At 46.8% G+C, this 69,775-nt stretch overlaps 7 protein-coding genes and 1 pseudogene across 7 annotated transcripts in view; 4 read left to right on the top strand and 4 right to left on the bottom strand.

The window, feature by feature from the left end:
- Positions 1–3,435, top strand: part of LOC101773817 (pectinesterase) — a 5,859-nt gene extending 2,424 nt beyond the window's left edge. Inside the window, exon 2 of the mRNA XM_014805240.2 lies at positions 2,482–3,435. Within this exon, the coding sequence (XP_014660726.1) occupies positions 2,482–3,173 (692 nt within the window). The 3' untranslated portion in view covers positions 3,174–3,435. The remainder of the gene's footprint in view (positions 1–2,481) is intronic.
- A 4,111-nt stretch (positions 3,436–7,546) lies between these two features.
- Positions 7,547–10,051, top strand: LOC101781095 (endoglucanase 3). The gene is made up of 4 exons (XM_004967464.4): positions 7,547–7,898; positions 8,003–8,209; positions 8,548–8,748; positions 8,825–10,051. Exons 1-4 carry the CDS (start codon positions 7,674–7,676, stop codon positions 9,686–9,688), a joined length of 1,497 nt encoding a protein of 498 aa, XP_004967521.1. The 5' UTR covers positions 7,547–7,673; the 3' UTR covers positions 9,689–10,051.
- Positions 10,052–28,249: 18,198 nt separating this feature from the next.
- On the bottom strand, positions 28,250–30,355 carry LOC111255659 (annotated as a pseudogene).
- Positions 30,356–33,796: 3,441 nt separating this feature from the next.
- On the top strand, positions 33,797–35,053 carry LOC101772586 (putative F-box protein At4g17565). The gene has a single exon (XM_004971452.1). The coding sequence runs from the start codon at positions 33,797–33,799 to the stop codon at positions 35,051–35,053; it is 1,257 nt and encodes a 418-aa protein (XP_004971509.1).
- Positions 35,054–41,222: 6,169 nt separating this feature from the next.
- On the top strand, positions 41,223–42,296 carry LOC101780694 (ethylene-responsive transcription factor ERF071). The gene is made up of 2 exons (XM_004967463.2): positions 41,223–41,486; positions 41,578–42,296. Exons 1-2 carry the CDS (start codon positions 41,357–41,359, stop codon positions 42,105–42,107), a joined length of 660 nt encoding a protein of 219 aa, XP_004967520.1. The 5' UTR covers positions 41,223–41,356; the 3' UTR covers positions 42,108–42,296.
- Positions 42,297–46,197: 3,901 nt separating this feature from the next.
- On the bottom strand, positions 46,198–49,212 carry LOC101772183 (protein trichome birefringence-like 38). Its single transcript, XM_004971451.2, has 5 exons — positions 48,835–49,212; positions 48,567–48,747; positions 47,155–47,321; positions 46,866–47,024; positions 46,198–46,785 (listed from the first exon to the last, which is right to left on the bottom strand). Exons 1-5 carry the CDS (start codon positions 49,140–49,142, stop codon positions 46,470–46,472), a joined length of 1,131 nt encoding a protein of 376 aa, XP_004971508.1. The 5' UTR covers positions 49,143–49,212; the 3' UTR covers positions 46,198–46,469.
- A 5,145-nt stretch (positions 49,213–54,357) lies between these two features.
- LOC101780293 (lipoamide acyltransferase component of branched-chain alpha-keto acid dehydrogenase complex, mitochondrial) lies at positions 54,358–58,939 on the bottom strand. Its single transcript, XM_004967462.2, has 8 exons — positions 58,555–58,939; positions 58,329–58,472; positions 57,242–57,367; positions 56,412–56,791; positions 56,088–56,335; positions 55,436–55,524; positions 54,822–55,049; positions 54,358–54,722 (listed from the first exon to the last, which is right to left on the bottom strand). Exons 1-8 carry the CDS (start codon positions 58,771–58,773, stop codon positions 54,609–54,611), a joined length of 1,548 nt encoding a protein of 515 aa, XP_004967519.1. The 5' UTR covers positions 58,774–58,939; the 3' UTR covers positions 54,358–54,608.
- A 3,534-nt stretch (positions 58,940–62,473) lies between these two features.
- Positions 62,474–67,062, bottom strand: LOC101779880 (malignant T-cell-amplified sequence 1 homolog). The gene is made up of 8 exons (XM_004967461.3): positions 66,906–67,062; positions 64,710–64,791; positions 64,545–64,612; positions 64,229–64,326; positions 63,910–64,046; positions 63,572–63,639; positions 63,198–63,261; positions 62,474–62,915 (listed from the first exon to the last, which is right to left on the bottom strand). The coding sequence occupies exons 1-8, from the start codon at positions 66,914–66,916 to the stop codon at positions 62,898–62,900; spliced, it is 546 nt and encodes a 181-aa protein (XP_004967518.1). The 5' UTR covers positions 66,917–67,062; the 3' UTR covers positions 62,474–62,897.
- Between the last annotated feature and the right edge of the window lie 2,713 nt (positions 67,063–69,775).

The following is a 69,775-nucleotide window of genomic DNA, read 5'->3' as shown; positions in this document are numbered from 1 at the left end:
TGATGCAGTCGCCAACCAACTACACTCACATCACATGCATGCGTAGTTGCATTTGCATACTCGTAGTGCATGCATGTTCCGAGTGCTACGACTAAATCTTAGAAGATTTTACTTGTAAGTTATAAGTGCGCACGCCACGACTTGGGCCGTGAACATCTGCAGGTAAACAACACTAGCTACCCACCGGTTAGAACTTGGGCACTTCAGTTTGACAGTACATATGGCCATACGGAGGCCTTAAGCCCTTTTTTAACAAAAAAAAAGGCTTAAGCCTTTAACTGCATTATAACCAGGCAGTGACAGACATGGGTATGCGTGCATGAGGACAAAGGATACATGCACCCGTGACTCTTCATTCCTTGCCAAAGCAGCATGTGCGCGCACACATGCATACTGTTTGCCGCAGTACGTAATAATAAGCACGTATCCACGCGTATTAATTTTAATATTTTAGGGGTATGGATCAGTGATCATATAAGAGGGCAGTAACATACGACATAGCATGTGACCGCGCAACTGCAACGTACGTACGCATACGCACGCATGCATGCACAGTATACTGCTTTCCTAGCCGCACTACGTACCCTGCTGTCCCTGTTTCGCTAAGAAACTAGCCGCTGTTTTCTTTCGCTGCACAGTATGCTCTGTGAAGAAGTCGGTGCTTGTCGTGTCACTCTGTACCTCAGTATAGAATGCAGCGTGATATCCGACCAGGACAGGGCCCTTTTCTTTTGTCTATGCTGCTGACGTGCCTTCGCATGTGGACGTGGACGTGGACCTACGCGGACGCGGTCGCCCACCACGCGGGCCTGCCTTGTGCGCGCGTCCGCATCCTCGCGTCCTGCCTGCATGTGGGCCTAGCTTTCCATGCATTCAGCGTCCGCGTGTCCGCGTCACTCTGCTGGCTGCTGCTGATTGCAGAATGCGACTTGAAAACCAAAAAAGACCTAGGTTCAGCTAGCTAGACTGATAGAACCATTTTATTACTATTAGTATAGTAATTCTGAAGTATTACTCACAACAGAGAGGCTTTGCGTTGTTTTGGATCATTTCGCGTGCCAACTGCCAATATCCCAACTATATTAATGACTAATTTTGTAAGGCTCCGGCTCCTCCTAAAAAGACTCCGACTCTGACTCCTGTGGTGGAGCGGCTTTTCTGATGTAGATGGAGCCATTTTGAAAAGTATTTGGCAAAACAACTTCTCCTATATTTTTTGGAATGGATGTAAGAGGTCAAATATCCTATATGCCCTTGGATCTATATTTTTTTAATAGATAAAATGAATGTTTAATATTAGTTTATAATTTAAGTTCATTTGAATTAAAAAATAAATGAAAATGTACTCCTCTCTCATTTTCTTTTTTTCTTTTTTCCTTCACCTTTTATTTTTCTTTATTTTCCTTCTCCTTTTCTTTTTTCCCCACGTCCTCCATCTGCCTTATCTCATTTTCCCCATCACCTCTAGACTTCCACCACTCATCTCCCCGTCGCCGCCCAACCCTCGGGTCCCCGGCGCTGCTCCTCCACCGTTGGCCGGCCGCCGGTCCGGGAAGGGCCTCATCCGACCTAGATGCAGCGCCTCCACCCCCCCCCCCAATCCCCAGATTGAGGTCAGCCACGGTTGATCCGCTCGTTTCCCCGCCCGAAGCAGCTTCCTACGCGCTGTTGACGGCCGCCGGAGCTGGTTCATGACGCCGCCGTTCCTATTGCGAGGCGAGGCGATGCGAGGAGAGAGGGGCGCGTGCGACAGAGGGCGGTGAGCGCATGTGACGGGCCCCACGCGCTTCTGATGGTGTTGTGGCAATTTTGCCGTAAAATTGGTCAACTTCGGGGGCAGTTTGGTAACAATTGAGCTGGGCGTGCAGGAAGGAGCCGATGAAGCTCGCGCGTGTAAAAATGGTTCTAGCTCTGTCCGGCTCCTCCCTAGGAGCCCTTCCATTTTTCTCCCTTTGGCTCGGCTCCAGCAAAAACGGAGCCGTTTTTGGAGCTCGAGCCTTAAGACGGTTAACTCAAACCAGTGCCGTGTAGAACTAACAGATGCTATGGCGTATGTACGTGGAGCCAAAGTCCCCAGATTGGTTCCCATCGACACACAAGATGTACCGTCGTACACACATTGATGCACCGCTCATTTTGGTTCATGCACTTCATTTGAAGCACCTACAATTATATCGTTATTTACAACCGGTAGAAGTAGCTTTCTTTTTGTATTTTGATAGTCAATTTTGAGGGTTTTTTTTGAAACTCAGAAGAATAGCGTAAAATCAAAATATGCCAGGGTTCATTGTGAGACATGCTGGTCGGATGTTTAATGGGCCAGGACAAATGAAACTATGAATTGGGCCGGCCCTCTTTTCCTGAAAACATTTGGGCCACCCGTCGATACATGGTGTCGTAATCTAGCCCATAAGCTTTTCTTGCACGGATGATGTTGATTCTCAATATTTTTTCTGACGACTTATTTTGTGGGCCGCGCAGCTCTTGTGGGCAACAACTTCCTGGGCCGCGACCTGACGATCGAGAACTCGGCGGGCCCGTCGAAGCACCAGGCGGTGGCGCTCCGGGTGGGCGCGGACCTCTCCGCCTTCTACCGGTGCAGCTTCGTGGGTTACCAGGACACCCTGTACGTGCACTCCCTCCGGCAGTTCTTCCGCGACTGCGACATCTACGGCACCATCGACTTCATCTTCGGCAACGCCGCCGTCGTCTTCCAGAGCTGCAACCTCTACGCCCGGAAGCCGCTCCCGAACCAGAGCAACATCTTCACGGCGCAGGGCCGGGAGGACCCCAACCAGAACACGGGCATCTCCATCCAGCGCTGCAAGGTGGCGGCGGCGTCCGACCTCGCCGGCCAGGAGTCGTCGACCAAGACCTACCTGGGGCGGCCGTGGAAGCAGTACTCCCGCACGGTGTTCCTGCAGTCGGAGCTGGACTCGCTGATCGACCCCGCCGGGTGGCTCGAGTGGAACGGCAGCTTCGCGCTGGACACGCTCTACTACGGCGAGTACATGAACACGGGCGCCGGCGCCGGCACGGCCGGGAGGGTCAAGTGGAAGGGGTACCGCGTCATCACCAGCGCGGCCGAGGCCAGCGCATTCACCGTCGGGTCATTCATCGACGGCGACGTCTGGCTCGCCGGCACGTCCATCCCCTTCACCACTGGCTTGTGAGCGAGACGTCGCCGCGTCGGTCAGTGATTCATTCATCAGCAAAGTGATTCTGATTCACAGGGAGCGATCGAGATGGCAATAAATGGATGGCGTAAGTTGATTGAGAGGTGGAAAGGCACCGATCCGGTCATGTGTCTGTCGTTGATTCTTTTTGTGTTGTTCAAGTCTGTATACGTGCATTGCGTGAATTCGGTACACGGGTCCGAATGAACTTAATACTACGTATAGGTATTACGACGTTAAATCTGGTGTACTTTGTTCATCTTTTCCCCTGCTTTTGGTAGAGAGGTACGTGATGACAGATAGGTCTGCTATGGGTGATCAAATGGAGTTTGCTAAGGTGTCGGATCCGATCGAAGTGCACTCGGTCACGGGCATTGCCGCATAGCTCCATCGGTGGATCATTCACTGTGACTTGAGTGGCGTGGCCACATTGGCACATGCCCAGGTCGTTCTGGCGGAGGCTTTTCATGGCGCTTTTGCAGCTGCGTCTGCGTGGCTCTGGGCAGAATAAAATCCACCATCAGACTAGAGAGTACACGATGCCACTCTCAAACTCAGCATTCGTTCCAAGACTTAGTACCAGTTGCATTTTAACTCGGTACTAATATGAGCATTAGTACCAAGTCTAACGACTAGTCCCCGAGGAGTCCCCCATGACCTCCTTTAGTACCGGGTACCGGTTGAAACCCCAACCGATACTAATGTGACTAAGGGTTTTTAGTACCGGGTGAAGTCTCCAAGGGGACCTCCCCTCACGTGTCAGCCCCCCTCACTCCCCCACACAAATCGATCCCCTCGCCACCCCTGTCGTCGCCGTCCCTCACCTCTTACATGTGGCGAGGAGCGGCGGTAGGGCAAGGAGGAGCGGAGGCAAGAAGGGAGGGCGCGGTGAGGTGACAAAGCGTTGGCAGGGTGTGGCGGAGCAAAGAGCAGCGGCGGGGCAAAGAGCGGCATAGCTTCGGCAGGAGGGCACGACGGCGGAGTGTCAACAGGCGTGGCGGAGCAAGGAGCGCGTGGATCTTAGAGTAGCAGACACCTCTCCCTCAGATCCGGCAGTGGCGACAACCGGCAGGCTGAGGAGCAACGGCGGAGGCAACCGGTGGCGGTGGCTGAGCAGCATAAGTACGCCGCCTCCCTCCCTCCCTCCCTCTCTCTACAGTGCGGGGCTCAGGTGCTGTGCGGCCGTGGCTCCGGCGCTCTGACGGATGGCGGCGGGGTGCAACCGAGACTCCAGTCGGCGGATTTATTTTTTTTATTTTTTAATACTTTTAGTACCAGTTATTTAACCCGGTACTTAAAGGCTCCCTTTTAGTACTAAATTAGTAATACCGGTTGTACAACCGGTACTAAAGTGGGATTAGAAACTGGTACTGAAGGCGCTTTCCCCAGCAGTGGAGCATAGAGGAGTATCACACATAGTACAGTGCAGACTACCGGATACAGACGCATTTGACAGGTGATTGTCTCTCTACTCTCATCTGTAACACGTACGCGTGCAGCGCACCGGCGCCGAGCCCCGGATGAGAACTGAACTGGAGAATGTGCGGTGCGGCTCGCGTTCCGCCGATGATCACGGCGTTCGCACTCGGCACCTCGCAGATTCACGTGGAGGAAGGACGGCTCCGAGATGAACGGAGAATAAAGTCGTCGAGACGCTACGACGCTGGTCATGTGCGCCCGTACCGAACTGCTGGTGCGCCGTACATGCACCAGGACCCATGGTCCGCTCCTGCGCGTCGCGTCGCCTTCCGGTCTCGAAGCCAGAGAAAGCCGTGGGAATCTGTTGCGGGGGGCGCGGCTGGATTCGGCTCGATGCCTGAAAATCGTGTGCACATGATATGATGGGCACGACGAACATCAGGTTTCTGAGGCCCTTCAGGGGCGGTTTGGCTAGCTAAAGTTAAATACTAATCAGAACTATTGAATATAGTCTAATTATAAAACTAATTACATAGATTAAGTCTAATTCGTGAGACGAATCTATTAAGGTTAATTAGTTCATGATTTGACAATGTGGTGCTACAGTAACTATTTGCTAATGATGAATTAATTAGGTTTAATAGATTCGTCTTGCGAATTAGCCTAGGGGTTTTGCGATTAGTTTTATAATTAATTTATATTTAGTTCTTCTAATTAGTATCCGAACATTCGATGTGACAGGGCTTTATTTTAATCCTGATATCCAAACACCCCCTCGGTGACTCGCCTCCGGCGACTCACGTCGTAACTTACCACTCCATCTCCTCTCTCCATTCTCCGTCAAACGGCCCACGAGAATCCGAAGCATCTAACTCAGAGGTCCCATGCACGCACGCAACTAAGCCTCGTCTTCCTCGTTTTCTCCTTGCTTTCTCTGTCTGCTTTGCTCAGGAAACCAGAGCACCGGCCAAATCCGTCACCGCCGGTCTACAGTTGGCACCAAGAACTAAGTAAAATCGATTGCCCAAGGTCTACCCTTATCTCGTGCGCTCTCAATTTTGTTAGAGATAGCTTATTTTCCGTTGATTGCTGCTGCTCTTAAGTTGCTCAATTCGGACCGCTAACGGTGGATGTGTGGAGGCAGCGAGGAGCTATGTACCGTGGCCAGGTCCTACAGGCCCCGTGGCGGCAGGCCCAAAACACCTTGACGCGCTTTGGGTGCGTTTGGGAGCCTCGACTGCCTCAGCCAAGCTCGAGCCAGCCCACTCAGGACCTATAGTATGCAGAGATGTTAATTGTCAAATCTGCAATCTATGATGCTAGTTGGGCTAAGATAGTGTTTCTTAGGCTGGATGAGTTGGTATGGTTACCTTGCACACGGGTCAAGGTAAAATTACCACCCACGTCGCTTGCCACCGTCGCTCGCGCCGCTGCGGCTGCATCCTTCACGTGCAGTCGCCGCCACCCACACGCATCCCATAGTCCACCAGGGGTTACCCAAGTGGTTGATTTGTAGGTAGGGATAGACTACTCGAAGGTGATCACGAGAACACAAAGGTTTAAACATGTTCAGGTCTCCGGAGAGCAATACCCTACGTCACGTGTTTTGGTGGATTGTATTGCTGGTATGATTCATGGAGAGTTGACGTGCTCTAGGTAGGCACCCTTGGCCGCCTTGTACAGGCTAACGATCTAGGGTTACAAGTCGGTTTAAATGTAATCTAGCCGCTTGTTGCATGGAAAGCAATCCGAGTCAAATTACAATAAGTATCCCGCAATATCCGGGCTGATTTGAATCACCCAACCTCCTTAACTTGTGCTCCAAGAATCTTCATGTCCTTGGTTCGCACGTTCTGGTTGGGTGGATCCACTTGTCTCGACCGGCCAGTATCATGGTCGGTGGGGACCTATGGGGTACCCATATCTCTCACTCGTTAGTCATATGGCTCCACATGGTTTGCACTGTAATATATATATATATATATATATATATATATATATATATATATATAGTTATATTCCTGTGGCAAGTATTTTAACTACTACATCTAATATATGCCAAGATGAAAACACTATCAATATATTATTTGTAATGTATATCCTACTGATCAATATGCAGTGTATCTTTTTGTTATGTAAAAGATGAAACGGTAAAAGTGCCTCTGTCATGGTAACACTGGCCTAAACCAGAGAAAAGCGCGGCTGCCTACCTAAATGCTAGCTAAATGGGCTAACTAATATCTTGCAAAGCTGGGCCTGTTCACCAGACCTAACAGATAACAAGGCCCAACTTTGTTCTTAATCCAGAGAGGGAGTGTAAAGCCATCTTGTGAGGCGCAAAAAGGGAGGAAAAAAGAGATGCTGATCCTGTGGCTTAATTGCCGGCGGTGATCGTTGCACGGTTCCCTCGTCTTCTCAGTCACTGCAGCAGCGGCGGCTCAAGCTCAAACGGTGCAGGCTTTGCCATTCCAACAAGGCACCAGATTCAGTTAAAACAAAATTTGCCTTGGAAACCCAAAAACTGACCATACATGGCAATTTGCTCCCTCTATCGCAATGCAAACAAGAAATAATTTTTGGATTAAAGCCCGAAACTTGCCGGCACTCCACCACGCATTTGCAGTGAGAGGCACCATCTTATCCCATGATTTCACGCGCCGAAATGAGCTTAAAAAAAGGCCAAAAAAAACTGTACTGTACTGCCCCTGAAGACGCGATACCACTTGCTTGCTTGAAGCAGCTTGCTCAGCCAGCCATGCTCGCTGGCGCTGGGGGCGGTGGCCATGCCCCATGTGAAGCAGCTGAGCCGCGGGCTGACGGACGGGCTCTCGGGGCACGCGGCCGTGCCAGGGAAAAAGTCATGGCCGTTCCGAAACCGAAAAAGGAAACGACAATAAATATACAGCGGAAAACAGTCGCGCCGTCTTTAAAAGCCGCGCTCCGAGTGGCACTCTGGCAGCCAGTGAGCGAGCGAGCTTCAGTTCAGTGAGCCAGTAGGCGGCGAGAGCCGAGAGAGGCGGCAGCGAGCGGCGCCGCCCGTTTCGTTGTCCAGTAGGCGAGGAGCTCTGGTGGCCCGCCATGGCTCGCCTCCGCTGCCTGTTCGTGCTCGCCCTCCTCGTCGTGCAGCTGCCCGGCGACGCCATGGCCGGGCGCGGGCACCACGGCCCCGCCGCGCACGACTACAGGGACGCGCTCGCCAAGTCCATCCTCTTCTTCGAGGGCCAGCGGTCGGGCAAGCTGCCGCCGTCGCAGCGCCAGTCCTGGCGCAGGGACTCGGGCCTCTCCGACGGCGCCTCCGCCAAGGCAAGTCGTCGTGCCGCTCTGGCTCTGCTTCTAGTCCATCATCTCCTCTGCATTGCATTGTACAGTTCCTTGACACCCGTTTCGTTCGTGTTTGGCGCCGGCAGGTGGACCTTGTGGGCGGGTACCACGACGCCGGGGACAACGTCAAGTTCGGGTTCCCGATGGCGTTCAGCATGACGATGCTGGCGTGGAGCGTGGTGGAGTTCGGCGGGCTCATGAAGGGCGAGCTGCAGCACGCCAGGGAGGCCGTCCGCTGGGGCGCCGACTACCTGCTCAAGGCCACGGCGCACCCGGACACCATCTACGTCCAGGCAAGCTTGCTTTTCCGAGTTGTTCTTCTTCCCTCATGGTCAAACAGAGTACTTACTCCTGTTTCTTTACTCCTCACTCGTGCTAAGAATCTATAGATCTTGTGTAAAGAGTAGTAGCTGCATGTACGAAGTAGTACAAGCGCACGGCACGAAAAGCTGCTTCTTTTTCGCAAACAATGGAAGAAAAAAACAAACAAATCCTCTGTACTTGCACGGCTCACAAGTCACACAGACACACGCACCATGTGGACCAAGCAGTGTGGACTGTGGACTGGTGCCTTGGTGGGGCGTCCACGCAAACCCAGCTGATCTCCTGACCCTCTCGTCATCATTCATAGGTTGGCGACGCGACCAAGGACCACGCGTGCTGGGAGCGGCCGGAGGACATGGACACCCCCCGCACCGTGTACAAGGTGGACCCCGGCACCCCCGGCTCCGACGTCGCCGCCGAGACGGCCGCCGCGCTCGCCGCCTCCTCCCTCGTCTTCCGCAAGTCCGACCCGGCCTACGCCAGCCGCCTCCTCGCCAGGGCCAAGAGGGTGCGTAGTGCTACTCGGCCCTGTTCCATTGGTCTCTGTTCCTTCGGTGCTCTGCTTCAACCTCCTTGCGCTTCAGGTGTTCGAGTTCGCGGACAAGCACCGGGGCTCCTACAGCACGGGGCTCGCGGCGGACGTGTGCCCCTACTACTGCTCCTACTCCGGGTACCAGGACGAGCTCCTGTGGGGCGCGGCGTGGCTGCACCGCGCCACCAAGAGCCCGTCCTACCTGAGCTACATCCAGGTGAACGGCCAGGTCCTGGGCGCCGACGAGTCGGACAACACCTTCGGCTGGGACAACAAGCACGCCGGCGCGCGCATCCTCATCTCCAAGTCCTTCCTGGTGCAGCGCCTGGGCTCCCTCCACGAGTACAAGGGCCACGCCGACACCTTCATCTGCTCCATGGTTCCCGGAACACCCACCGACCAGACCCAGTACACCCGCGGCGGCCTGCTCTTCAAGCTCAGCGACAGCAACATGCAGTACGTCACCTCCAGCGCGTTCCTCCTCCTCACCTACGCCAAGTACCTCGCCTTCGGGAAGCAGACGGTGCGCTGCGGCGGCGCCGTCGTGACGCCGCAGCGGCTGCGAGCCATCGCGAGGCGGCAGGTGGACTACCTGCTGGGGAGCAACCCGATGGGGATGTCGTACATGGTCGGGTACGGGGCGAGGTACCCGCGGCGGATCCACCACCGCGCGTCGTCGCTGCCGTCGGTGGCGGCGCACCCGGGCAGGATCGGGTGCTCGCAGGGGTTCACCGCGCTGTACGCCGGCGGGGCCAACCCGAACGTGCTCGTCGGCGCCGTCGTGGGGGGACCCGACCTCCAGGACAAGTTCCCCGACCAGCGCAACGACCACGAGCACTCGGAGCCGGCCACCTACATCAACGCGCCGCTCGTCGGCGCACTCGCCTACCTCGCGCACTCCTACGGCCAGCTCTAGCTAAGCTACCTGCCGTTGAGTTCTAGCTACCTGCCTGAGTTCCGCATCAGTCTTCTTTGGTCGATAAGGTTGTCGGAGTATTGTTAGTGTTGTGGTCGTCGTGATTGATTAGTCGTTTCGATGGTTGATTAGAGGGGAGTTGTTAATCGTGGTTTGAGGAGGACCCCAGTGCAAGCGAAAACGAAGGGCGCTTCGCTCGTGGGTCGTGATTATTTGTCACTAGGTGTTAAGTACGCCGTAGTGTGATTGGTTGGGTTTGGGTTTGGGTACGTGACGCCGCTGGCGCACGGATGTACTGCTGCTACTGTGGTTGCAACTCGCAACTCAATTTGATTCCATGAAGTACAACTCCATTCAGCATTACTTTGTTTGGATTTCTATTGTCAATATGCAAATACATACTACAAGAAGTAGTGACCTTTTTGTCTTTTTTGCCGAGCATACAGTTGCATCATGCAGGCCACCAGTGGAACAGTACCCTCTTAACCGTTTCAACAGACGACAACCACAAAAAGCATGACTCTCACGTCATAACTTGTGTAAGCATTGGCCATTTTGTCCTTGTCCAATGTCAATGACCAGTCAACAATGAAACAGGACTTGGCTTGGGAGACTTCAGCTGAACTCGACCGACTGTTTCATGGTTAGGTGTCCTCGAGGGTCCGTGACCCACATGGCGGTGCCTCACGGTGCCCAAGCGTAACTAACTGCACAACCGCCAGAAGCTATAAATGAGCTCTGCTCACTTCACTACCCCAGTGCTTCACCGAAGGAATCCGAGATGATACGGAAGCGCTAGTATTTCAGGGACATACATGAATCCATAAAAAAAAAATGAAGGAAATCTAATATGAAGTCGAGAGGCCTCATAGAAACTTCTCTTCTATTGTCTGTATCTCTTGGAATTTCTGTTTTACATTGTAATAAATATCACTATTGCAAACTTTTCCGCGTCCTGAACTTTTGTACAACCAGATGCATTCTAAGAATTTTTTATGTCTCAGAGAGACCCTGAAAAGTGAAAGTCTACACGCTACTTAGATGTTAGCTAGGCTGAAATGGAGAATTCAAATGTATAATCTGTGGTTTGGTCTTTTCATGGAAAAATAAAATAAAGATCGATATCTCCAACACTCTTTAGGAGGACAAAATTTACTTGTTTCAACTATAACCTTTTTTTAGAAGTTTCAACTATAATTCACCTCGTCCGTAAAATAATGTTAAATTGTGTCAGATCAAAATATCTCGTGTCGCTCATGGAGGGGAAAAAAAGAGGGTCTACTGCTGATCTAGCACAGCACTCACGTGCTCGATACATGGAATCGTCGCAGTAATTTTATACTGAAAAGTGCCACTGCAGTCACAGTCCTACGGTCAGAAAATAGTGTGGTAGACATAAACAAATATGGTCACTGACCACTAAGTTAGTACTATAAGATATGGGAAAATATAAGATTTGTAATATTTTAAACAACTTTGAAGAAAATTTTTACCATGCCACTTTGAATAGTTCGACTGAAATAAAGAAAATAGGGGTCATGAAAGTTTTAACGTGTTTGACTGCATACAATCAAAACGGCATCAAGGCCCCTTTGAATATCGATTAGAGATTCTAGAAATCTGAATTATCTATAGAGATTATTAAGAGTTGGAACTACAAATATGGATAGAAATAGTCAAGGAGCCGTTTGAATACCTGTATTATATATAGGTGGTTCGAATTTTCACTCGCCTTTAGGTGATTATTGTATATAATGCCCTCACCTTTATTACTATAGGCCATCGGGACCATGGGCAAATGGCCTTCTTTTTTATGCATTATCTTCTATTAGCTAGTAATATACTCCCTTTCCTGTTTATAAGGCGCACACACATATCAAGATTCAAAGTTTACAATCTTTGATCAATAATTTAGTCACCAATTTTTTTATTTTTTAATGTAAATTTGACATGATTGAATTTGTAATCAAATATACTCTCCAATGTTTATAAGTTTATAACTATAAACAATATAATATATAAAATAAATAAATGGTCAAAGTCTAATGGAAGACCGTATCATGTCATGTCATGTGGTTTATTGGATTGTGTGCCGCTCAAACTATCCAGACAATAATCTAGGTTGTTTGGATGAGCTACGGATTTTCTTTTATCTAAGGTCATATATGGATGATTGGATCCGCCTAGGTACTTAATCTATTAGCTGGCTAGATGGAAATTGGAATTAACTGGGTCGGATAGATCCGCTCCGGCTAAAATTAGTTACCTACCATTACCCGATGGATCCAAATAAACATACCCTAATAATTAATTTTATGATTAGAGATGGAGGGGATATTGGGTTTCCCTCTCCATTTTGGAGCAATATGTTCTTAGCTTAGGGTACCTTTATACAAACTGTAGGTTTTCGGTACCCATAATGCAGACAACTAACCCAGTGATTCCAGAGGCAGTCAGCCACAGGCCACACAGCCCACAAGCCTGCACCCATTTTAGGTTTCTCTGAAAAGCTGGATCACATGGCGGATGGTGATTTCAATGCAGCAACAAAGGACACAGCAAGCATCTTGCATAAACAACTTGTCCTTTTATGCTGGCACCTGCACGGTCACGGCGACTCTTATCTCTTATAATCCGCATAGGAGGACGAGATGTGCAGTACGGCTCGTTGGATGGCTCGATAACTAACACGAAAGCTGCCCATCCGTTTTAAAAAGGGGGCCATATCCGTCAAAAAGGGATAAATTTGAAGGATGTTCGTTCATGATGCGCCCAACCTTCCCGCCAAAGTTGATTCTTCTCTCCCGCCATCGGTGAGAAGAGAGAGGGGGAGAGGATGTGTAGTGTGCGCGCACGAGAGGTTTTCAGCGTGGTCAGCCGTGCGTTTGACCCGATGGAGCACGCCGGTCGGCGGTCGCCTCGTAAATCGGCGCAGGCGGGCCTCGCGTGCGTTGCGTACGTACCTATTCAATTTCAAGAGCTGCAAGCAGAGCTGGGCGCCTGGCAGAGCGTGAAGCGTATCCCCATGCAACCATAACTGGATTATTGCGTGCCCTCGATGCATGCCCATCGGAAGATATGAATTTTTCAGTTACACGTAATGTAATCAATCGTGAGCTATCTAAGTCATTCATTTTTAATCAATGGTGAGATGGATTATGAATATGTGAGAAATAGAGAGGGTAGGTATTGGATCAACCGTTGGATGAAGAGAAATCAACGATTTGGATAAGTCACATGGTTACATGGTTTTGCATTTTCCCCATTGGAACCTAACAATGTGAGTTGCATTGTGAACACAGGGACTGAGGCGACGCAAGCTGTTGCACGGGCACTGGATTGCACTGGTACGTATGTAGTACTAGCCTGGCTTATGTTCACTTATCATCTCGTACCGTCTGTGTCTGGACTCTGGACAGGGGTCAGGACCCCAAAGACAGTGCTGCATCGCATCGGGATGGACATGTCATGCAAGCTATCGAGTAGGGCCGCGTGCATGCGATCCAGTCTCTGACCGAGTGCCCGAGTGGCATGTGACCAACTGTAGAATCTGCGGCGGCGTGCATGCATGTTTGGCAACACCGCACGTTAGCCACTGCCAGTAAGGACTGGACGGCTGAGTAGGCGATGCAGCATGCATGTACTGCAACATGTACGTAGCGGCCACCGATCGATGGGACAATGCGAGTGTCTACAACAACTCTAGCACTCGACCGTGACAACGTTGTACATGCGAAGCTATCAGTTCGTGTTTCTTGTGCACTGCACTCTGTACGTAGGCTACTACTTGCTTATACACATTACATGGAGTAATCCCGTGCCATATACTGTGCAGCACTATTCTAGTATGGTATATCAGTACCACTCGGCCTCCATATTTCCATTGCAGTTGCAGCAGGCAGCCAGGCTCAGCCGCTCAGGCAGGCAACGTTTTTTGGCCTACTGATCACGTGGTTGAGCACGCATGGTACGACCTGATTTCTTCACTGTGAAAGTGAAACGTACGATGCCTGACGGATTGGGAATACTTAACATCATCTCAATCTCCAGTCATGTGACATGCTGTCATGGCCGCCATATCGCCAGTCTGGTCTCTGGTCAATCTCCCGTCGTGCCTCAGCGTCACTATCCTGTTGAGGAACATCTAGCCAGCCTGCCAGCCTGGTGTTCGATGCCAGGCCAGCCAGCAGTGCAGCCTCGTGGCCGCATGGGCCATGGGCTGCGTTAGCACTACGCCCAATCGCCCGTCCATCCATTTCCTCTGACGAGCGACGGAGCGAGATGAGGTCACGGGCAACGACGGGGCGTGACGCTGAACGGCGGGACCGGACAAGCAGCACTCGATCGCAGTCTCGAAGACATCACAACACAGGTCAGCTGCAGCGCAGGAGGGGAGGAGCATTGTGTACGAAGCGAGGGAGAACGTGAGCGCCGTCAGGCCGTGCAGGTGTTCTCTGAGCATCTCGCTGGGAATCGGCAGCAAGAATTCAGCAAAGCGTCCTCGGGCCCAGGAGGGCGCCGGGTTATTGGGCGTCAAGTTGCTGGATAGAGAGCGCGCGGGGGAGGGAGTCAGGGAGAGACATTGTCACAAGACATTCTGCCCCTGCCCCCATCATCTATCAATTGATGATTCTTTAAACTGATCTGAACTGTCACGAGTAGCAAGTGGCTCGCCATTATACTAATTTATCACTGCGTTGCTGCCAGCCGGTCTCATTGTGGACCAAATACCTGTGGTTTGGAGCCTATCAATTCCAGTGGTGTAGGCAGCATTTTCAACCTAGGTATTCATTTGTCAAAAAAAAAAAAACGGTGAGATTCCTTGGCTGGGATAATGATTGCTGGGTCTCTATACATATATGAACATTGGAAGTGCATATGCTAAAACTTTTATCCAAAAGCATGGGTATCCACCTGAATACCACTGGCTACGAATTTTGAAATAGGAACAAGTGTTTTTTTTGGCAAAAGAATTGAGAACAAATTGCTGAGGTCAACTATGTTGATCCCTTACTGGGATGATGAACATACAGTCTCATTTAGGCCCACTGTTCGCCTAGACCGTCAAGAAGTTTTTCTAGACGCTAGTCAAAACCCTTAAGTCTACGTGATCCAGTTAACCAACGTGGAAGACAGCATTGTGTGGCGCTTCACAGCACAAGGGACATGCACAGCAACATCAGCATATGACATGCAGTTCCAAGGAAGTTATGCCGAGCTTAACTGGGAGAAGATTTGGACAGCTAGAGTTGAGAACAAGTGCAAAATTTTCATCTGGTTGATATTGCAGCGCAAATTGCCAACAAATGACCGGATCATCAAGCGAGGGGGTCAAGCAAATCCTACTTGTCAACTGTGTCGAAGCCAAGATGAAAAAACATTGCACATGGTGGCAAAATGCAGTTACGCCAAGGAGGTCTGGAGTAAGATTGCACAGTGGACAAACTTTCCACTGCCATTTCTGAACAATGTTCATCGCCTATATAATTGGTGGGAGTTCCTGCTAGCAGCAGGAACTACAACGGCAACTAAGCATACGCAGGTCTGTATTTACACGGTATGGAACATTTGGAAGGAACGATGTCGTCGAGTGTTTGACAACAAAGCCCTGCAGCCACATGAACTAGCACTGATCATTCAACATGACCTGGAGGCATTCAGCAAGGCACATATGGATCAGGAACAGATGCCAGGAGGAAGGCAATCGGCCACAACGTAGTAAAAACATAGGACTTGTTTTCTTTGTTGGTTTTTGCTCTGTATCCTAATTTGAGCAAAGTGTATCGTTCTTTTTCCTTTTTCTAGGCTTTTCAGCCTAGCTTCTCTGTACATTGTACTGCTTCTTCCACTATAATGAAAGGGCAGAGCACCCTGTACATGTTAAAAAAAAAACCCCTTAAGTCTAGCGTCTAGAAGGTACATGGATGCGATATTAGATCGGATGATGATTGGCCAAGATTAATCGCTAGTTATGGGTGACTGTGTCTAGAATAGCTTCTAGGGAAATTTTTATCATTGTTATCTAGGTATTGATTATTTATCAACAAGCAACAAATATATAGTGAATTGAAGGCAGGTAACGGATAGCTGTCGCCTGTCCAAGTAGTGGATTGCAGAAAGCGGGGCATTATCGTGGCTTTCTAAGTTCTGAAAGTGGAATTTTGAAACAATAAAAACTCGATTATTAATACTAACATAATTATTAATGCATCGCACATGTGTTCTGTAAAGTGTGCTTTCAAGTGAATTGTCGTGGTGTTCACTTAGAATTTTTGAAGTTTAGAATACATAATCAATTACTTATTACATTTCATAGTACAAGAGTCCAAATAGTGTAAATGAATAGTAAGAGATAAAGTAGGCCCATAAAGACATATTAAGGTTAAGAATGCCATCTATGAAGAAGAGCATCATTCATAGAGTCAATCATTCCACCATGGCCCAAATAACATCCTCATCATTTTTATTGTCATTTGGGCCATGGGCTTGGGAATAGCAGCTTGAGAAGGGCAATAGCAGTATGCAAGAGCGGCTATTCAAAGAGTTCAAGTACGTTCCGCTCCTCGAAGAAACCCTAATAACAAATGCAAACTAAAATTGTGTTTAAGGGCATCCAAATATCACCTCCGCCCAAAGAACTGACATCTAGACCACCAAAAAAAATCTAGAATTAAGGGACCAATATCCTCTCCATTACCGTAGGGTCATTGAAAGTAACTGACATGCGGGCTGGGTGGTGTAGGATGCCCACATGTCGACACTTGCATTATTATAGTGGATGTGTATCCAGAATTAAGATTCTCGTGGCGGCAGCACCATTCACCTTCCACATTGTGATCTTGCATGTTGAGTCCTCTTATTCTCGTTTGATTGCATATGTGGTACGTGCATCGAGTTATTATCTTTTCTGTGACCATATCTGGTTGAGGTTATAACGTGACCATGGTTATTGGTTTCCACTAAAATGGTCATATTTTATATGCCAGCTAGAGGAACATGCTTAAATAGTTAAAAAGTTATTATTTATACTTTTCATTTCCAAAATTCACTACCCTAGTAATTTAAGTCTATCACACGATTCAAAGACTTGATGCAGCAATCTATTAAACCTCTAATTCACCAATTTACTAGAATGTGCCAAAACAGTTGGTTTTTAAAATAATATAGCATATAAAATATATTATTTTAGCATTATTTTAATAGCCTGTACATTCCAACGGAGCAAGGGAGCATGGAAGGTTCTACCACGAGGCATGAGTTCTCCATTTGCATCCAAGGATTAAGCTAAGGAGAAGGGCATCTTTCAGTAAGTGATGGTTGTGGTGGGCGTCAACATCGGTGGTGGATGATCCAAGTGAGGAAGGAAATGAGGTGGCAGCATGGACGGGAAGGGAGGTGGCGGCGCGGATTTTGAGGTAATTATGTGGAGAGGGTGGCGCGAGGGAAGAAATGTTAGCGAGAAGGAGAGGAACGGGATGTCAAAACTGGTTGGTTCAGGAAATGAAATGCGGCGAGGTGAACGGAGTCAAGAACCTCACTTTTATTTTCAAGAAATTAATATATAAAAATAGAGAGTAAAATATAGAAGTAAAGATAAATATATAAAAGGGATATATTTCGTCGCTGATATGCCACACGGAGTGCTTCCCACCGCCACCAGCAGCAGCATCTTCCGCACCCGTGCCTAAAGCTTACCCTACGTTCTCCACATCGATCCGGCAACAATTCAAATTTTCTAGTGCTCCATAGCCTATAAATAATGGACCTGCATATATACAAGAGATGAAGAGAAAATCATCGTGTAGTTGTGGGCTTGCGATCAGCACATTGGCTGTTCTCTCTCTGCTCAGGCTCACATCAAGGTTGACTATTTCAGAAGATTGCTTGGAGCTCTCCGGAGATTTGTCGTTTGCAAAACTTCATTTCTTGTAGTTCCTTCTTTTATTAGCATTATCGATGATTTCGTTTTATTTCGCCATTCTGTTTTATGCTGCATTGGTATGTCTTCTCTACCGCCGTTGTTTTCTGTGATCTCTTCGACTTCAAAAACGGTAATCTTTATCTCTACTACTTGTCTATCTTCCACCCATGTGTGCATCGTCCTCTTGCCCCTCCGCCGTCCATCCGCTCGGCCATGAGAAAAATGACGGAGTTTACTGCAAATCCAACTTCCTTCCTTTCCATTCTCGATGGGCGGAACCGGGATTAGTCGATAGGGGAAGACGATTCATACGTTTGCTTCAAGCTTATATGCATTATAATTTTTTTTCCATATACGATCTCATTAGCTTTAACCAAAATGATCTTTCATCTCATAATTTAGTTGGTAGGGGCTTACTTTAATCAAGAACTTAATGCATTTTATAGATGTACTACAGTCAACAGCACAGATGAGCGCAAAGTATATCTGAAATTTTGCCACGTCATAAATTGTTACGAAGGCCAACCCTGCTACTGCTGAGTGCAACCTAAAAAATGTTTCTTCACCGAGGACGAATGCAGCGCAAACTGCCTCACGTGTGACCCACGGTGCCCACCTCAAAAAGTGTAACATCCGCGAAAATCACCAACCTAAAATCACCCGTTAAAATCGCCTTTAAAATCTTTTTACCGCTAAGCTCCCGGAATTCTAAAATCTTCCCGACGATTTCGCCGTCCCGGCATCCGAGCCGACCCCTAACTTCTACCTGTGCCCGTAAATCTCGCCGCGTGCCGTCGTCTAACCGCCGTGCGCGTGCTCCGACCGCGTGCCGTAATTGCCGCCAGTCCCTCTCTTTTTCTTTCTCTTTTTTCCTCCCCTTTTCCTTTTCTTTTTCCTCTTTCCTTTCTTCCTTCTTCTTCTTTCTTCTTCCTTCCTTCTTCTCTCTCCTCCTTTCTTCTCCCTGGCACCCAGCGCCACTTCCACTGGCGCCACTCCTCCATCCGGCTCGGCGCCATTACTCCCGCCGGTGCCCACGCCCCCTGGCGTCACGCCGCTCGGCCTCCGCGCGCGTGGGGCCCGCCGCCGGCCACGCCGCCGCCTCCCTCGGACCGTGCGCCCGGCCCGGTCCCCGACCGCCTGCCGCCTGTGCCATCCACTCCGGCGCCGGCCTCCCCGGCCTCGCACGCCGCCCTCCTGCGCCGGCCGTGTCGGCCCCGCACCACGCCGCCCCGGCGGCCCCTACCTCCCACCCGGCACGCCATCGGTGCCGTAGCTGCTGAGCTCATGCCGCCGGCCAGTAACCGGCCCCTACCGCCGGTCACCCCCCCGTTGGCCTAGAAAAAGGGGCACGACCGGCCTCCCTCGCCGACCCATCTTCTCCCAGCTCACCACCTCCACCCCTTGCGCCGCCCGTCGCCAAATCGCCGCCGCCGCTTCCCTGCCGCCGCCGCCGCCGCCCCACGAGCGCCGGCGCCCCACCCCCTCCTCCGACGCCACGTGCCCGAGGTGAGGCAAATGGGGTCCCCATTCCTCCCTCTACCTCCCCCGACCTTCGGCGCCGCCGGCGAGGCCCGGCCGACCGGCCGCCGCCCGCCACCCTCCACTCCCTCTCTCTTCCTCTGATTCCTGGAAGAAGAAGGAACAAATTTCCAAAAAATCCCGATCTGACCCCCATCTTCTCCCAAATTACAAACGGGTCCCTCCACCACTCTCATAACATTTTCACAGACAAGCCCCTCCACCTCCAGGAAGAATTACAAATAGGTCCCTAGTTTATTACAAATCAGTCCTAAACCTTCTGTTTAAGCCCCTAATTCATGATTAACCCTTCATTTCATGCGCCAAACTTCCTCCAATTAATCCCAAATTTCACCACTTCATCCTCCGAAATACTTTCGCCGATCCATATCCAAATTTCCCAAAAATAATCCTTCTACCTAATTTCCGTTCGCGTTTTCTGTTCGGAGCTCACGATTAAAAACCGATCTTTCTTTTATTTATTTGTGTGTCCGTTTGTGTGTGCCGTAGATCGCGGATTGCCCGAGGAGGATCCCGAGGAGGAGTTTGACCACGAGCCCGAGCCCGAGGACCAGCAGCACGAGCCGAAACTCCTGGAAGGCTTTGAAGACGGCAAGTCCAATCTCACCCTTTGATGCATACTTAATACCTAATTTTTTTTCAAACACACCCTATTGGCCTGTTTTGTAAAATGCATATTGTTTTATTACAAGACATGGTTGGATAGCCACCCCTTGATTGTTATGAACATTCCTTGTTATCCTATGGTTGTTTCTAAATATGACCCGCTCTATTTAGACGATAACCACTGCTAGAACGCTTAGGAAATTGCTACTTAAACTTCATTCACTATTATAATGGTTTACTTGGAAAATAAGTCTGTGTGTGTGTTCACTAGGGAAAAGTGGTTTTCTGGGTTCAGAGGAAAGGAATGTGTAGACGAGATGGATGGGTGTTTCTTGTGTGAAATGCCAGGATGTTGTGCTCGTACCTTAGTGGTTGAGCAATGTCGGGAGATATCCATCTTGTCATGGTTAAGGACCGAGTTGATGTGTCATCTTGCCTAATTCAACCATCGTGCAACCACTCGACCGTTGTATGGGCAACGGCTTAGCATAAATCCCACTAGCTGAACTGTTAGTCTTCAGGGGTGCTGGTGAGCAACGGGAGCCCATGGAAAAGGAGTAAGATCTTGGTGACTTAGGTCCCGGTTACGGTCTCGTGGACGAGCCGTGAACCCCTGGGTGCTTCCGTGAGGACTAGCCAGTCTCAGCTAAGGTGGGTAATAGCTTTGTTAGGATCCGCACCGGTACTAAGGTGATCGTGCTGCGGTACCCTACTTGTGGGAAAAGTGTACAACCTCTGCAGAGTTAAAACCTATCCGGGTAGCCGTGTCCACGGCATTGGACGAGTTACGACGTGGTCACATAACTAGCACTTGGGCATGGATGGTCACGGGTGTGTGTGTGTGTGCGTGTGTTGGATTTTCGGAAGTGTCTGACAGTTGTGCCGTGAGCTATGACGGACGGGGAGTCCGATAGCAATAAAATTTGGATCCTTTGTGTAGGATCAACCCCAGTCAATATTTCAGTTACTAAAGGAAAAGCTTTACCAAAAACTTGTTTGAAAACAAACCCGTGCATGTGTTGAAAATCTGGCTTTATTGCAAATGAACCTTAGCCTATCCTTGTTATATCCTGTGCATATACTTGTTTGTATCCCCCTCCGTGGATGGGGTTGGACTTGTTGAGTACGTTCGTACTCACCCTTGCTTCGTTGCTACAGAGGAAGACCCGGACTTCATCGCCGAAGACCTTGAGTAGAGGTTGTGTCCGCACCCAACGCTGTCTGTGGTGTTGGCCTTTCCAAGATGCTGTTGCTGCCGTGTAGTCCCGAGTGCTGTCTTTTGGCAGTCGCTTGGTTAGCCGCTGTTGTTTATTTACTTATTATCGCTGCGTAGCTTTCACGCCCGCTCCCTCGGGAGTTGTATGGTAACTGAATTATCTGTCGAATAAATGTGTTATCAGCCTCCTAGGACTGATATTTGCATCACATTTAGTCTCTACTTATGTGGGGACGCTTCAAAAAGCCATGGAAGGCTGATTGTTACGTGCATTTATTGATTCAAGAGATACATAATAAAAGAGTTGATATGTGCACGTATTACTATTTTTTTCTGTCATTTTTGTAGTGTAATAAGAGTTTACGCATTTTTACCAATTCGGTTGGAAGTCAGGAATGGTGCACGATTCTAGCGCCTATGAATGGGGGATGGAGCGAAGGAGAGCAGGTAGCCTGCTGGTGACTGAGGCCCTGGCTCTCCCATCTGCGGTTAGTGATGAAGAGAGGTAGCACATCCGCAAGTTCTATGTTTACACAGCTGGAGATTCTCAAGGGAGAAGGGAAGCTTTTGGCGAGTGAGGGCGGTGTTGTTGGTGGTGGCTGATCGTAGCGGGGGAAGGTGAAGGGATCGGTGTAGCTGAGGCGGGAGAGGTGGGGCATGCAGGAGTGTAGATAAATAGAGAAGGCCACGCAAGGGAAGGTATGGGAAGAAAGATGAAAGATGATAGAAATGTGAGGGCTGAGGTGGGCCATGAAGCGAATTGCGGAGATTTGAATTAAAAATAATCTGACTTACTTTTTAATTAATCGAGATAGGAATGGAGATATAAATAATTTGAATTTTTTTTTAAAAACTGAAATAACTTGGATTTAGATAAACATACATTTTGCTTTCTAAAATACTTGAAACTCTAAACAAGAACCTCCCCATAATTGTTCTCTGTAAAAAAAATCACACCAGTCCGATTTGTTTCATTTTGCAAATCGTGTGAGCTACAAATTCTGAAATCTTCAACCTAACTACCTAAGTACAATCCTCTGCAACTTACTTCCTTCATCCCAAATTATAAGTCATTTTTAGATTCATAGGTTTTGCTATGCACCTAGATATGTATTATGTCTAGATGTATAGTGAAAGGTACGAATCTAGAAAATCCAAAACGACTTATAATTTGGGAAGGAGGGAGTGCTCCAAATCATAATTCTTGAGCTTAGGTCTAATCCAAATAGGTTCTTGGTAACAACTATAGTACCGGTTGTTAGTCCAGATTCCAGAGCAACTTGTATGGATTATATTGGTCCTCCCTAGCGCTGAGATCAAACACTTCCACGTCATAATCCTTGTTCTGAAATAAGTGGTCCTTCCCGAACAAACACAATTCGGCCGAACCATGCCGCACTCCGAATACGAATCTGATGTGCCCTGGTTAACGACACGAGTAAAGAACGGGTAGTTCGTGCCAAGTAACAGTGAGTTGTCACCAAGGCTGGTGATGGGGCTCCACCCGCTGTCAACGTCCACATCCCGCTCGTATATGCGCGCACCCTCGGCTTAGCCGAGTGTTGACGACCAAAATTGGCAAAATCTGGACAAACCGGTTACTAAACTGGTAAGACCGGTCTGACCAAAGTCTCAAAAATATAAATTGGACTTTATCGTTGTGTAGCTCTCGTCGGGTCGATCAAAATGCATATGTAGAACATTTAATTTTGAGTTCGGATGAGAAAGTTATGACCTTGGGAAGGTCTGCACCTAGGAAAACCGGTTAAACCGGTTAGCCATGGCGGTCAGACCGTTTTGATCTGTGTAGTCCGAGTTAGAAATTGTATTTGGACACGGAATTTGTTAGGGTTTTGACTCCTAATGGGGCAAGACTTCCCCTCCCTATAAATATAAAGGGCCACGGCCGATTGAGGGCATCCAATCGATCAAAAATATTATCAATCTACTATTTTGCTTTTTAATCTTTTCTCTTTACCCTAGCTTTTCCAATCTCCATCTGCTGTTCTTCCTTCATCTCTACGATGTCTGATGACGTTCTAGGTGGCCTGCCGACCCTAGAACAACCCAAGATGCTCCTGCCCTGACGGGGTCCTTCTGGGGCGAGCGTTCGTTGGTTTTCATCGCTGGGCTCGTCGGTGAAACCAGTCTGTCTAGCCACCCACACCGGTCTGACCGGCCTGCGCAGAGGATCCCCTCCGCGCATCGTACGTTCAAGTGCGTTCGTGTGTTGGCCTGATTTTAGTGCCAACACATTTTGGCGATTCCGCTGAGGAAGTAAAGAGATAGATCAGTTGTCATGGCTGGTTCTAATTCTAAACGCAGGGAGATTGATGAGTCCAACAACATCAGGCCAGATCTGAAAAAGATTGCGGCCAACAAACACAAGGCTCTTGAAGAAGATTTTAGAAGGATTGAAGAAGAACAAGCACGAGAAGTGCAACGATGCAAGGAAGAAGCAATAAAAAAGTTCATGTCGCACTTCAAGGAGGATCGTCATGGCAATATCATAAAGACTAAGAATGTCACCTTCGACACTCCACCACCTGAGGCACAAACCAATGTGAGCACATCATCATCGCCATCTCCTTTTGTTACCGTGGATGATCTTACTACTGTACTAGATAATTTGCGCTTATCGTTAGCTAAAAATATGCAGGATATAGTAGATAAGAGCAATGGTAAACGAGTTGAGGGGGTAATGATGTTGCATCTATTTCTAATACTTTAAATCCTTCTCATAGTACATCGGCAGCACCCGTAGTAGAGTCTCAGTATGGCATGCCGTTGAACTATTTTGAGGGACAAACACCTCCACCTCAATCTGATCATATTACACCGGTCAGACCACATGGTCCAACTGGTCAGACCGGTCTCGGTGCCATGGTTCCATATGCATCATCTCCGAAGCTTAAAGCTACTATACCTCCTGTTCAGGCTAGCTCTAGCCGATCTAGTGAGGTTCCTGGTTTTGTAGTTCCATATACTACAGTAGCTCATAGCACTCCGTCCGTCGTTCCTTTTGGGGTGGGTGTTTCATATGGTTCCATATCTAATCCACAAACTAGTAGTCGTTTGCAACATAATGTTCCTAATCCACTTGTACAACAGAATGTGTTGCAATCGAATGCTTATACATCACAATCATCTAGGCCAACCACTATTCAAGAAATTATTGATAGGTTTAATACCAATCTTGCTAAACAAATGAAAGAGGATTATGAAATAGAGGTGAAACATAAAACCCATACATATCAAAAGCCGTATCCCTTGAGCTTTGATTTGGTTTCTTAGGTTGGCGTTATCCTGATTTTGTGAAATTTAGCGGGGATGATAGCAAAACTACTTGGGAGCATATTAGCCAATATCTTTCCCAATTAGGAGGAGCTAGTTCCATGGAAGAAGTGAAAGTGCGATTATTCTCTTTATCTTTAATTGGAACTGCTTTTTAATAGTTTGCTTCATTACGTGTTAATTCTGCTCATACTTGGGAGCAATAAGAGCAAAAATTTCATGATCACTTTTATAGTGGAGTAATGAGTTAAGATTGAGTCAGTTAACATCGGTTAGGCAAAAGTATGATGAACCTATTGCTGATTATATTAGAAGATTTAGAGATAAAAAAATCGTTGTTATAGTCTTGTTATCTCCAAGAAGGATCTTGCTGAATTAGCTTTTAATGGATTGCGATTCCGTATTAGAGAAAGATTGTAAGATCATTAATTTGCTAGTATTACCCAGGTTTTGCGAAGAGCTTTGGCTCAAGAAAGCTGAAGTAAAGATACTCAGCTCAAATCTAATCATTCTAATATGCATATGCTAAATTATGAATCCTCGAACGATGAGAGTAAAGTTGTGTATGCTGCTGAGCTTGTATGGTCATCAAAAGATACACCAAGCAGTTGTGTTTCTCTCAAGCCGGTCCAGAAAAATCGATAAGATGAGGTGAAATTCACTTTTGATGTGTCTAAATGTGATAGACTATTTGATGAACTAATGAAGCTTGGAAAGATTAGATCTAGTTGATGATTTAAAGCAGCATGCTTATTGCAAGTGGCATAATTTTTTTTCTCATGCTACTAATGACTATAATATGTTTTGTAGACAAATACAATCAGCCGTCAATGAAGGGCGATTGAAGTTTCACGAAATGCAGATTGATCAAAATCCGTTTCCTATAAACACTCTTGAGTTAACAAATCCCAAAGTGCTCATTCGGCCTGATCAAGTTGAAAAAGGCTAAAGGGAAGAATGTGCTCATTGGTGAGGAGAGGCCTGAGAAGAAGGTGCCACTGAAGGAGACCCCTCAAGTTGCAACAAAGGTTTTGTTGCTCGAGGGGCAAGACAAAAGTAAGAAGGCCGGCAACACACCAACTGGTCTGGCCGATGCCTCCAATAAGCTTGGAGGTACCTCCAAGTCCAAGAATAAAGTAAGACCGAGTTTTGAAGAGCTAATGGCCAAGTATAAAAGGAAGGGAGTGGCTCCGAAGCGAAGGAGTTGGCCAAAAGGTGCTATAGATGCAAAAGTACTACCAAGACACGAAAGACAATAAGGTATGCATTAACAACAAAATAATTTTGCTACTGCACCATATTCTTTTGTTGGATCAGTTATGCCTTGGTCTTGGTCTTATCCTTGCTATTACTCATATGTTGATTATAGTAGTAGGTACATATAACCATATATGATTCAATATCCTATTTTATATCCAAACTACGATGCATTACAAAGACCGGTCGCTTGCAATACCGATCTGGTAAAAAATAATGTATGTACTATTATTGGACAATGTGAGAATAGCAACAAGCAACATTCTAAGTGTATACAACCGAGGTGGTGTCCCTCAGGTTTATCCCACCCTCAAAAAAGGAGATTACAAACAATGTGCAAGCGAGGAGCAATGGAGCAACAAACTGAAAATAATCCAGCTAAGCCAACATGGATCAGGAATGGAGTGGAGGCCAAAGTAGGTAAATGCAGCGTCAGCTTGAGCAAATCAAGTTTTATGGCCGGTAGGATGTTATCGCCCTTAGAAAAACTTATATGGCCAATGTTTTGTTCATCATCGTTCTTAGACAATTTTGGTCCAGGAGAGTATTTTTTGTAAGTATCCTTTGCCAAAAAATAGGAAGGCATGTGTTGACGATCAAAATTGGCAGGATCTAGACAGACTGGTCACTAAACCGGTCTCCAAAATATAAATTGGATTTTACGATTGTGTAGCTCTTGTCGATTCGATCAAAATGCATATGTAGAACATTCGATTTGGAGTTTGGATGAGAAAATTATGACCTCGGGAAGATCTACACTCAGGAAAACCGATTAGCCATGGCGGTCAAACCGTTTTGGTATGTGTAGTCCGAGTTAGGAATTGTATTTTGACACGGGATTTGTTAGGATTTCGACTCCTGATGGGGCAACCCCCCTGTAAATATAAAGTGCCACGGCCGATTAAGGGTATCCAATCGATCAAAAACATTATCAATATACTATTTTGCCCTTTTACCTAGAGAAAAGGCCTAACTTTTCCATCCCCATCTGCTGTTCTAGGTGTTCTGCCGACCTTAGAACAACCCAAGGTGCACTTGCTCTAACAGATCCCTCCTGGGCAAGTGTTCGTTGGTTTTCATCGACGGGCTCGCCGGCGAAATCGGTCTAACTAGCCACACTGGTCTGACCGGCCTGCGTAGAGGAGCTGCAAGTAATCCCTCCGTGTGTCACACGTTCGAGTGCATTCGTGTGTTGACCCAATTTTAACGCCAACAACAAGATAGTCGAAGCGGCCGTAAACTGAGGACTGGCTGCAATTTGCCATCTCGCCGTAGGTGCAGACGAGGAGGAGGCGGCGGCCGTCGGCCGACTCCGCAAGCTTCCAGCTCTCCAACTGCAGCTGCTGGAGCTCGCCACGGTCGACATGGCGTGGCTGAAGCACCTCCGGGTCGGTGCACGCGCCGCCCTGTATGTCCCAGGCGTATATGGAGCCAAGTCTGTCGACGGCGAACACCTTGCCCTTGTGCACGACGGCGTCTTTGTAGCCGGCGAGATGGCCGCCGGGATTCCTCAAAGCCGTCCAGCTCTCGTCCCCGCCTCTCGCCATGGCCAGAAGGTAGTCGTCGTTGTCGTTGACCATCCCGATCACGAGGTAGCCTTTGTCGTCGGACGGCGTCGCGCACACAACGATCCTATCGAACGCGCGCTCGGTCTTGATGACGCAGGGGCGGGCGTCGATACGCGGCAGGTCGATTTGACGGCCCGTGTAAGGGTTCAGGAGCCGCGCGCCGCCGCATGCGTCGACGACGGCGAGCCAGTCGTCCTTGCCTCCGACCCACCACTGCTCCTGCACGTCCCGGATGAGCGCCGGGAACGAGTCCCCTCTCTCGGTCGTGAGGTTCATCAGCTGGTAGCTCCAGTCCTCGTGGTCGTTGCCGCGAGCTCGTTGTCGTCCTCCTCCTCGCCTGTCATGAGCAGGCACGACGTGCCGAACGGCAGCGCGGCGTTCGTGGCGACGGCCGTCGACCAGGACGTGCAGACAGATGCAAGCCGGGTGGTGCTGAAGAGGTCGAGGTGTTCGACCATGGCGTCTACCATCTCGACGGGGAGGTCCGCCACTCCGCCCACGGCCGAACTCCATAGGTCTCTGGGGCCGCCATGGTTGAAGCCAGCAGGTCGATCAGCAACGTGATTTGGGTTCTTGGTACGCGCTTGTGCATACACATCAACTAGATATATATGACCTCTTCAAGCACGCAAATCGTCGTGCGTAATCCGATTCGGACACACGCCATGGGTCGACTTCCTGCACGGCAAAACGAGTTGATTGTAAACCGGTTCGGATCACATTAGGAATTGCCTTTTGCATCCGACCCACCAGTAATGGTTCTGCTAGGCAGAGAGCCAGGAGGTGTCGACGCGGACCCTACAAACTTAGAAGTAGTATAAAAATGATTGTACTTACAAATCCGATTGAAGTAGTTCAAAAGTAACGATTGCCCACCAAGTGCATATCAAACATATTTTGAATGGAAGGGACAAATTATATGAAACTTTAAAATAGAAGCTCTAGCTTCTCAAAACTGTAAATTACGATGCATCCAACCAAAAAATATATATGAAATTTTTTTATTTACCCATCAGGATAAAAATATAGGTCAGCGACACATTCAATAGGACCAAGTTGTATTGGAATAGATTGAAGTAATAATGCATGCTAAACTTCATATTAGACTGTGCACTTTGATCAAGCGAACACTGTTGTGTTGTTTTCCATGTTAAATTTGATGTACATAGCCTTATTGGAACACGCATGGCACCATACTTTTAAGCGAACACTCGGGCGCGAGGTACCCTATGGTGCCCCGGATCGTTGTCAAGACCCGGCTGAAGTCCCTCCCCAACAGCTTCGCCATCCCGAAGTCGGCGATCTTCGGGCACAAGTCCTTGTCCAGCAATATATTCTCTGGCTTAATATCGCAGTGTATGATGCACTCGCGGCAGCCATCGTGCAGGTAGGCAAGGCCCCTGGCAATGCCGAGCATGATGCCGTAGCGGTCGTGCGAGCTCGGGCACGGGCTGCTCCCGAATAGGAAGGAGTCCAGTGAGGCATTGGGCATGTACTCGTACACAAGCATCTTCTCGTGGCTAGACAAGCAGAAGCGACGAGCCGGACGAGGTTGACGTGCTGGATGAGCCCGAGAGTGTTCACCTCCGTCCGGAACTGCTTGTCTCCCTGCCGAAGGCCCTCTAGTTTCTTGACAGCCACTTCGGTGTGCCCGTTCACGGCACCACGGTACACTGTGCCGAAGCCTCCGCCGCCCAGCCGCTCCGAGAAGTTCTTCGTGGCGACACGGAGCTCGCCATAGCTGTAAACCTGCAAGGAGGAGCCGTTCTGGTTTGCCATTTTCTCCAGTCGTTTCCTCCTAGATAGAAGGATAAATGCTACTAGTGCCGATGCACCCAATGCTGCAAGACAAGCTAAAACGATGCCAAGAACAAGCCGCAGCAAGCGCCTGTTCTTCCCCTTCGCGCCGCGCAGATGTTTCAGTTCAGATTCTGTCAGTCGGAGGTACAGACTCGACGATGGATCCCCGTCGCCCGCATACAGCTGCTCAAGGTTGCGGAAGCCGTCGTACCAGACGGCACAGCCACCACGCCCGGAGAATGTGTAAGCTTGGCAGGAACAGTTCCTTAAGCAAGCCAGCTCGCACTCTGCTCCGCTCTGGGCGCTCACAGCTAATAAGTCGTCAGGGAGCTTCATATCCGGAATCTCCAGGAACCCGTCAGTTGACACGTTGCCTCCGCACCGCAGCGGCGCGCTCCGGTGGCACCCGCCGCTCCAGTTGCTGAGGCCTCAGTTCCGCTCCGCCGCGGGCGCGAACCCAGGAAGGCACTGACGCGGCGGCTGCCTCCTCTGGTTGCAGATGCCAAAAGCGCCGCAGAGCGCGTAGACGTCGCACGGAACAGTGGGCGCGGCCCACGATTGCTCCCACCTCTGGCTGTCGGCGACCCAGATATACTGCCTCGTCTGACCTGTGAAGTCAAGCACCATGCGCGTGATCGTCGTGGCGTTGTAGAGCACGCTGGTGATGCGCCGGTACACCGGCGTCTCGATGTACGTCTGGTTGAAGATCACGTTTTGTACGCCTTGCGGTAGGTTGGAGCCTTTCCAGAGGTAGAAGAACTCAGCTGCTGCCGTTGCGGTCCACTGTGTCCATGAACATCCCGGGCGCGGGGTCCTCGGCGTTGCGCCAGGACGTGAGGGTCTGGTACTCGCCCGTGATCTTTTTCTCCCCGATCCACGCCTCCGGCACCAGGGTGTCTGTCGGGTGGTCGAAGCTCTGCCACAGCACATTGGAGGAGTTGCCCCCATCGACGAGGACCAGGTTGCCGTTGTCGCGCATCACCGCGACGTTCGATCCCGGCATCGACGACACCGTAGAAGACGATAGGTTGGACGACCACACGACGCCCGGTGAGGCGGATGATTGGCTGTGGCCGACGAGCTCGAGGTTGCCGTCGTCGGTGGACACCCGGAGCTCGGCGGAGGCAACACTAGACATGGGATTTTCACGGTTGCCGACCCAGATGACGGTTTGCCCGGGCACGTTCTTGTACCAGATGCCGAGGTAGAACCGGCCGGAGCTGCCGGGGCTGAAGAGGCCCAGCTCGAACTTGCCTTTCGTCGAGGCTACCGTGTCGTCGCCCCGCAGTGGCCGCGCCGCCGAGACGGTGTCCGACGCCGCCACACACCGGGATGGCCTGCCGCGCAGCAATACGCAATGACGGCGAGAGCCGTGGAAACGGCAGAAAGAGACATGCTTGGAAGCTTGGAGCGTTGCCCGGTGGAGCGCGGGTGTGGTTTTGCAGGTGTGGTGGTTTCGCACAATTGACATCACATCTACGCGCTAGAAATTCGGTGTTGGGACTTGGACACCGGTGTGGAGCTCTGGATCTCACCAGGGCCGGGGCAATGCGGCAATCGACCAACACCACATGAAATTTTAGTTGTCCAAATATGACCGAATTAGTTTCCTCCAGAAGATCTTGTGAAGTTCCAGCAATGCAGAAGGCGGCCGCCCTAATTGTTCAAAGGTAGACCGCATAATAGTCACAGCCTCACAGGAAAGCAAGAGAATGACCTGACAGAAGAACAAGGGTGGTGAGAACAGAGGCTAGGGGGTTGGGTGGTTGTTGAATTACTTTGTGGCCGTGACCTGAGCGGCCGGGTGAAGCGATGTACTAACGTGTTTCATCCATTTCATGGTGATCTGGTGGCGCTGGAATCCAACCTTTCGTCAGCAGCGGAACAAATGAACAGTACGAAGCTTCTCCCTGCATTTTGCTTCGTTGAAACGGGTGACATTTTCGAGGTAGTTTATTCATTTTCATAGGATTTGTAAACAGAGTAAGGCTATTCCCAGTGGGAAGTTTCGTATCGCAGTTTCCAAGAGGGACAAGTCATCAAAAGATGTTTGAGTAGATGAATGAAAATAAGGTCTCCAATTGCAAAGTTTCATTTTGCGGTTTTATATGCTAGACATACCATTTATTTGCGAGGCATGTGATTGGACGTGATAAGATGAAATGAAACTCTCTGATCTCCAATGCTGGTTTCATCGGTTTTCATAAACTCCTTCCCTCTCTCTCTTCATAATTAGCATGCCATGTCATCAAAATTGTTGATGTGTCGCATCATTAAATAAGAATGAAACTCTTATGAAACCCCGTTGGGAATAGCCTAATAGTTCAATATATGCCCTAGAATGTTAGGGTACTTCTATACGTGCCCTAGAGTCAACCAATATACTAAGATCAATTTTAATGGGAGTTTTATTCTCATTAAATTGCATACCACCTAGGTATTTTTGATGATGTGGCAAAGAAGTAAGAAGAAAGAGATAAAATCAGTTTCATCCCCATAAAACTACATGTATAGTTTTAACTCTTGATGAGTCATCGAATTAAATGTGATGAGAACCTATGAAATAGAAAAGATGAAACAATGCATGATAGAAACTAGAAAGAGTTCCATACATAATTTCATTTCTATTTTGTTGACGTTATATTCTTGAAAACAACAAAATGAAATCTTCCATTCAAATTGGCCTAAATGGCTAAGATGGATTTTAATCCTCACAAGCGCCGAGGCCCTATTGGTGACATCTATCTATATATTATTATCTTAATCAAAAAGTGTTAAACAAGCTACCACAAGGTCCATCTTAATAAAAAAAGTTAAAAGAATCTACATCAGCGTTCTAGCAGAGTCCAATATCCACATCTGATACTATTAGAAATGGAAAAAAGAAAAATAAGTGTACCATTAATTTAGTGGACTAGATTATAACGGTGTAGATTTTTTTGAAACACTGACGCGTACGCTCACGTATACACAGGACTAAATTGGGTTCAGTGGGAGGTACCTAATGTTTCCATGGGATGAGGCACTATAACGGTGCTTCCAAGGAGGAGAGCGGTGCCCAAAGGCGGTGCTGCCATACCGGAAGTACGTGTGCCACCCGCAGATCGAGGAGCGACAGAATGATGAATGCACAGCCCTGAGTGGATCCCCCGTCTCGAAGCAGATCAGATGGGCTTTGGCCAACACGGGCGGGAGCACATTGTGGAAAACAGGCACAACACATGCCAAGGCTCTCTTAGCCCAGCAATCACACCGATAATGCTCGCTCAGGAAGGCTGAGGGACCGACTGCCTTGGGGGCGACACCGGACTTGTGATAGTAGCGCCGGCGAAACCTGATTGGCCCACTACATTCAATTTTCATATATTTTTGTTGGAGTTCATCATAATTGACAGTTTTGAGAATACTTTAAAATTTCATGTGATTTGTCCATTACATTAAAAATATGTTTGATATGTACTTGGCGGGGAATCTTTACTTTTGAACTACTTCAGTGGGTTTTGTTTGTACAATCATTTCTAGGTGGAAACACTCATTGAAGCCTATTTCTATATTTTTCAGTTCCCTGCCAAGCTGCATTCCCCCCCTTCCATCAACAGTAAATTTTTCTGTCAGCATCAATTCCTATGTTGTCCTGTTTTTGCGGTACCAACGCCATGGTGGGTCGGAGGCAAAGGCAGGCCGTTTGCATTCAACATGGTGTTTATTATCAGTGGCGGAGTAGGATTCTAGAGTTGGGTATTCCCATCTAGCAAATAAAAAGGTCCAGATGAACATTAAAAAGTTCACAATATGTCAATATACATAATCGAAAAAATAAAGGTACAAAGCAGTCAAAGCTGTTCAACTCTAATAAAGGTGCAAAGCTCTATGATCTACAGTTAAAGATATAAACACTAATTAACAACATAAAGTATATCAATTGTGAAAAAATTGCTACAAAATTTCTAATTGCAAAGCTCTGCTACTCGGTCTAATTGCAAAGTTCTCACCTCTATCCTCTGGTTCACTCGTTGTGAATGTGACTTGTGAGGTCGTCGCCCTTGCAGCAGCTCACCTGGCACCTGGCTCTACTGGTTCTGGTTGCCAGAATGCCTGTCCAGCTGTCCCCTTGCCCCTTGCGGTTGCGGCCTGCGCCTAAGCGCCTTGCGCTGTTGCGCAGCGCGGCCGCCGGGCAGCGCCAAGCGGGCCCCGCGCAGCACCGAGCGCCGAGCGGCGGCCGGCAAGAGGCCGGGAGGGCACAGGCCGCGCCGCCGCCCCCGCTGCCGGAGCTCGCGCCTCGCGGCCGGCGGCCCTCCTGTACCTGCCGATCTACGATTTAGGATTTTCAGTGCTTTCGATTTTGGGGAACGGGAGGAGGGAGGATGCCGAATGGGAGAGGAATCGAGCGAGAGAGGAGGCCAGGCCGCGGAGGCGAGGCGAGCGATGGATGGAGACGCGGTGCTGCGTGCCGGTGTGGTGGGAGCAGGCCGGCAGGTCCATTGCCTGCTGTGGGCCGTGAATACGTGATCTGTGGGCCGAAGCTGGTCTGGTGGGGAGGAGGGCCTCGTTTGTTGGGTTGGATCATCTATTTGTCTAAGTTTTAACCCAGGAACGAAAATGTGGCCCAATATCTCATATACATGTGTATTTCTTTCTGTATACTTGTTTTTCTGAAAAAAAAGTTGGATATTCCTGGGAATACCTAGGAATCCAGCTGCCTTCGCCCCTGTTTATTAGACGTACCAGCAAGACTAATGTGATCCGAACCGGTTTACAACCTCCGATCAAACTCGTTTTCCCGTGCAGGATGTCGACCCATGGCGTGTGTCCGATTCAGATTACGCTCGACGATCGATATGTATGCAATGCCCGTACCAAGAACCCAAATCACGTTGTGCCGATCGATCGACTTGCACGCTTCAACTATGGCGGCCCCGGAGAGCGATGGAATTCGGCCGTGGGCGGACCTCCCCGTCGAGATGGTAGACGCCATCGTCCAACAACTCGACCTCTTCAGCACCACCCGGCTTGCATCTGTCTGCACGTCCTGGTCGACGGCCGTCGCCACGAACGCCGCGCTGCCGTTCGGCACGCCGTGCCTGCTCATGACAGGCGAGGAGGAGGACGACAACGGAGCTCGCGGCGACGACCACGAGGACTGGAGCTACCAGCTGATGAACCTCACGACCGAGAGAGGGGACTCGTTCCCGGCGCTCATCCGGGACGTGCAGGAGCAGTGGTGGGTCGGAGGCAAGGACGACTGGCTCGCCGTTGTCGACAGATACGGCGGCGCGCGGCTCCTGAACCCTTACACCGGCCGCCAAATCGACTTGCCGCGTACCCCCGCTGCCGTCGGCCCCGGCGTCACCAATACCGGGCTCGGGTTCGATAGGATCGTTGTGTGCGCGACGCCGTCCGACGACGAAGGCTACCTCGTGATCGGGATGGTCAACGACTACCTTCTGGCGATCGCGAGAGGCCGCGACGACGGCTGGACAGAGTTGAGGAATCCTGACGGCCATCCTGCCGGCGGCTACAAAGACGCGGTCGTGCACAAGGGCAAGGTGTTCGCCGTCGACAAGTCTGGCTCCATATACGCCTGGGACCTACAGGGCGGCGCGTGCCCCGAACCGGAGAAGCTTGAGCCGCCCCACATCGACCGTGGCGAGTTCGAGCACGAAGGCTGGAAGCTTGCGGAGTCGGCCGACCGCCGCCGCCTCCTCCTCGTCTGGACCTACGGCAAGATGGTCAATTGCAGGCGGTTCAAAGTCTACGGCTGCTTCGACTACCTCGAGTTCGTCGCCGAGGGCGCGCGCCTGTGCGAGCGGGACGTGGACGCCGCCGCCGGTTTGTCGGACGGTGACGCCGGGTGGAGCCCCGTCAGCAGCCTCGGCGACCACTCGCTGTTCCTCGGCGCGAACTACCCGTTCTTTGCTCGCGTCGGGAACCAGGGCACGTCAGATTCGGACTCGGTGTGGGGCATGGTTCGGCCGAATTGCATCTGTTTCGCGAAGGGTCACTTGTTTCAGAGCCAGGATGTTGATGTGGAAGTGTTCGATCTCGACGCTGAGGAGTACCAATATAATCCATACAAGTTGATCTTGTCTAACAGCCGGCACTATAGTTCTTACCAAGAACCTATTTGGTTTAGACCTACGCTCAAGAATTATGATTTGGAGTAAGTTGTAGAGGATTGTACTTAGATTTCTACGAGAGGTGATTGAGGTGAGTATGTGAAATCCTAGAGCACAGTTTTCTTTGCATGATTGGCTTGCGATCTTGTAAGGTTCCAGCCGCACGGGGTAGGGGGATTTGTCTTTAGAGATGGATTGATTGCAATCTTGTATAGGTGAATTCCACGAAAGCTGAATTCCATCGGTTTTATTAATGCCAACGGTTGTGTCATGTGGGAATGTGCGTTTCTTGTGTTCCACTTGTCACTGGCATCTTATCACTATAACGATAAGGAAAAAGATAATGGATGCAGTTACCGTCATGGGCTAACGTTCCATTTGTTCGCTTGTGGAATAAAATGAATCCTAACAGCACTGTCATTCCATTATTTGTTTGGTTGTATACCGTATTGAATGTTCAAATTGAACTAACGAAATAAAACATGCGGTGGTATTCATATGTGCAAACTGAACTGACGACATCCGCGTCTTTTTGGTTAGTGCCCGTGAAAGGCGGCTTCAGGCTCTAGTGGGCGATGGACTTTGCAGCTTGGCGCGGCTTGGCGGGCGCGGACGGATGGGCGGTGCGAGTCGTTTGGAGTGGAGACATGCAGCTTGGCTCGTTTTTTGGTGGCTCTATGACCTCGCACAATCCACGTCAGACTGCTTAGATAGCTTCAAATGCGAATTGACTCGGTCAAACAAATGCCACGTAGGCAAATTACAATGAAAATTCTGCTTAGGGGGTAATTTGATCTTGTATTAATAGGTGAAGGGATTAAATTGAGCCAATATATAGGTTAGGGGTGGGGTGGATAAACTAAATAGGTGGAGGGAGTAAAATGAACTTTTTCCCAAAATGAAAGAAATGTGTACCCTACAAGTTAGAATTAATTATGGAAACATGAATTTTGCTGCTCTATCCTTACGGGATCTTTCCATCAAGTGATCATGGGCCTCCATTGCCTTATGGAGAAATCTGAATGTACTCTTGTTTACCCATGGATCCATGTAGTGGCCATCTTGCTTAGACCTATGCTTGGATGGTTCATTTCCTAGGTCCCCAGACAGAAGAAAAATCATCAAAAGGATTTAGTAGCACCCAATTTCATTAAAATCTTGTATGGAGCTAGGAATGATTTTATGACTTTACCTGATAATTATGTTAATGTGCTCAAGCCTAAGTCATTGGTCCTTGCGGTGCAATAGGCATGGAGGTTGAATTGGAAGGGGTGTCCTCCTCACAAGACCAATATCCATGATAAATATGATATTTATTTGGAAGGGAGTTAATTTATTTTGATGATTAGTGAACATCTATGGATCAATGTAATCAAACAGCCCAAAAAGACTTTGCTTGTAATGAGCACCCAAAGTTGTAGAGACGACACCAGTGCTAGCAACTTTGGATGTCAAGGTTGCTACTCCTGCTTGGAGTCGCTCAATTGTGGTCATCAATGGCTTCCCCAAGGCAATGAAGAGAGGTGGTGCCTTGTGGAAATACTACACGTGACCATGCAATTCGTAACAATATCACTACCCACCACATAACAAGCCAGATTTTATCTTTTCTTCTATGTTCCCACATAACCCGACATATTTTTTTATCTCCATCCTTTTTGGTTTGGTTCCCTTATAGCTTCTCTTTGGTGTTGGCACAACCGGCACCCCTTGCCACCTCCTCTCTTGCATCGTAGCATTAAATTCAAATACTCCCTACCTCCTCCACGGCTCTCCACTATGATACAGATCATTTGAGCTTGAATTTAATTTTCCTCTCATTTTTCCCATGGTTGTTCTTATGAACTTTTCCTCTTTTTTAAGAAACCCATATAATTAGACATTGTTGATGATAGAAAAGATGAGGAGGATCTAGAACATGAATCAGTTCATCTTCATGCTTGAAACAATCAATTGCGATAGTCTTGGAGCAATTTTTGCTACCATTGAAATATTTTCTTGTTTTATTTAAAGAAAAATTTTCTACTGCTTTATTGCCGGAATAATTTTCTACCACCAGAGCATTTTTTCTACTTCCAGGACATGCGAGCAAAAGGAGTTGTATGACCTTCCGCTAGGGACAACGGTCAACGAGGACAGAGATGAGTGCCAAGGGTATTGGGTGTAGCTAGGTCATTAGTCGTGGGATGATTCCATGGTCTACCAGATCTTTTTTAGGATTGTTGTGCACTAAAGAAGGTGGAAAACTGAGTTGTTTCTACCATTATTTCTACCATGTGACCTATAATAATAGTCCCCCGTGGCCCTTGATGGTAAACCTTTCTTATTATTATTGGGGGGCTAGGTTCATAGTGGATATGCCTCTCCTTTGTACCCTTGAAAATCTTATTTTGAGTGGAGCTATGGCACACATAATGTACTAAATTTTGCAAAATAGGTATCAAGGCACTATGATCAAAATACAATGTAAATCATGAGATATTTATCATTGAAAACCATAACACATTATGGAATGGAAGAACAGAATACAAATCCAACTAATACATTTTTAATATTAAAAGACTAGAAAAAACAAACTGGCAATTATAAGTTGCATATATGCTATTATTTCTCATCCTATAGTAAGTTTATCTTCCTCCTGAAAGAGATAACCCATTAATCATATTTGTCTCCCAGAAATAGTGGTGTCACCACTAGGGATGGGGATCTTTTGGGGACAATGGTCCAGTTCGATTGTTACTCTCTCTCTTTGTGCAAGCTCATGTGACCCTGATATGTTTGTGGTGTGGTGAATGTAGCATTACAAAGCTGGCAGGTGTATTGCTGGACCCTGTTAAACTCAAATTTATACCTCATAGCTGCTCTGATGTAATCATTAGATTTGTCGCTAGGGTTGACCACACTGGGTACCTGCTCCTCTCTTAGAAAATGAGAGGAAGACATGGGAGATTGATCAAAATAGTTTGGTTTGGCATATGTCATATTCCCATAAGGATCACATTGGGATGATGAAGACCCAAGCGGTTTGCGCATCTCATTCTCCTGCATGTAGATTGATATGTAAGAGATTGTAAAGTTTCAGTTTTCAAGTGCATAAAGGTGGCAAATGAATAGGGAAAAAACCTTGGGGATAAATGAGGTTGGGTCATGGAAGATCGGACCAGGATCCAAAACTCCAGCGATATCAAGGTGGGCTTGAAGAATGGCAGTTGGGTCTCCTTCGAGCAAAGATGTTATTGACGGGGGCTCCAAGGATGCAACCTGCACTCGTTCATCCACACTTAAGAATTCACTCAACGGGACCGTCAGAAAGCTATGCATAATCTCTTGTTCATTCCTTGCTGGGCTTTGGATGATCCCAGATGATGCAACGGTTCTAGTCAGTGGTACATGAGTAAAAACTGGGTAGGGTTGGGGTGGTGGTGCTTCAACATTGCCCCTTAGAGCTTGGTGCAAAGGGAAGATGCTATTGTCAGAACTTTTGTCCTTCGTAGGGTAACTACTAGGATCCATGGGGGATGGAAAAAGATTTGTTCTATGATCAAAGGCTTTGGATGATTCTCCAAGAGGACTATTGGGGCTTATTTATAGGGACCGTTGGACAGTGAACTTTCTCTATCATGTTTATCTTTTCATGATCTCATTATCAAGAGATATGGATATGTGCTAGTATCATTAATTTAATATAGAGTTGGATACAATTCATGGTTTCAAGATACATTCTTTTATTTATCGATCCTAGAAAGATACGGATATGTGCTTCTATCATTAGTCTACTACAAACTTGGATACGATTCATGACTCTGTATAGTTTTTTATGTGCCATCTATATTTTTTATTAATTCATTAATGGAAAGATGTGTCTATGTATGGACTATATTTTGCCACTCAAGATTTTGTATTGTTTGCGTATCTTATCATATATGTTTTTATCAATAGATTACAAGAAATATGTGGCTATATAGCTTGTGGGTTGTTCAAATTTTCCTTTTTTTAATCAATTCATTGTAGAATTGGATACTGCCCATGGATCTATGTATATTTTTACATATCATGTATGGGTTCTTATGTTAATTAATTATAAGAAGGATGCATCTACGTAGTACTATCATTTATTTATTCTATATAACTGGATGCGGTTTTAGAATTTGTATGTTATTTTACGTATCACTTATGATTTTTTAATTAATTAATTAATTGCAAGGAAGATTACTAATATTACTTCATGAGAAAATGCACAGGGATCCTTAACTTGTGCGAGTCTTTCAGATAGGCCCATCAACTCCGTAAGTGAATTTTTGGATCCACAACTTGTTAAGTTGTGTCACTTAGGTCAAAGGGCTGCACGTGAGCTTCTTGTACTGACGTGGTTGGCTGACTAGGCTCCCTGAAGTAGCTCCTGGCTCACACACATTTCGACAAATAGGTTGTGGCGAACTCACTCCGGCTCTGGCGCAACTGCCTCGCTGCGTCAATCCTGGCTCCCTACTTCTCCTTGATTTTTCACTCTCACCAATTATTTGCTTCCATTCAGTGGATGCTGGTGCTATCATCGGTGTGTCCATGCAAGGCCACCACGCCAGCACTGCAAAATGGTCTGGCTGCTCTCCCTCACCGCTGACATCGCCGGCTCCCGCAATGCTGAAGTGGACGCGCTTCCTGCCATCCATATCGCAGCACACGAGGCCATCTGGATCGTAGGTCTGCTCCTTATGTTCCTGATGTCATCTGCGATGTGGCATCCGATGCCTTATTGCCCATGGAGGATGTGTGGTGGCTCTCGGAGCAGCATGTGGCATTGCAGAAGGTGCATCTCCTCCTGGTCTACTGCGCCCAGAAGGGGCGTGGCTATGGATGTTGATGAATGCCGACTCCTCCCACGAGATGGGGTCCATCGTGATGGTGGACGACGTGTTGCGGTGTGCGTCGAGGTGCAAGAGTTGCGAGGTTGAAATCACCCCATAGGCCATTGGCTAGTGCCAGAAGCACTGGGCAATGTAGGTTGTGGTTTACATTGAGACAAGAGAATTGACTAAGATTGGAACTGATGTTTTTCCAAGCTTCTTTTGCTAATCTACGCGCAGTCTTGTTATGCTGTCTTGGAATTTTCTTGCAGCTGCAGTGGATGTTCGAGTTGTTCTCGATGAAGGCAGAAATGGATGGTCTTATTCTCCAATCAGATGCTTGTGTAATTGGGTCTTGAGCGTTGATGTTATTTGCTAGAATCTGGCAGTCAGTGTAGTACCTGACATGGTTCAGATTTAACAGATGTGCCACCTTAGGCTATCCGCACTCCTCGATCTCTATTTCTATCTCTTAAAAGTAATATTCTATTCTAGTCATTGAGATTCTTTACCCTATACATATTTCTCCCGCACCTCGTGTTATCTCTATCCCATATTCAATACCCACTATTCCATATTTTATTCCCCTCCTCCTCTCTTTCTCTCTCTCACCAACTCTCTCTCCCGCTACAGTGTTTAGCGTGCTCCTTGTGCAGGCGCTGGATGTAGCGGTGCCTGTGCGGCCGCTACGCTGCCGCGCGCGTTGCAGGCGCGCGCTGCGCGCTTTGCAGGCGCCTGGACAGTTTGCAGGCGCGCTTAGCGCTGCGCGCTGCGGATAGCCTTAGAGGCCAGCTGAATGGCCAATGTTTCTGCGTGCAGATGAGTCGCCTGTATGAGAAGTTCTGTTCCCCCTGAAATTGTGTTGCCCTGCATATAAATTCCAATACCTGCTTTCCTTGGTTGATATCTCTGTTGTTGGTGTGTGTAATTGCAGCATCAGTGTACACATGTACTCCATCGAACTGTTGATGAGCTGTGTTGGTCATGGGCGTTGTCGTACCTGAATGAGTGTTCTGTGGTTCCCTGTCCTCCATAGAATACATGTTGACCATATGGATGTCAGCTTTAGTAGTTTGTAGTACCTGTGAGACTGTCCAAATTTTGTTGTTGAATCTGTGATCATTCCTTGCTTTCCAAAGGAACCAGAGAGTGGTGAGGACACGCTGCATTTCCTGCAAGTTGCAGTTTGGAGGCAGTATTGCTGTAACCTGACCTGTTCCTGAACTCCCTGACTACCTTGAGGAAGGCGGTCAGCTCGAAGAGCGCGGTCCAGCTTTTGCCTTTGGGGGACCTGCCTCGCACTTGCAGTTCCAGCCTTGTCCCAGCTCACCGCGCCCACAACTCCAAGCTGTATAAATACACCGTCGGCCGTCTCATACCGCCGAACCCAATCCAACGTCCGCAGAAAACACAGCCGCTGACTCCCCTTGTTTCCACTCCACTCCGACCCCCAAGCACTCCACCAAGAACCTTTCCCCTTCCCCCTCCCAAGTTACTCGAGGAATCCATGTGCGGCGGTGCCATCATCTTCGACTACATCCCGGCCCGGCGCCGGGTGTCCGCCGCCGACTTCTGGCCTGACGACTCCGAAGCCGACGCCGAGGACTCCCACGCCCCACGCGCCTCCGACGAGAGAGGTACCCGCTCAGCTCCCTTTTCTTCCTTTGCTCTATTTCTTGGTTTCCTCCGGTGATCGGTGTGGCCTGACGCCCGATGCTCACCGTGCAGCGCCGCGCGCCAAGCGGGGGCGCAAGAACCAGTACCGCGGCATCCGGCAGCGGCCGTGGGGCAAGTGGGCGGCGGAGATCCGCGACCCCGTGAAGGGCGTCCGCGTCTGGCTCGGCACCTACCCCACAGCTGAGGCCGCCGCGCGCGCCTACGACCGCGCCGCCAGGCGCATCAGGGGCGCCAAGGCCAAGGTCAACTTCCCCAACGACACCTCGTCATCCCCGGTCGTCGCATCAGCGGTGGGGGCGAGGGCGGCGCCGCCCGCCACCGCCGCCCAGGCCCCGGCCGTGCTCCCGCCCCCCAAGACGGAGGCAGGGGTGTCCGAAGAGGTCAAGGAGCTGTCCGAGGAGCTGATGGCCTACGAGAACTACATGAACTTCCTCGGCATCCCGTACATGGAGGGCGGGAGCGCGGCCGCAGCGGCTGCACCGGTCGCCGTCGAGGAACCGCAGGCGGCCGTGCCCACCGGGCTGTGGAGCTTCGAGGACTACACCTACTACCCGGCGTCGCTGTCGCTCTTTACTGAATAATAGTGAACCCGTGTCGTGCTGTTTCAGTAAATTCTGTGAAAATTTTTCCTGCTCGTGCTAGTCACCGTGAGTGACTGATGCCGAGCTCCTTGTCTCTTGTGTCGTTGAACCCACCAATTGTTTTATTTGTCACTGTGCCTGTAACTCCCCAAGTGTTCCGTGTAATCAAGACTTGCAGTTTCCTCTCTGTTCTGTGCTCTTCTGCAACTCTCTGCGTAGGATTCGTTCTCGTGTTGCTAATTATGGTACTCATCGCTGTGATCAAGTTGCTTTTACGTGGACAGTACAACATTGTTGAATTGCAGCTGCCAAGCATTTGGAAGATCAATTGTACATCTGTCGCCTCGTCGCCGTTGTTCATTGCAATCGCGGAACTCCGATCTTCAGAAAAGAAAAGCACTCTGCACTCTCCAGTCTGTGCGCAGCCAAGAAAAATTCAAACAGAAAAGAGCTCCGACCAGGTAGGCGGCACGGAAGTCGGAAGAGGCTAGGCTAGTCGTTTCCCGGGGCGTACGATCGGAGCTCAACGGCAGATGTGGCCGGAGATGCCGCGTACGCGTAGGCCGCAACGACGTTGGCAGCGCGCGGACCGAGGCGCCGCCCCCGCCGCGCGGTTCGCGCCCGCTGTTTTGGTGGCCGTGTCGTACCGGTATCGCCGGTAAGCGGTCGTACACGGTATCTAGCACTGCACAGTGCCTCCACGTTTTCGCTCGCGCGGTTGTTGCTTGGAGTGCAGGCCAAGGCGTTTTACCGTGGGCTGGGGGATTTCAGGGGGCAGCCGCTGGTTTCTGGGCCGGCGGCGCACGCAGAAACCCAACCAAAGAGGCCCGCGTCCTCTCACCTACCACTCCGTCTGCCGGTGAGACCAAGAACGGAAGACGAACTTGGCATCTTCTGCTCAAAAGTATCTAGATGCAGCTACCACCTGGGATATTTACCGCACATTTTCTGCAAAAAAAGATATTTACCGTACGATACTTATATTACTGTTCAATTTCTTTTTTAACAAAAAAATATGAGAAATACAGTAGAGATGCATACGCTCACGTAACGCAAGCACACCCACCGAGCCGTTAGATCTCATAGCGTACGTCCTGTGTGCTATGCTTGATTGCCCCTTGTTCAGACGGACCGGTTCCCTACGAATCAAATTATAGCCAACTAATATCGTCGACATATTGTACTCCATAAATTTGATGTTTCACACGTGTGGGTTATAAAGAAAAGAAGCAAGGGAAATCATAGGGTTCAAGGAAATAAAAGCAGTGACATATTTTGTTAAAACTATACAACACCATTTTGTTGCTAATTTATTCTACTGCAAGATGTTAACAATCTGAAATAATTATGGTATCGTAAATGTACATTTTTATAGTGTCGGTGTTTAGATCCGGCACCTTACCGAGGGGGTGCCCGAAGTAGTGTTTTAGTTGGCAAGGCTCGTCGAGATTAAGGAACTTGAAGGTAAACGCAGACATTGGGCCGCTTAATAGTGTAATATCCTACGTCTTGTGTTGGTTGTATTGGATTGCTTTGGAGGGAGTCACTACCTTGCTTATATACCTGGGGGTAGGGTTACAGGTCGGTTAGTTACAAGAACACGAGCCGGATACGACTAAGGGAGTCGTACTCTATTACAAAGAGTACTTTTCTGATCCTTGACTAGTTCTTGTCTTTCCATGTAGACTATGCCGTCCTGCGTCATGGTCTCCATGTCAGATGCGTCTCAGTGTCCAGTCCCATATTTGGGACTGTTCAAACCTTCTGGTGAGCCCATAGATGCATGTACGACAAGCCTCTCGAGTACTTTTTAGTCGAATGCAGCAGTTCCAAGTATTTTTTAGATCTTCACCGACTACTTTTAGTGCTCTTTGAGTACTTCATCTGGTTGATTCTTTAAAGGTGCTCCAAAACTGCTACGAGGCTAGAATGTGCTTAAGCCCCTTTTATCTTGAACTTGTGGTCTTTAACCTTAAATTTTATATGGAAGTGCGATGAAAAATCGCACTCCATACAGAGTAGCCCCTGAGCCTTAAGTTGAATTGAAGAACCAATTGTTCCACTTTCACGTTAAAATCCGAAGAAAAAACTTTTTTATCGATAGATACATGGCACACAACCCCTGAGCCTTTAGCCGACTAGTTTATAAGGGTCAAACTTGGTCAACATGACCATCTGTTGGAATATTCTTATCTCTTCCCAAAATAAAGGTAACCATCAATTAGATGCTGATTTTTTCGGATTTTTCCGGAAATCCTTTAAATCGCAAAAGATCTGTTCCCAATTTTTACTACGCTACTGTCAGAAATAACGGAGGTAATTGCCCTATCTTTTCACCCTTGTCATTTGCCCCTTCATCTTCCACGCTGTAGTCCTAATGCCACCGCCTTCTTCACCTCCAGTTCCCGAGCGTATGCGATAGAAAACACTCATAACATCAAGAATGGGGAGGCTAGCTGCTGCAGCCAAACTGACCGATGGTGAGAAAAAGAAGAAGACTGGTAAGAAGAAAGAGCTCCAACTACCGACACCCAGGTATGGCCGCACTGATCAGACTGCACTACCCAACACTGTTTGCACGTGGAAGCGACAACGACGATCGAGGAGGACATCAATGTGCTTGTTGCCGCTAAGCTTCTGCAAGAACAAGGCATCATCCATTAGAGATCTGCCTTTGGCAATGCCTACCCGTTGGAGACTTATCCCAATGAGACGATCATCGAGCGGGGTCTTGAAGTCCAGAAGTCTAGATTTTGCGTCATCAAGATGCAGTGATTATTAATTGAGGTCAAGAGATAGTAGTGTGAGACACCAAAATTATATTACGAATTTTGATGCATAGCTACCTAAAAATGGTAACTTGGTAACAAAATTTGGCACCTTTCATGTAAATTAGCGACACCTCTTGGTGGACTGTAATTTGACTTTTGTTCTGAAATCTGGACTTGTTTATTTGTAGTTTTGGATCAATCTAATGACCTAGTAAAGAGTAAACTTGCATCCCTAACACCTATGAAACAATGGACATATCTTTCTCTTTTTTCCTTGTGAAAACACGATGGCCATGTCTTGTTCCGATGTTTGAATGTGGAAGATGAAATGCTAGATTTTTATCGCCAGGTCCATTTTCACTGCGAGGTCGTATTACGAACCAGTGAAACCTCGCATTACGAACCAGTGAAAATGTATATTACCATCAGTTCCAAGCACCAACCAACAGCGGTTCCAACATCCATTACGTCTACCTACTCACCAACCGATAGTGATAACTTGTTGGTGATAACATTTTCTGCAGTAGTGAATGTAGATGAAAAAAATTAGCATTATATGAACATTACCATCAGAGCACCTTAAAAACATCTCCAGCAGATTTGATCTTTCACTTTTCCCTTTCTCAGGAATTCCCTTTCACAATTTTTTGCATTTTGCAGGTGAGTGCTACAGCAGATCCCCTCTCCCCTCTCTATCCAACTGACATGTGGGACCCACGCGTCATTAAAAAAATTCGATCTTCTTCCTCCTCCGTTCTCCTCTCCCCTCTCTCCTCACGCCTCTCCTCCCAGGAGCCAGGGCAGGGGCGCCAGGGCACGCGAGCGGCGCCTGGGCAGGGGCTGGCCCAGCGCAGGCCAGCGGCGCCTGGGCAGGGGCCGGTCCACGCTGCGGCTCCCGCTGCATCCCCCGGCGGCGCCCAGCCGCGGCCTACGGCGGCGTACGGGCAGCGGCCATGGCGCCCCCGCTGCGGTCCCCGGCGGCGCCCGGGGCGTATGGGTGGCGGCCCCGGCGGCGCACAGGTGGAGCATGGGGGCATACGGGCGACGGCGGGGGTGGCCGGCGAAAGTGCCTGGCCAATGGACGGATCGGACGGCCAGGTCTTTCTCGCGGGTTGTAGATCGTGCAGTTGGAGAGGAACAGGAAGAAGGAAAGGGAGATGGGTGAAGGGAGGAGTGATGAAAGGGGATCGAGAAAAATAAAGGTAAAAGGGAAACGGAAATGGGATATGCTGCAGCTGTTTTTTCTCCACTAAATCTCCTTGCGGCTGAAAAGAGAAAATGGGAAAACGGAAAGGAAATCTGCTGAAGATGCTCTTAGCTGCTCCTCTTGATCACTACATGTCCTTATACTTCACGTCTAATGCAACATATATGCGACAAGAATGCAGTATCAATATATAAACGGCTTACATTTACACCATTATCCTAGGTTGACAATTACACTATCTTGCATTGTTGCACATCTATGTCTGTCGCATAACCTTTAAGCTGAAAAATCCTTTGGCCCCAATAAATTAATATTATTCTAAACTCAACAAATAAATGAGTCCGATACATGTTTTCCTTTCATCATCCAACTGCACATGCTAGCTCAATACCGTAGTGAATTCCCGGCGGCAAGAACAGAGTAGAAGACTGTGTTCCAGGTGTCAGGTACACCAGCGACGCACCAGTGGGTGCAGTCCCCACCTTGGATGTCCCCGTTGTACTTGGTAGTGTGGCCGTCCTTCCTCAGCTGCGACATGAAGGTGATGTCCAGCAGGTGCACCGGCTTCGTCATGCCGGCCAGGACTCTCCTCACGATCGCGTCCTGCGGGTTGGGTTGGCCGTGGTATGCCGCGGTGTTGTTCACTGGCATCGTCTCCCCCACGCACGTCTTGCCCCAAGGCGCCCCCCATTCCTGGCCGCTGCACAGTTGCATTGTCACCTTGTTAGCGCATGGCACAAGGGCTCGATCGCAGTCTGCAAGTGCTTGGAAGATTGTTACTTGAGGTGATTGGGAGAGTATCCCTGGAAGAAGACTTTGGTGCTGGCCTGGAGGAGGTTGGCGTCGACCCATCTGGCCCAGGTCTGCAGGCCCTTGGTGAAGGCCTGGGTCCGGTCCATGTCCTGCACGACCGTGTTGCCATCCTGGATGTAGTCCCAGCTGCATGCAGCAAAAAATACACACAGACACCAAGTGCGAGTTCAGAAACGCAGCCAGCCGAGTCAAAGAACAGGGCCGTTTTGGTCTTGAGGCAGGTCACCGGGAGAGACGACGATCACTGAGCTCTCACCTCTTGCGCGCCCACCAACGCCAGGAGCCGAAGACGAGCACGTCGGCGCCGAGCCAATTGCGGCCTTCGTCCACCGTGTCGAGCTTGAGGGCGATGCGCCTGGCCTTGTCGTGGACGAGGTCGACCAGGTAATGCGACAAGTAGTACACCAGAGTCACACCGTAGTCCTGCATGTATCGCGTCATTAATTCATTTTAATTTGGCCCAGTTGGATTGGAATCAAGCAGCTCACATTCACCCATCTCTCCCTTTATGCCCATAATGTATAGTGAGATCCATACAAAATTTTGTGGGACGTAAAATTTGGAACCGAGTTGCGTATTTGTAAGCTAATGTATGTCGTTTAAGCATTGCTTTCGAGAGACATGGGGACCAAACTTGAGGATGACATGCGGCTGGTAGGACGAGAAATAGAAGCACATTATTTTGATGAGTACCATGATCTTTTGTACTATGAAAATGGAAGCACATTATTCCGTTGCCGTGAATCCTTTTCTGGGTGTCCATTAAAGCTAAATAATGTGGCTTTTCTAGATTCGAAGACTCTTTCCCATAGGCCCTGCACTGACCGGATGGGTGCTTGCCGTGGCATCGGTTAACCAACACAGGATTTGGTTTTCCCCAGCGTATGTAATGGTGCTCGTTTCTCCCATTTCCCATCGAAACATGTTGCATGCATGGTTTAGGTCAAACCACTAGTTTCATCTCACTTCCTCTTATCAAAACACACAGGAAAAGTGATTCCCGGGAAAAAAGAACAGACGGGAAGAAAAATACTCTCAAATTCTACGGCACCTCTCACGACCTGACACGAACACAATTTAGAATGCGTAGCAGTGTAGCACCATGTGCCACGAACATGCATGCATGTCAATTGTCACGCATGTGAGCCGTAGACCCGCCTCTTGCTCTTGGGGTGCAGTGCAGGTGGCAGATCCCAAACTTGCGGCGACAGGTTTTCCATGTTGACTTTGGAAATGCGCGGCAAGCTAAGCGCATGCTCTTGACAGATGACGATGCGCACCATGATCAGCATAGGCCACCCCCCTCATTCCCTTCCCCATCAACACCTGCAGACGCTGATCACTTGACACTTGAACTAACTACCTTAGTCTATCGAGGACGACGCATGCGAGGTTGGTGCCTGGTGCCATCAATCTTGTTGAAGCTGATGCTCGGCCAGCCAGGTTGTCGTCTGTGCCTGCGGAGGATCGAGGCAATGGACTACTGCTCCTGCGCCGCCTACGAGACCTAGCGGAAATCAAGAGGAAGAAGGGCAGTAGGGCACCGTCCACCCCCACGCTCGGCCGCCGACCCACCGTACCGACACCGAAGCTTGTGCGCGCTGTCGTCAAGTGATCACCACAACCCATGATGAAAATTAAAGAATCAAGGTGCGATCGTATACGTACCTCGAAACGGACGGTGATCGAGGGGCTCTCCCCGGACGCCCACGACGCGTTGGTCCGGGCGCCCGGCGCGGCGGCGTGGAGCATGCACAGCAGCGACTCGTACTGGTTCACCACCAGCGAGTCGCCCACGAACGCCACCGTCTTCCCGCGCCACGTGCTCAGAAGCTTCAGCCCGTCGAACCTAATACAGCCAAAGGAAGAAGCAACGAAATGAGCTCAAACGCTACGCCGGCAAACTAGCGATCGCCATTGTGATCGACAAACAAACCTTGGGAGGGAGCAGGGCGGGGTGGGCTGCCACCGGTACTTGAGGTACGTCGTGTCGGGGCGGCCCATGCGGCGGCAGTCGAACTCCTTGCGGACGAAGGGGCAGCTCGCCGCGTCGTACAGCGGGTACGACTCGTCCGCCACCCAGCTGCCCTTATTGTACACGTCGCACGACGAGACGGCCGCCGGCACCGGCCGCCGCGGCTTGTGCCGCTGGGAGGTGGCCGTTTTCGCGGCCGTGGTGGCGGCGATGCCGGTGGCCAGGAGGACGGCCAGGACGGTCGCCGAGAGCAAGTCCCGCCGCTCCATCCTCCAGCCAAATAGGAGGGGGGCAGCAGAGGAGGCGTGGACTGCCGGACTGGTTGGGAAGATCTTGGCTTCTTCGTTCTCTTATAGTACTATGTAGCTGTAGTACTGGCGTGTAGCAACTTGACGTGGATGCTAACCATTAATTATCTTCTCCCTACTAGGGTGGCAACCAATGAGTACCAGAGGTCGCATACTATATCAGCCACGGATTTCTATATATCATATCTGAGGTCATCGGAGAGTAACTCAGAAAATTTCTTGGGATACTAGAGAGATTAAGGGTCTGTTTGGTTATGGCTGCTTATTATAAGTAACTTAAAGTTGCTTATTGTAGTTGCTTATTTTTAAATCTAGGTGTTTGGTTTGGGTTGTTTATTTGCAATAAATGAGACTGCTATTGACACATTTGCCCCTGCCATCCCATTTCTCTCTACCCCTAATCAATACCCGGGTCCTGGTCCACCTGGTCCTTGGTGCCAGAAGAAATTGGCGCGCGGAGGCGGGCGGCGCGCGGAGGCCCGCGGCGGCGGTGGGGCGGGAGCGGGGCGTGGAGGCCGGCGGCGGAGGCGGGCCATGAGCGGCGGGCCGTGGCGGGAGCGGCGCGCGGAGGTCGGCGGCGGCGGCGGGCCGGGACCGGTGGGCGGAGACCGGGCGCGGCGGCGGGGTGGGAGCGCCGGGTCGGGGGAGAGAACGAGAGAGAGAAGAGGATCTGAGGAGAGGAGTGCCGACGGGGGAGAGAGAAAAGTGGGGGAGAGAGAAAAGTGGGGGAGGGTAGGGGGTAAACAGCACCTCATAAGCAAAAAAAGCAACTTATAAGCAACTCTATAAGTAAGAGTGTTTAGTTTATAAGCAACTTATTTGCTTATTTTAAGTTGCTTATGCATAAGCAACCATAACCAAACAGGCCCTAATTCATAATTAATCCGTTCCCTCTCTCCATCATCCCATCAATATAAGGCATATGTTTTGATATGGGGAAATCTTTAAAAATAGATTTTATCATTAATTTTTTGAAACACATATTCCTAAACGATAACATACACACCTACATCTACATATGCACGCATACACAGTCTACTTCTATGGACGTCTCAAACAGAGAATTGATTGATATGGACGTCCCAAAAAGAGAATGGATTGACATGTCTTGAAAATTGAGATTAATGTAGTCACCACAAATGTCTCATTGTTGGCATAACCTTAACTGAGTTGTATTCAGTTCGCTTTGACCATTGATTTTTTTTCTTACAATAACTAGCATAAATGCGCATACAAATTCCATGGCTAATTTGTCTATACGTTTTCATCTCTGATAAATTCCACCGTTTGCCATCGAAAGAATTTCCATTTGCAATTGAGTTCACAAATCTATTAGGGATTAGGATCAACCTGACTATAGATACAATTTATAAGCTACAAAAGCAAAGTTTGCAGAGAGAGACACACACCTTGTGCTGTGTATGCACTACTCTCCATATGCTTGGCCTCAAAGCGATTTGTGTGGCTGCGCACATAATGTTAAGGTTAAGCCATTGTGCTACGACCTTTTCTACCAGAATCTCTCCACCGAGTTGAACGCCTATTGCTATGATAAAGACCAAAAATAATTATGTGGGATGCATCAAAAGTAACTGCTTCATTGGGCTACTTTTTGTAGCAATCATTCGGGAAAACCATGAACTTGTTCGTGGTATTTGAGCCACTTTGAGTAAATCCCAAGTCTATGGTCGTGAAATACGGCATAGCAATCAAGTTGAATCCGTTCATAATTCTCTCAATTGCATAAACACATGAACATATGAGAATCAGCATGACAGCAGAAATAAAGTTGACCCTAAGCTCCACCTTACAGGGACGGGGGAAGGCCTAGGACCACTAGGGCCGTGGCCCTAGACGTCGGCCCACCATTTCCACACTGTAGCAAATTCTTGCAAGAAGGTCCGGTCCAGCCAGCGAAATCAGCCCATGGAGAGGCTCTAGGTGTTGGGCCGGCCCAACTCTGCCCCTGCCACCTTAGTACCTTGGGCTATAGATATGTCATATATATTTTGCCTCAGTATTTTGTCCAAATTCTTGGAGCACCAAAGTCAATATGGTGTGGTTATCTTTATTCTCTCCTTCCAGAACAACCATGCACGGTGGGTTGGGCTTTAATTTGGTCAAGTTTTGGCTAAGGTTAGGTTAGCCTGTATATATATATTATAAAATTAGTTAGAATTTGCATTTGAATCAAATTCAAACTTCACCAAAACTCCAAATGAAAGGCACCTAAAATCCAACTCACAAATGCTTCATGCTCTAGTTTCTTAATTGAATTTGAGGTGAGAATAGCAAGTTTGATCTAGTTCTGAATGGATTCAAACCATCATAAAAAAGTCTATTGAGAGTTTTGCATTATTTGACATTTGTAGGATTTAGGATACCGACTATACCGACTAGAGAGGTTGAATAGACGTTTCAACTAAATTATAATACTAAATGAATTTAATTAGTAACATAAGTAGAACTACCTAAGTGAGGGTTTACTGGAACTCCCTAAAGCCTGAAATCCTAGGGAAATGCTGAAAAACGGTAGGGAAACATGTTCCCTACAAATATTTCGTAGGGAAAGATTCCTCGGGAGGAATTCAACGGGAAAGATGAAAGTCCCTACGGGTGATCCTGAAACCATGGGGAATCAATCTTTCCTTAGGAATTTAATCGGTAGGGAAAGTATCTGATACGGCAACTCCTATCCTAGCTGTAAAGATACTCCCCTACCACCATTTTGCCGTTCCGATCAGTAGGGAAAAAAATGGTATATATTTATTTTCATTATTATTATATCCCTTGCACATTATTTTTATAATATTTTTTCTTCCACGCATGTTTATTCTGGAGCTCATATTTAGAAAGTAGGGATCAAAATTCAAGGACAAATTTTATTTCATTGTTACACTTCAAGATTCATATGCTCCTCGTACATCAGATACATCTTTATGCTCTAATTTTAGAATGAAAGCAAAACTAATCGATCAACTTGCAAGGCTCGTTCCTCTCAATCCTGAACTAACTGAGATATCCTCGCAACAACTCCAACCACGCACCAGAACAACGACAGTCACCGCCCAGGCGCTGCAACTTCTGCATAAAGAAAGTACTCTACATGAGATGAATCAACTGACGCGCAACTAAAGTGAATGATGCAATTTTAGATCACGGAATCTCAACGCACCTCTTTTAGAACATAACGTGAGGGTCTGCCTAGTAATCTAGTATCCATGGCAGTACAGACATATTTGTTCATCCAGAACCCATCTGTATTTGCAGCTACACATGACACTTGAGTAGATCCTATTCCAAATCACAAGCTCCACGCCCAAACTGAGTACAAAACTAAATCCATCTGAGTTAGGAGATGAAACAGAAATCTAAAAAAAGTTTTCACGGATTGTCCGCCTCTCAATGGCCGGATTGTCCGCCATTCAAATCCAATGACTATTTTCGCAATAAATGTTGTTAGAGTCGGCTGTGTTTCAGCGTTGGCGGACTATATATCTACCTCAAGTGAACCGGACTGTTTACACTAAAAAAATATTTACTCAGAAACTCTACAGATGGTGCTCGAGATGAAAAGTAACCAGAGAACTGTCCGTCCAACAAGATCGGACTTTCCGCTGTTCAAAGAGACATCCTACCTAAAAATTTCAAGTTTTTGTCCAGCTCCCAAAGTTAGCCGACGGAACTGTCCACCCCTGCGTGCCCGACAGTCCGCCATATAAGTTTTGGCACCACTAGAAACAACCAAGTTTTTGTCCGATCCAAGATATTAGCCGGCGGACTGCTCGCCCCAACTAGCCGACTGTCTGTCGTAAACCCTTTCGTGCAGCTTGGAGAAGCAACGATTCTATCCAAAATAAAAAAGCATAATGGCGGACTATCCGCCTCACAAGTTCCAACTCGACAGAACAAATTCGATTTTTTTAGAGAATGAACAAATTCAATTTTGGAAGTCAAATAATTGTCCGCCTCTCTAGGCCGGGCAGTCTGTTGACCGGTTAGCCATTTCAAAAACATTTTCAAAGTGATTATTTTCTCTTTTTCAAACGCCACTTATCCATGTACATGCAAATGCAATTTTTTTTAGCGAAGAAGCGTAATGGCCATTGACCCCTCTTGATAGTACAACTATTTAGCTGATCAAATAACATTCTCTATTTGACTGATAAAATTGAAAAATCATATTATATACCTTTGCTTTGAGCTTTTAGTTTTTAGATCATCCAAGCTATCACTATAGCAACCATTGAAGCTCAATCCAACTCCAAGTCCAACCTATACTCATATTTCAATTGAAATTGTTAGTTCACAAATGTTATCATTAATTACCGAAACCTAAATTAGAGGTTTAGATGCTTTCAACATTGCAAAGAAATGTGGCATGCTGCAAGAGGATTCGTATATGACAACCAGAGTATCCTAGGACATAGAGGTACAAGGATCAAAATTTCCTTTGGTGAATTTGGTTTGTTTCACACGTGCAGCTTAGAATTTCATAAGCAACATCCATTGCAAATTGAGCATAGCTTTTGTTGTAAAACCTATCCACCGGGGTTTGAAAGTTCTCGCAATTTCTTAATTTTATCTTAAGGAATAACTTAGATCTGTTTGACATAGGTCCAGCTATGAGATCCGTGCAGGATTTGGAATTTGTTGAAAATAATAAAATGATCTTGTTTGGCATATCTGGAGCTTCGAGATCCGATTTGAAATTTGTAGCATTAAGTAAACTAGATTAAATATATGTGTTTTAATCCAAAATAGTACTCCCTCCGTTCCAAATTATGATATAGACGTAGGGTATATCTAAATGCATAACAAAATCTATGTAAATCTAGACATAGGGTATATCTAAATGCATAATAAAATCTATGAATTTTACATAGAGTATATCTAAATGCATAACAAAATGAAGCCAAAACAAGGAACTGAGGGAGTAATAAAATAACTTAACCAATAATTTTAATGAGCCCAGTATCCAGATCCTAGAATTTCCGAACCCGACAATGAGCAGCTCTCAAAATTCCTGGAGCTAGAGCGATACCAACAGGCCCCAATACACGCACACATCACACATGGATGTGTTTATTGTGATCAAAGAGCTTGTCCGAGATATGTGACTACGTGAGGCTAGGCCTCCAATCTGCTTAGAGGTGGTCGTGAGGTAGTGTGCGTGTGTGTACATAAGATCTTATACTCTGAACAAAAAAAATAACCCCCGCTTTATTGCAAAGGTGTACGGTCATGTACAGGATGCGATCCCTATTTGCAGGGGAGAAGCTGCGCTGATTATTAATTTGTATACAAACGCAAGTGACTCGCAATTCGCAATAGTCTTTCGGTGTGAAGTTGCGATGCCGGAATGCCTCCATTTCAACTTATCTTCAGAAATTTTGAGCAATCCCTCGCATCAGGTATCTTACTGGATCATCGCATATGCAGCAAGAGCAGCTCTGGCTCCTCCACGAGGCCCTTCCACTCATTACAGAATCTTGCAACCGTGGCCCCATCAACAACTCGGTGATCGGCTCCAACAGTAACCTGCACGTACGCCATGGATTGGGGGGGTCAAGGTCAGTGAAACCAATGCAATAATGCAGGCTTAGAGGTTTGGTGAAACACGTATTGCAACAAGCATACATTGATTATGGATGAAGGGTAAACGTTTTCGTCATCATCAAAGCGAGGAAGCTTCTGAATGCGCCCGAGGGCAATGATGGCAACTTCAGGCAGGTTCAGAAGTGGAGAGCCGAACTTGCCACCAATGGCGCCTATGTTGCTAAGTGTTATGGTGCCATCTTCAATATCTGCAGCGCTTAGCCTGTTGTGTGATGCCATCTCATGCAATCGCGCCAATTCCTTTGTGATCTGATGCAATCGCAAAACAGGTGAAAATTTAGAGAGACAAAGCACAAAACAACTAAGTCTACTGGACAGTTCTAAAATTCTCTAGTCTCAACAGCATGCGTATCCTATTCAACAGGTTGCAAATAACTACCCAGCAGAATGATTTTATCTCAACGGAAGTATTCTTCAGAGTTTTGGCTACAAGATAGATTTATTTATTTGAAAAACTTGGGTACAAGAATTTATCATTTCTGCATAAGGAATAAACAGCTTCTAAAACTACCCAAATTTATTATAGTTCATGTTTCAACCTTGTTGAAACTAGCGACATAATTATAGGGACGAAATTTACAGAGCAAAGCCACAAATTGTCATGGATTCAAGGAGAAAAAGAAGTTGCTGCTGACCTCCAATATTGATAGTGACTGCACTTTCTTGATGTTTGGCACGACTAAACCATGTGCTGTAGCCATTGCTATCCCAATGTTGTGGGATCCTAGAAAATAAAATACTAGTTGTCATCAACTTCACCACAAAACAGTCAATACAAAATGGTGTCTTAGTACGGTTAATGTGCATTATTATTCACAGTGAAATTTTGATCACAGGATGTATCATCACAAGTATTAAAAACATAATCCAGTCTTTGGTATTTCTTGTTATATTAACATTGCATAGAAATTAAGCTATCATTCATGTTCGAATTGTTGCAGAAAACAACTATATATTGCTATTGCAATCAGCAAACACAAGGCTATGAGATATCCTACTAATTCAACATTCCTGCCACAAAAAGTGGAGAACTTGGTGGTAAGTTTGATGATGAGAAGAGCAACTTTCGAGGAACAGAAGTACGTGTTTACAGAGTATAATTTTATCTTTTACAGATTGTTAGTTCTTAAAGTAGTAGTTGACTCACTAAATGGGAAAATGTAAGTGTGTAACAATTTTGCAATGGGGGATTTCTGAAGTTCTGACTTCTGAATCTGAAGCTATTTTTCTGCATCATTCTTCGAGATTAAAGGAAACAAGAACGGAATGAAGAAATTTATTACATACCTTTCAAAATAACTTCATTGGTTTCCTCAATGAAAGAGCTGTTCAACATAGGATATTTATTCAGTGCCATAGAGAGTGACTTTATGAGGAACGGAAGGAAAGTGTGCTTGATAGTATTATCTTTATTCTCATTTTGAAATGCTTTCTTCAGTTTTACAAGAGAATCACAATTTATTTCCTCCAGATAATGAAAATGTGGAACTTTGGCAGCCAGGCTCATTGATTTGACCATTGCTCTCTGGTATCCCCTGCAGAAAGGAAAGCTCAAGTTAAGATCATGTGCGCGTTCTAACAAAGTAGTCATCTTGAAAACTTCTGCGGTACCTGAGAAGAATCTTCTTATCTTCATAGAAGGGTACATCAGGTAATGATTTCCCTTCCTCCAGTAAGTCAATTAGACCAATGTTCTCTTCCAAAGATGACGATTGTTCTTTGTAAAGACCCTTGCTGACAGCATAATTCAACACATCTTCTTTCAAAACCCTACCATCTTTACCTGTTCCAACGATTTCATTTATGTTGAGCCCATACTGCTTTGCTAGATGTCTAACAGCTGGTGTAGAGAGAGTTCCACTAGGAATATTGCCTTCACTTGAAGGAACTGCAGGCTCTTCTTCAAGTGACTTATCAGCGGATGGAAATATATTATCTGGAGATACAATTTGGCTGTCACCCACAATCATTTTCAATAAAGTTTCACCAACCTAAGAAGTATACATTGACTTATGTAAGTTATTGGAAAAAGATTAAGTTAGAGGAAATACTCCCTGCAATCACAAATTCTTCATGCTCATCCAGTCAAACTTTTGAAAAATTTAACCATCACTAGTTTTATAAAAAATTACTAGGAAACATAAAAATCATATGCAGGTTTGTCTTGAAAAGCACTTCCATAATCGCATACACTTATGAGACATTAAAACTATATTCTAATAGAAAATAGTGGTCAAAGTAGCACCTTGAAATAATGTTAACTGGAGGGAGCACATTGACTTAGTAAGTTGCAGCAAAATAAGTTCAACCAACCTAGGGAGTTTACAATCTGTTGAGAATGAAAGAATCTCTATAGAACACATTTAAGTTTGTAGAACATATCAGCAAGTTTGTTCACATAAGTTAGAGAAGTAAAACTGACAAATCAATCTGATAACTACCTTCACTATGTCACCAGGGCCAAAGTGAATCTGATGTACTTTTCCCTTGAAACGACTTGTTATCTCAATAGTTGCTTTGTCACTCTGTACTTCACAGAGTGGCTGGAATTCATCTACTTGGTCACCCTGCAAAATGAACAACTCAGCAAAGTTCACTCCAGTTAGACAGAGATTGCAAGGCAGGAATCGTAAAATTCAAGATTAGTAAACAAAGAAAGCTTATGACACGATCTATGCCAGGCTAAGTTGAATTTGGGACCTCATTCCCAGAATAGTGTTCTGGAGTTACTTTTTTGTGACATACATATTTCTTTCTAATACTGTAGTTCTTTTCATTATTCATGCTGAAGCAATGTTTAATGAGCCTTCTAATGCAGTGACAAAGACCCCTCTTAGAAAGGGAAGCTTACATTTAAAACATGAATAATTTGTAAGTCATAACAAAACATGTGCACCAGTAGAAAATCAGTTGGGAAGCCATCCACACTGTGCATGACAGCACAGGCCATTTATATAGCTACTAAAAGCCTCTCGTTGAATGTGACACATGCTCGTGAATCCCAGTAGAAAACTAATCGAGTTCCCTACAGTGTTTAAGTCAGCTACTCACTCAGCAAGTACTCGAGTAACAGACCAACTGGAAACCATCATACAACATTATTATAACACTAAATCGCAGGAGGGAAGTTTAAAAGAGTAATCCTATTTATCGCACCAATTGATATCGTGAGGAAGAATGCAAGCAGTGCTGCTACTGAACCTGTGATCATCCCTAGACTAGTTAGTAGCGTGTCTTGTTGCCTGGTTCCAATGAAATTACTCAAAAAGGGTATGTCAAGAAATCAAAATTCTTCCCATTCTGTAACGATTTCCTTCCCTGGTAAGTTGAACTAAATTGTTCAACTATGCTGTAGGGTATGGCCCATTAACGTGAACACGGGAACAAAATCAGTCGCCATTAGCAAACGAAATCGTTCCTCCATTTGTACAGGTAGCATAGCTCCACAATCCAGTCGTATGACCCAATTCCCCATGGCGCAATTCAGCAAGGAGCAACAGCCAAAAATGCACGCTGCCTCGCGCTCACCTCGTTCACGAACCAGCGCAGCAGCTCGCACTCGGCGATGCCTTCCCCAGTCTGCGCCAGTGGCACCTCCACCAGCTCCGCCGCCTCCGCCGCCGCGGATGCGTCGCTGAGCCACCTCCTCGCTACCCCCAGGCGCTGCCATCGCTGCACGGTTCCAGAGCCCCCAGTTCAAAAATCAAAACCGCAGTGAGTGCCGAGGACGTGAGCTGGGGCGTCGCGGACTTACGTCGCCGAGCCGCCGCGCGTGCGACGCCGAGGACGCCGCGGCGGCGGAATGGAGTTGAGGGAGACGGAGGAGCCTCCGGAGGGGCGGTGCGGCGCGGGCCGCGTGTCCCGCCTGCGGAGGCGGAGGCGGAGCCGGCGGCGAGGCGCGTGGGGCTCGGCTGACGGCGGAGGAGGCGGCTGGGCGGAGACGGGAGCGGGAGGCGAGGCGCGCCCAGGCCATGTGGGGGAGGCGAGGTTACGTTTACGCCTCGTCTCGTCTTCCCTCCCGCTGAAGAAGCGCTGATGGCTGAATGATCTTCTCTGGGACTGGGAGTCTGGGAGGGAGGGTTATTGCCGTTTTGGATTGGTTGCAATGCGAAGCACGAGACGGGGAGGAAGAGGAAGAGTAGTGCGGGACTCTGCGAGTGCGAGCAGCGGCTGCTGACAAGGAGCAGAGTGGAGTGGAGAGTGGGGCCCTGCTCTGCGTCAGCTGCTGCTCCTGCAGTCCTGCCCATGCTTCGTGGAAAGCATGGGTCGGATGCGAGCTGAGCTGGCGGCGTGAGCGTACCAGCACTTTTCTGACTTTTTTTTTTGGAACGTAACTTCTCTGACTTTTACCCTCAAGGTTCCTATCCGATTTGAAGCTGTGCGTGACTGCGTGCAGTATAGCATGGAACCTTCGGAACGGTAATGTTTAGTTGCCTAATTTTGAAGTGCCAAAATCATTATGCTAGCACTGTAGTACACTAACATTTCGTTTGTATTTATGAATTATTGTCCAAATATGGACTAATTAGGCTCAAAAGATTCGTCTCGCAAAGTACAACAAAACTGTGCAATTAGTTTTTAATTTCGTCTACATTTAGTACTTCATGCATGTACCGCAAGTTTGATGCGATGGGGAATCTTCTTTTTCATAGTACTAAAGTTGGGATTTGGGGGTGAACTAAACAATCGTGCTTCGATCAATTCACGAAACAACACAAAAAGTTGTGCTCCCCCCCTCCCTTGGAGTACACTGTCACATCGGATATTTGGACTCTAAATAGGAGTAGTAAACATAAGCTAATTACAAAATTAATTGCACAACCCCTAGGTTAAATTGCGAGACGAATCTATTAAGCCTAATTAGTGTATGATTTGATAATATGGTGCTACAGTAACCATTCGCTAATGATGGATTAATTAGGCTTAATAGATTCGTCTCGTGATTTAGCCTAGGGGTTTTGCTATTAGTTTTGTGATTAGCTCATGTTTAGTCCTCCTAATTAGCATCTGAATATCCAATGTGACAGAGCTAAAGTTTAGCCCCTATCTCCCAAACACCCGAGTATTCTAGAAAGTATGATACTTAATTACTCATAAACTAGTACTTAGCAAGGTTGTTAGCTAGGAACTTAGATCCCGATCGTACGATCTTACGATATTACAAATCTAAGTAAAAACCGAACCCACCACATATCATAATTTCACAGTATCAGAACTTAAGAAAAAAAAACTCATGTGCAACCTAGCAATGCACTCGTATAATCGGTGAAGCGTGAACTGCAATAGTCACACATTAGTTTTGGACCAAGGGCAAATGGTTTTCTTTTTAGAGGAGTGTTCTGCATCATCAAAGCGACAAAGTCTCTTATGCGTCCAAGCGAGACTATGCTTGCTTTAAAGTTTAAATAAGTTCAGAAGTGAGAGCAAAACTTTTCACTTGTTGTGTGATGGAACAAGTTTAAAGGATAATCCAAGAAAAAAAAGTAAAGTGCAATTGGATGATCTTAAGTTTTTTTTTTGCCTCAAATGAATCTGACATAGATAAGTTCAATGCAGATAAAAAAAAAGGAGTAGTAAATCATATTTACTATAGCTTGCATGATTGATTGCAACAAAAATGTTCAAAGCACACAAGTATGCTTTTGGATGCAAGAAATGAGAAGTATATTTCTCGTGTCAAGGTGCCAAACCCGTGACACCGTTGATGGGCGCGCTTCCGGATCATCCATCGACGAAGCAGAAACTTGCTCCTGCGTCCGGGCGGAAGCGCGGCTGGACCAAGGGCCTGTTCGCTTCAGCTTATAAGCCGGCTGAAAAGCTGAAACGGCTGATTTGTTGTGAGAGGAAAATACTGTTTGGTGGCTGATAAGCCAGCTGAATAAGCTGAAGCGAACAGGCTGCAAGACGCCTTCCGAGGTGCCTCCGATCTCAGGTATTGAGCACCTCGCTGCGGCGGAGGGGGCTCCTGTCGATGGACGGAGACAGAGCAGAACGGGACGGCTCGCAGCACGAGAGGCGGCGGCGGCTGCTATTTTGTTGCGGCTTGATGTGGGGGCTGGGACTAGTAGAAACGTTCGTGCATCCTGTGTTAGAGCATGTTTTTTGTTGTTTGGATTTCGAAGCATTGTTTCAAAGGGAACAATGATGTAGTGTTTAATCCAACAGCTTCCTGAATCTCTCTCTGCCCACGGATGTTCCTTGATAAAAATATGTTGCTGAATTTGTAGTCATGTGAAGACAACTAATCATAATTTTTACCATGGATGTTCCCTACAGTTTTGTTGCTGACAATGGATCCTTGTGTACTTGGGAAAACCAATAGATAAAAAAATCATGCAAGTTAATTCCTTTTGTTCTTTAGAGCAAAACATCGTTCTTTTGATATCTCTTCCGATCTGAATTTACAGTATTTTATCTTTGTTGCAGGTCTCATGAATCGGCAAAGGGAGCAAGAAGGCAACAAGCAAGTGATGCAGAAACAAGCTCAAAATTGGAGTCTGAATGCTATTTTGGATTTTGGCGCTACCTTGCTAAGGCTTGGAGTCAAACATTGTTTTGTAAAAACAATGATACGTTAGATTGGGTTAATACTGACTGTATGTTAGAATTTTTATCGATTTTGTTTCTTGTTATTTTTCTGTGTTTTTTCTCGTAAATGTTTAATAGCTGCACGAGAAATGAAAACAATCTTCTTCCAACCTAATTTTGGTCCGTGCCTTGCTGATCGCGTACAGCGTACAGCATGCTGCATGCTTGGGAGGTTCGGCCCGCGGTGCCCCGCAGGTCATTCTGACTTGAAGAAATCAAGGGGCGGATCGACTCTTGATCCTGCCTTTGCGCAAAGGGTTCAGCGGGGCGCTTTGAGGGGCAATCCGATCCGCTCCCTTTGCAGGCCTACGAAGCAAATTCCTTTATTTAACTCTTTGGGTCTGGATCCCATTCACTATTGTTTGGCGGCAAAATTGCCTTACACAAAACAAAAGGGAAGTTCAGGGTTTGAAATGTTTATTCTGAAATTCATATGATTTTTTAAGCTTTCAAATGGAGTTTGATAAATGGGAATCGTACGACCTAGCATGCTGTGCTTACTTCCAGTTTCTTTACACTACGGATTTGGAGTTCATGCAAAACACTACAGATTTGGAGTCCATAAAACCCGCCAACTGCTCTAACATGAATTTGTACTCAATTGTTGGATTGTCACAAATCCATAACCAACTGGATTCATTTGGAGATTATTGAACATGCACCGATAACTACAATGGCCACAAAAATCTTTGAGAAAAGTGGGAACTCAGATGAAGCATCTACAGTCAAAGACCTTATATTTGACCAGACTGGTAACCAATTGGAGATTATTGAACATGCTTGTTAATCCAGCATGCAAACACCAATACATGAGTCTTGGACCGTTAAGTTATTTATCCCAATTTGTTTGCATGCCATGTTGTGCAATACTATGACCCAATAAAACCAGTCAAGAAAATAAAGCATCAATATATAAAAAACTTATGGAAGAGCTATCTACTAACCAGGTGTTGGTCAACGAAAAGAAGTGATGAAATACAAACTAAAATCAAATTACTCATGTCAAGCTTTAAGGATTTTCTCGTTTCCATTTCAATGTAAATTGTTTTGGTGAAAGCACACCGACTAATGATAAGCTGACAGGATTATACAAAGGATTCCAGTATTGCCATTTAAAGCGCTGAACACCGCATTCAAGGTGTTAGTCAACGAAAAGAAGTTATAAAATACAAACTAAAATCAAATTACTCATGTCGAGCTTTAAGGATTTTCTTGTTTCCATTCAATGTAAATTGTTTTGGTGAAAGCGCACTGACTAATGATAAGCTGACAGGATCATACAAAGGATTCCAGTATTGCCATTTAAAGCGCTGAACACCGCATTCAAGGTGTCTCAACAGACATTCCAACACAAAAGGGGCGGAGTAAACTCAACTTCTATCAGGAAAATGTAGCTTCTGGATACTTCATTTGTTCAAACGATACCAGCTGTGTAGATACATAGTTCTACTGGTCCTTACATTGCAATATGACCATACTGTAAGTTCAGCATCGCTCACTGTATTCTTCTTATTCGAGCTTTTCCATCTGTCAAAATGAAAAAAAAAAAAAGGGATCAGTATCACCTGAGCCAACAAACTCCGAAGAATAACCGATAAAATTATTAAGTTCCCGCCCTTTCTCCATTCCAGCAATCTCACTACATTGCTCATGAACAAAGCTATATTTGTCATTCACTACTTAATATTATAATTGTAAAGAATAAGCTAGCAAATCTACTTGCAATGCTATAGTTAACTTAATGCGACAATTTGATGTTCGCAACCAGAGAAGGAAGGTGATGAGGGAGACACAGGGAAAGACAAGTACCTTCCATAGGCCATCATTTAGATAGTGCATATTATCAACTCCAATCCCTTTGTTGATGGTCCTTCTGCAAAAATAATCAGGAGCAGTATTGCCAGCAGAAGACATGTTAGTACCTAATATTATGTGGGAATGTGGGATGCAATGGTAAGAAAAGCTAAAATCCTGTCTCGTATGTTCAGAATGCAATGGCAGGTATCATTAGAAAATAAAAGATGGCAAATCATACAAAACAACCACAAGTACACATAAAAAACTTGCACAGTTAAAGCTGAATATTAGTGAACACTCACAAGAGTGTAAGGTTCACACTTCAGAAGTAAAATTTACAGACTAAAAAGAATCAATTTGGAACAATCCTGCATAAAGGAACTTACATGTCCTTCGCTGACATCTTTGTAAATCCAATTGCCAGTGCGTGTTGTTTGCCTTCAGCCATTATAGCCTGGCAAAACAGATTTGAAAAAAAAAAATATGAGTGGCAGCAGGCATGTTCAGGGGGAGGAAGAAGGTTGTTAAGAAATTGTTGTGGATTATCATGCATAGATAAACCATATGAAGCAAAATATCTTAATATGGACAATTTAAAGTGTATACACTCTACGAATGCAACAGAAGCATACAAAAAGTCTCAATATAGAAATTTTCGATGCAAACTGTCACTGAAACAGACAAGAATCATTCATGAATGGACTAGAAGTTTATTAGTCATTACCACTGGTGTTTCCTCCTCGACTTCATCATCCAAGACACCGCCAGGTGACGTCAATCCAGGACACATTATGTTTGCACCAGAGAGCACAAATTTGATAGCACCTCTGTCCACTTGGAACTTTTTCATGATTTCAGGATCTGATCAAATGTAAGTAGTTTTTATTCCAGTTAATATTCTCCAACAGGTAAACTTTAAGAATGATGGCATCCTAACAGATATGCATGACAAGATAGAATGAGCCCTAAAACATCATGGTGCATAACATTGGAATAAAGATTCAGAGATGACATTCCAGGAAATTTGAAAGAAACACGATTACATTGGTGAAGAAGACGCAGCGTTGGCATGTAAGGACCATCACGGATGTTGAAAAATAGCGGGACATTATTCACCACCACAAGATTCAGATGGTTTTGGCTGCAGCAAGAAAGAAACAAACTGTGGTCAGTGCACTTGAAAGGGAACACATGATCTTGCAAATGAGGGTAATGAAAATTGATTCACACATTTACTTAGTCTAAAATAAATAAAAAAAATCATTAAGAAAATGGAATTACCAAATGCAATTTTAGGTATGTCAATATCAATAATGACATGTTAGCGAGCACACTAAACAAGAAAGAGAAACTACTAACCATTTAACAACAATCATAGGTGACTTCTTTGGGAGCAAGTCATCTAGCAAAGGTTCAAGGCTAGGGTACTGCAATGAAGTTAAATTTAGTAACATATACAGCAGATTTTGCAACTGAAATGAAAAGGAAATACAGGTCTAAGTAGATTATTTGTAATAACACAACCTCATCAGCGATACTTTGCCGAATCCTTCGCTGTACAGAGGCTTTAACTTGATTCTGTCCGGATATATCTTCTGAAGAAAACCTGGAGACCAAAACGAGTTAAGCTCAGTGACAAGCATTTAAAATAAAAAAAACTTGCAAAGAGGATAATAACTCTCCAGGCCATGAATCGTTCTGCTTCTGCAGATAATATATACAATCATAAGGTATGTGATAATGCTTTATATCATGATTTTAGGTTAGAACAAATTATCCGTACAATTTCCAGCTTCAGATTGATACTGAGAGGGCAACGGATAATAATGTCATATAATAATATATACTGATCATTGTTGATGTAAACTTCCCCCATTCAAGCAACCTTCAATGCTTCATGCTTGCAACAATCTAGGATGAAGTTTTGTGTTGAGCATGTTAGGTTTTTATGAAGTTCTGATTGTTGTACGGAGCAAGAATCAGAGGGCTCAAAGCTAGAAAATGGTTGTCATACGGCAAAAATACTTGTGGTTATGCTAAATGGATCCCTGGTCTGCTTTGCCAAATCTATTCCATCTTGTTATAATTATGTCATTGTGATTATTCTGGTTCTCTCCAAATCCTTCTACTCATATTATATATAAAACACTCAGTACTGCTTCTCTCACAATTCAGACTTACAGAGCACAGACAGTTGAATGGGAGATAACTATCAACAGTTTCAATGAATGCAAAAATGGGATTAGTTGGTGAGCTGCTGAGCGCAAAGAAGTAGCATCCATTTGGCCAGTCTCTAAATTTTTGGCAACTTCATGCCCTCTTCTTCAGGTCCCATGCACTTTCTTACTCCCTCCGTCCCAAATTGCAGGTCGCTTTGGCTTTTCTAGGTTCATAGATGTTTCTAAATATAGTGTATGTCTAGATGCATACAAACATCTATGAACCTAGAAAAGCCAAAATGACCTACAATTTGAAACGGAGGGAGTACCTATATTAACAAATGTGTGCAAACAAGACATATTATATCAAATTTTGGTAGGGCTAGTTTGTAAAGAAACCAGGCACTCCCTTGTATCAAAGCTACTAAAAAATTGGAAATTTGAAAATGGGCATCTAAATAATACGGTCAAGTTTTTTGAGAACATATTATGCAGTGAAGTTATTTCCCAAGTGAATACACTTAAAATCATCTTGAACTATAGAGAACTGCTTAGTTAACTGTCTTAACAAAGATAATAGACTATAGTGTCCTTTCAAAAAATGTCACATCAAGAATGATATTGCAATAAGGCAGTACAAGTTCTAAGAGATGCTGCATAAACAAAGCGTGGAAGTTTTATCAGACCCTATATGGGTACCAGGGCAAAGGAGCGATGCACTCCAGAGAGGTATGGTGCAAGCAAGTAACTAGTAAGAGCTTTTTAGAAATACAGATTTGTATTGTTCCATCTATGAATTAAATAAAAAGGAGCTGCAAATGTTGTATTTAGAAAATCCGCTACTACATGAGTGCCTCTGATGCTATAATATCAAGTGTTCGTTGGGGGCACCATGCTCTCTTAATTTTACCCGTTGTATACATAAATTGCAGTGAAAGGTCTTAGGTCTTAAGTCTTGGGTACAAACTACACCTGTACCACCACTAAACTCAATAGGGTACCAACTGAATTCTAGTATTCTACAGCAGACTTGAAGCAGAAATGCAGAAACCATATTCACAGCGATGCTAGTACAGGCATCACAGCATTTAATCCGCACATCTCAACAGCAATAAGGTCCAACCGCACACCTTAATATCAATAAGATCTAGCCGTACAACCACATCATTTAACACCGCCCTAGTGTCATAGCCCCTTGTCAGCCATTCAAGAAAAGCAACGTCGAGCAGCTTCACCACATTGCAAATCATGAATCAAGCGCTCCATGCCCACCACCACTGATGTTACATCTTGCTCCCCCAAAGCCCCTTACTAAGTTTCAGAGAGAATCCAAGCGGCCAAAGGTGAGGTCGTTTTGTACAGATCCCCCATCCCAGCTAAAAGAATATGGAGAAACACAATCGCCATTCACGCATGCTGCTGTCGGAGGAATCAGCAAACGGAGGGAACCAGATCGGTAAACGCAGTGGGCCGCAGCGACAGATCGAATTACTGAGCGCGGGAATCGGAGGGGATGACAAGGAAGTTCAAGATGGGGGGAGGGGAGCAGGTGAGGACTCACTTCTTGAACATGGCGCACGGGCTTCTCTTCTCCTCCCCCTTGTTCGGCGTCGGATGAAGCGGAGGAGGCGGCAGGCAGCGAGGCAAGGTGACCTAGGGAGGAGAGGAGCAGGGGAGGAGACGAGATGGTACGGCCGATGCCGCGCTGTGCTGCTGGATTCGGTGCTGCAGGAGAATTTGGGCCTTCTTCCTCGGTGTGCGGGCTGGGCTTTATTGGGCCAAGTATGCTGAGAGCAGCCCGTTCTCACAAACGATGGTGGGCACGGCCAGCAAGAGACCCGTAGCCCATAAAACCATCTCACGGGCCAGCTAACCACTGGAAGATTACGAAGTGTTGGCGTAGCAGAAGAATGGACAAGACTACGAGGAAAATTTATTCCAAGCTTGAAGATGGATTGTTCCATAGTGTGTGTGGATGCTCCTATACTTCTCTTTCGTCAATGGGCAATGCCGCCATGGTGACAGTGTGCTAGGGTTTTCTCATCAACAAAAAAAGAGAGGCAAAAATCAAGAGAAGGAAACAATCAATCCCCAAGCTTAGATGGTTCTCAATTGGTGTGAGGAGGGCCGGGCATGAAACAGCTAAGGAGGATCTGTTTTAACGCTTTGAGATGGGAGAGGAGGAGGTAGCATGCGGCGCTGGTGCCGGCGGTGCCAGAGGGAGAGGCATTCCTGGCTACCAACACCATGTGAAAACAGGCAGAAGTAAGAAAGGAATGGAATGGGAAAATAATGAAACACATGGTCTGTTCTGGGTTGTGGCACGTGAGTATTAGGGGTAAGCATATTGTTGTCTTCTAATAGTTGATCCCATGCATTTATACGTAATGTTGAGCTGTCTTAACATACAATCCATACAATGGCTTGTCTTGTGCATACGAAAAAAAGAAATATTATGAGTTGCATGACAACAACAACTTGTAAAATGGTGGTTGTTGAATGTTGAGTCATCTCATAGTCCAAAATTTTAGCTCATGAGGCGGTTGTCTCGCGAAACAACGACCTCTTTCTCTTTTCTCGATCTCTCTCCTCCACATCATCAAATTTTTATATAGCACTGCATGAGATAACTTATGAGACTGCTGACATGTAGCAGTGTACTTACTCTACACGGGAATCGCTCTGACGATGCCCCTCCAGTTGCTTCAAAACATGGAGCTCCTTTTCTTCATCAGCGGCTAGCCCAAACCTTCTCTTTTTCAGTTTCCTTTTGGAATTACGACCGAGAAAAATTAGCATATGGCATATGCAACTGTTGCCTGTTCGTCGTGGACCAAGTACTAACTTAAAGCATGTACAAGTACAAGCTATCTTAAGTTTTTGATGGCACAGAATAATAAACAAAAATCTTAGATGACAACTACAGCGCAATAGAAAATATACAACGCCATTTTTGCAGCCCGAATTGAAGAAGATTATTAGGACAACGGAGGCACGACCGCACGATGCATGGTGCCTCTCGATCGGCCGGTACGGTGTGCTCTCGGCTACCGACGACCATGTCATGTGTCACGAGAGCATACGCAGCCATAGTATATATAATAACAAAGACGTTTAACAACACGACAAGAGCTTTTTGCAACAGTAGAGCTTCAAGGAAGAACAAAAACATAAAAAATCTCCTTGTCTGTTTGTAGTTGCTTTCTCGTGCTTCTTGCATCGATATATATCATGATTATCCTCGATGGCTGGGCCCTGTCGCTAGCTGTTCCTGTAGAAAGTTGACCTGCATTCCATCCATTTTCCCGTAGCCCTCGGCCGTTCTGGCTAGTGGCGAAACAAAATGGGGGCTAAATAATAAAGATTAAGAGTTAGAGTTAAAGATTAACGGTGATTTGAAACTTTGTCTACAGTATTTTACATGTAAAATCAAGACTCTTGGGGCTGCAGCCCCTAGCCCCCCTCCCCCCGCGATTCGCTCATGGTTCTGCTACTCCCTCCATCCTAAATTATTCGTTTTAATTTTTCCGGATACATAACTTTTGCTAGGTGTATAAAAAACTATGTATAAAAAAAATAAAACGAATAATAGTTTAGGACGGATGGAGTACCTACCTGTCCTGCTCGATTTTATTCTTTTCCTGACTTTGTCGGTCGTGAGAACTTTGAAACCTATCCACTCACATATTTTTCTTAGCTCGTTGTTTGGTTATGAACATATGATACCAAAAAATTCAGGCGACATTCCTTTTTACACTCGCATAATATAAGATGGCAAAGGACAGTATTAAGAATGAACAGCGTGCAACTGAAAAGGTCCTCGTGGTTGCGTATTGGGCCTCTAAGATAAGACTTGTGTATATATGTTAGTTTTGATCTTGTGCCGCTCACTAGTCATCGTTATCCGTCTCTGAGAGCTTGTGGAAGATGACAAAAGGCAGGTAGGGAACCCATGTCCCTTGGTGTTTGAACGGTACAGTAGCCAGGCAAAGGGATTAGTAACTAATCAACTCACATCAGCATAGCTAGATCAGGATTTTTTTCTGTATCAAGTTCTTCAGTGTGCTAGCTTAATTATTACCGGAAGGCGCTTCTATTTCGAGAAACGGACCAATCGTTAAAATAGACACATTAGTGCATGCATGCGATCTCTTGGGGTTGTCGCTTCTTCGCTGCCATTGCATTCATGATTCATTCTCAGAATCAAAGATGGCAACGCGGATCGATCCAGCGATGTGGTTAATTGGGCTAGAAACTATAACTCCCGATGCTTCTGATCTTTCACCGTTACTTTCTGTGTAGCCATCGGTGCCGGTGACGACGGTTGCCGGAGGACGTGTTCGATGCGTGGCCGCGAGCGTGCGCGACGATGCGGGTCGTTTCGTGGTGCGGTTTGGTGAGCGGCAGCCCGCAGGAAAGAAAACGACACGA

This window comes from Setaria italica, chromosome V (assembly GCF_000263155.2).
Source record: "Setaria italica strain Yugu1 chromosome V, Setaria_italica_v2.0, whole genome shotgun sequence".
NCBI lineage: Eukaryota > Viridiplantae > Streptophyta > Magnoliopsida > Poales > Poaceae > Setaria > Setaria italica.
This window is presented reverse-complemented; position numbering and strand designations above follow the sequence as displayed.

Bases quoted from the DNA above. Each gene is read 5' to 3' on its own strand.
- LOC101772183 (XM_004971451.2), bottom strand. From the start codon at position 49,142: ATGGAGCGGCGGGACTTGCTCTCGGCGACCGTCCTGGCCGTCCTCCTG. The intron at 48,748-48,834 runs GTTTGTTTGTCG...TGGCTGTATTAG, and splicing joins CCGCCCTGCTCCCTCCCAAG to GTTCGACGGGCTGAAGCTTC. The intron at 46,786-46,865 runs GTAACAATCTTC...GCAACTGTGCAG, and splicing joins TACTCTCCCAATCACCTCAA to CGGCCAGGAATGGGGGGCGC.
- LOC101779880 (XM_004967461.3), bottom strand. The intron at 64,613-64,709 runs GTTGTGTTATTA...ACTTCATTGCAG, and splicing joins GGCAAAGTATCGCTGATGAG to TACCCTAGCCTTGAACCTTT. The intron at 64,047-64,228 runs GTAATCGTGTTT...ACATTTGATCAG, and splicing joins GCTGCGTCTTCTTCACCAAT to ATCCTGAAATCATGAAAAAG.
- LOC101781095 (XM_004967464.4), top strand. From the start codon at position 7,674: ATGGCTCGCCTCCGCTGCCTGTTCGTGCTCGCCCTCCTCGTCGTGCAG. The intron at 8,210-8,547 runs GCAAGCTTGCTT...CATCATTCATAG, and splicing joins CGGACACCATCTACGTCCAG to GTTGGCGACGCGACCAAGGA. The intron at 8,749-8,824 runs GTGCGTAGTGCT...CTTGCGCTTCAG, and splicing joins TCCTCGCCAGGGCCAAGAGG to GTGTTCGAGTTCGCGGACAA.
- LOC101772586 (XM_004971452.1), top strand. From the start codon at position 33,797: ATGGCGGCCCCGGAGAGCGATGGAATTCGGCCGTGGGCGGACCTCCCC.
- LOC101780694 (XM_004967463.2), top strand. From the start codon at position 41,357: ATGTGCGGCGGTGCCATCATCTTCGACTACATCCCGGCCCGGCGCCGG. The intron at 41,487-41,577 runs GTACCCGCTCAG...CTCACCGTGCAG, and splicing joins ACGCGCCTCCGACGAGAGAG to CGCCGCGCGCCAAGCGGGGG.
- LOC101780293 (XM_004967462.2), bottom strand. From the start codon at position 58,773: ATGGCCTGGGCGCGCCTCGCCTCCCGCTCCCGTCTCCGCCCAGCCGCC. The intron at 58,473-58,554 runs GTAAGTCCGCGA...GGAACCGTGCAG, and splicing joins ACGCGCGGCGGCTCGGCGAC to CGATGGCAGCGCCTGGGGGT. The intron at 56,792-57,241 runs GTAGTTATCAGA...TATACTTCTTAG, and splicing joins GCCCTGGTGACATAGTGAAG to GTTGGTGAAACTTTATTGAA.